We start from the raw sequence: 72089 nt of genomic DNA on the forward strand, positions 1-72089 counted from the left end.
TTTCTTTTTTTATTTTCATTAAGAAATTTTTTTCATTCATTTTACACACTTATCAAAGATCCCCCTCTTCCCTCCTCCTGCCCCCCAGCCTCCCCCTCCCAACGTACCCCCACTCCCCCCACAAGAAGGCAAAGGCCTCCCATGGGGAGGCACACACAGTAGAGTTAAGTCCAAACCAAACCCTTCCGCCTGCCTCAAGGCTGCACGAGGTGACCCATTATAGGTAGTGGGTTCCAAAAAGCCCACTCATGCACCAGAGATGGATTCTGATCCTACTGCCAGGGGACCCCCAAGGAAGTCAAGCTACACAACTGTCTACAATATGCAGAGGGCCTAGTCCAGTCCCATGAAGGCTCCACAGCCATTGATCCAACTTTCATGAGTTCCCACTAGTTTGGTTTGGTCATCTCTGCAGGTTTTCCTATCATGATCTTGATGCACTTGCTCATAGAATCCCTCTTCTTTCTCTTTGACTGGACTCCTGGAGCTCTGCCTGGTGTTTGGCTGTGGATCTCTGCATCTACTTCCATCAGTCTTTGGAGAAAAGCTCTGTGATGGCAGAGTATTCACCGGTCTGATCACTAGGGTAAGCCAGTTCAGTTCAGGCACCCTCTCCACTATTGCTAGTAGTCCAAACTGGGGTCTTCCTTGGGGATTCCTGGCAACTTCCCTACCACCGGGTTTCTCTCTATCCCCATGATATCCCCCTCTATCATGATATCTCTTTCATTGCTTTCCCACTCTATCCCCGTTCCAGCTCAACCATGCCTTTACCTTATGTTCTTATCCCCTGTCCCCTACCCTCCATTTCCCATCCTTCTTCCCCAGTTTACTCATGGAGATCTCATCTATTTCCCCTTCCCAGGGTGATCCATGTGTCCCTCTTTGGGTCTTCCTTGTTACCTAGCTTCTCTGGAGTTGTGGGTTGTTGTCTAGTTATCCTTTGCTTTACATCTAGTATCCACTTACTAGTGAGTGCATACCATGTTTGTCCTTCTGAGTCTGGGTAACCTCACTCAGGATCATATTTTCTAGTTCCATCCATTTGCCTGCAAATTTCATGATATCATTGTTTTTCTCTGCTGAGCTCTCCATTGTGTATATGTACCACATTTTCTTAATCCATTCTTCAGTTGAGGGGCATCTAGGTTGTTTCCATGTTCTGGCTATTATGAATAATGCTACTATGAACATAGTTGAGCATATGTCCTTGTGGTATGATTGAGCATTCCTTGTTTATATGCCCAAGAGTGCTATAGCCGAGTCTTGAGGAAGATTGATTCCCAATTTTCTGAGAAAGCACCACACTGATTTCCAAAGTGGCTGTACACGTTTGTATTCCCACCAACAGTGGAGGAGTGTTTCCCTTGCTCCACATCCTCTCCAACATAAACTGTCATCAATGTTTTTGATCTTAGCCATTCTGTCAGGTGTAAGATGGTATCTCAGAGTCATTTTGATTTGCATCTCCCTGATGACTAAAGATGCTGAGTAATTCCTTAAATGTCTTCCAGCCATTTGAAATTCTTCCTTTGAGAATTCTCTGTTTAGCTCTATAGCCTGTTTTTTTTATTGGATTGCTCAGTATTTTGAAGTCTAGCTTTTTGAGTTCTTTACATATTTTGGAAATTAGCCCTCTGTCAGATGTAGGATTGGTGAAAAAAAAAAAAAAGCTGGTCCCAGGGTCACAGGAATGGGAAAGCTGACCTTGCAACCTCACCAGCTGCAGCATTCAGAAGAGTGGGCCCTGAACCTTGCCTGGCCAGCACAGTAGAGCTGACCCTATTGAGGAGGGTGAGGTGATTCCGCACCACAAACATACATGGGAAATCTGGTCCCACCCCTTATCTGTCACACGATGGAGTGGGTGAGGGAGAGATGACCTCCCCTCTACACCACCCCTCACTGCCTGTGACAGGTGGGAGAGCCGGCCCTGGGGTCATGAGACTGGGAGAATTGGCACTGGCCTTCTCTGGCAGCAGCACTCAGGAGAGCAGCCCCTGTACCTCACTCAGGCAGCAGAGTACAGCTTACCCTGGATGTACAGTGCAGATGAGCTAGTCCTGCAGACATCAGAACGGAAGAGCTGCCCCCACCCCCTCCCTCAAATACCATATGATGACATGGGTGAGGGAAAGATGCCCTCCTTCTCCCTGCCCTTTGCCGGCAGGCAAGAGAGATGGCCCTAGGTTTGCGAGAGAGAGAGAACTAGTCCACCCCTCACCAACTGCAGCACTTGGGAAAGTGGACCTTGCACCTCACTTGGCCCTGGTGGTGTGGGTGTGGGTGTGGGTGGGAAAGCCAGACCTGAGAGCATGACAGCAGAACTGATTCCATGCCTTGCTTTCTGCTACTTTGGGTGAGCTAGCTGGGGTAGTGCTGGAGAGCTTGCCTGGGTGGTGACAACGAGGGAAAGCTCACAGGCTAACCAACCCAGCTACCGTTCAGACCCAGAACCAGGCCTAGACGTTAGTCCACCCCAACGTTCCACCACATCTATGAACAGCTGGAACATGTGAAGGGGCCGGACCTGCAGATCCAAACCTACAGGATCTCCATGACACAAGGCAACAACAGGATATCCAAGAGGAGTCTCAATGAGTGCCCAATATCAGTAGTGTAGTGTTGCTGGCTCTGCAGCTGGGATCCCACGGTCTCTGATTCCAGGGGCAGGAGGTGAATAGATTCAGAACCAAACGACACAGGCTCTGGGAGGTTGTAAGCAATCTCCTTTATTAAACAAAGGACTGAGGTACTTATGTGTGTAGTTTTTGGCGGGCTCTGCTTCCAGCTACTGTGGTGTTTCCCTGTTGGCTCTGGGTCTTAGGTAAGCAGGTGTCATCTTAGGGGTCCAGTTTCAGGCTCCTCTGGGTCAGGATACCACTGCGCATGTCAGAGCTCTTTGTTTGCTTAAGGCATGGCCCAGTGCTTTCCGCCTTACCTGGCTCAGTGTAGCAGAAGCCAGAGGCCTCGAACCAGAGCAATGATTCATTGCAATGAACACTTACAAACAAAGATGTATGGACTAAAGGGTATATACGCTGTGTGACTCACTGGGCCACACTGCAGCTTCCACACCAAGATTTTTGTTGTTGTTGTTGTTATTGTTGTTGTTGTTTTCTTTTCTCTCATTTTGGTTTTACTTGTAAATTTGGGTTTGGTTTGGGGAGGAAGTTGGAAGGGCAGAGGGTGGAAGGGAGAGGAAAGGAATATGAGTGGGGTCAGGATGCATGATGTGAAATCCACAAAGAACCAATTTAAAACATTTAAAAAAAAAGGAAATTGTGTGAATAAATATTATTTTCCCTATAGATGACTGATTTAGGCTTAAATTATCTAAATACCTGGCTTCAGTTGTACAGTTACGATAAGCTCTGTGATCAGTTTTAAAAATCAGTATGTAAATACAATCATGCATTGTTTTCTGATGGGATGCATTCTGAGAAAAGGCTCATCAAGCTGTTTCATCACATCAATGAACATCACATCATTTCATTTATGCAAAACTCAACAAGAAAGGTGAATTGCTCCACATAAGATGGGCAGTAATGATGGTGGTATAACATGACACAATGTTTTAGAGTTAACTTTTTTTAATGTAGGAGTACATCCTAAATTAACAACAAAAATTACAGAATAGTAAATACATGAACTATTGTTATGGTCATTTATTATCATTATTATTAATTGCTAACTTATTATACTTTCAGATGACACAGTGTAATGGGTATGTTCACACCAGTATAACAACGAATACATTTATAATGGAGTGCACTGCAGCATTAGGATGGCTAGAACAGCAGAAGGTTAGAGAAACTTAGCACCATTATAATCTCATGGGAGCACCATCCTATACATGGTGTGTTACTGATGAAAATATTATGTGGCACATGACTGTACAATAAAGCTATGTTTTCTGCATAATGAAATAAATTGAAGATCCATTAAATAACATGTATTAAAAGAGTATTACATAGGGTAAACTTTGTTGGTGGTATGGGTTAAAAGATACAGAAGAGAAATGCCTGTTCTGAATAATTAATAAATATTGCAAGCACCACTCCTTAACCTCCTCCAATTATGGTTAACACTGATATTCTAAAGAACAATAAAGCCCACTTTATATTACTTTCTAAAGAAGTCACTGTTTTAAGAATATGGTACTGTGCTGCCTCGTATAACACTTGAATAACTGTTACATTTTTGTTGTGACACAAAGCTCTCCCTTTAAATGCTTTGTGTAAGGAAATGCTACATGTATTTATCCAAAGAACATAACACCCTCATAAAACCTAAGCCTCTAAAATTAATCTTTAAGTCTTTAAAAGTTAGTTTATAGAGATAGATTCTCAAATCATGCAATATTAACTATAGTTTGAGACACAAACTCCAGAAACCTGCAAAATACTAATAAATGTCTTAAATTAACATGAATTCACCTATAAATATGTCTTAAAACCTAGATTTTATTTTGTGGTTTTTGAGAACAAGCTATAGAATGTTGACTTCTGCTTTGACTGTGTCATGAAAATACAAGTATCTTTACATTCAGGAGGCTTTCCTGTAACTTCCCACAGCTCTAGGCTGCCATCTAGAGGCTGTCATGAATAGTATACTTTGGGAATTTTTTTTTTAAGATTTTTCATTTTATTTTATTTTTAAATTATTTCTTTCCTTTCCTTCCTGCAAGCCCTCCAATTTATCCTTTCTTGCTCTATTTCAAATTCATTGTCTCTTTTTCAACAATTATTGTTTTTTGTGTGTATATATATGATTTATAATTTCTACACACGTGAGTACAACCTGGTCAGCTCGTATAATGCTACTTCAGGTACGTTTGAAGGCCAGACCGTTTGGTATTGGATAACCAATTGGTACTCTGTTCTCTAAGGACTATTTCTCCCACTCTCTGTATGTATGTATGTATGTATGTATGTATGTATGTATGTATGTCTGTCTGTGTTGGTGATGTGAGAAGGTGCCCATGGATGCCAGAGGTGTTGGATGCCCTGGGAGCTGGAGTTACTTCTAATGTAACTCAGTGTGAGTGTTGGGAACCAAACGTCTGTCCTCTATAAGGACAGGGTGAGTCCTTAACCTCCAAGCATCTCTCAAGCCACACTAATCAGTTTTTAACAGATCTCTGAAACTAATATGACTTTAAAGTTTTACATATCTCTAAAGTTCATCATTTTATGAACTTTCCTCCAAAGAGCTTTTTAAAAAGAATAGCAATAATTCAGAATATTAAACATTGACAATTCATGTTAGTTTTCATATCTTATCTTAGACAAGTGCCTAACTTTTATCAATCGATAAGGTGAATATTATTTGAGTTAATATAAGTCAACATTTTTCCTGATAACATTGGTTTTCACAATGGCTATACTATGGTACTATGTGCTCTATTATATATTCTTTTATAGTCTGTATATAATGAGGACATGGTTGCTGAATGCCTTGGTGAAATCTTACCATAAACATGTCATAGAACATGTCATCAGTCCTAATTTCATTATGGTCTGGATCCTTTGGATCTAGGGTATCTAATGTCTCAGTAATAATTTATTAAACTGAAATCACAAAAGCGGCCAGTATCCGGCTTCTTCTCTTCAGTCTGGTGTTGAAGTGGGTACTCATGCAGCACAATGTAGATGCAGCTTCCAGGAGTTCTTCCCTGTGGTCTCATCCCAGCTGAGTGACATCTCAGCATAGACAGATGTCACAAGCCCACTTTTCACGCACAGGCTGAAACTGACAGCAGAGAGAGCATATCCGCCATCATCTCAAACTAGAAGACCAAGTCCCAGCTGCAGCCACATCGCTATTATCACACGCCGATATCTGAACCTTATTCCAGTCAAGATCTGCCGATGGGAAAGGGTTAGGGATTATCCCACCACAGTCGTTAGGTTAGACTGAGTCTTTGAGTTCCATTCAACTATACAATTATTTTACCACATAAGGTATGCTGACTATTTGAAAATAAACTTTTAATCTACCTTCAAACCTTGAGAGAATTTCCAGTAATTTTATTAGTAAGCTTCTCCTCATCCTTCACTCCTTCATTAGTTTTCATGTTGCAATGTCAAGCAAGTCAGTGATTTAGTTCGTTCTTGATTGTATGTTGACATCCTCTGCATGTCAGTTGCAAATAAATATTATTTTCTTTGATTTGTTCATAACAAGTACATTATAAAGAGTTTGTGTGATTATTGTAGCCACAGGAAACAATCATTTTCATGTTGCTCTTGTTAGTCATGTAGGAAGAAAATTTAGCTATATATTAGTTTCTCCATTTCTTCAACTTCTTATCCAACATGAAATTTTGACCAGTCTGTGGCTGCCCATGCTTGCTGATCTTTTATAATGAACGTGATCACTTCTCACATTCTATTTTTTAAAATCCCTAATGTTTTTCTGTACATTAAAAAATGTAGTTCCTTTTCATTTCCCACTTTATGTCATTCCTCATCTTGCACTTGAAAAGTAGAAATTCACTAATATGAGAGAAGCTGGTGAGATAAAAGAAAGGCTTGCTTCAAACTGTAAGTGTGCATGAGTACTTTGGATCAGCAAGTCAACATTTTGGTGACAGAAAACTTGTAGAAAATAAAAGAGTGCAGGTTGGCAGAGTCCCTCTGAAAGAAGCAAGATGCTCGTGTAAAGAACTAAGCTAGGAAGGAAATGTACACTTCGGATTGTTCAGTGTGGTGGTTCAGGTCCTCCTGATTTATAAAGATTCTTTTGCAGCTGTGTGTCTCTAAGAACAGCCTACAGACTAAAACATCCATTTCATCCCACTGGGTCTTTCTGCTTTAGAGACCAGTGTTTGATGCAATCCAGTCCCGAAAGGCAGCCACTCTGGTATAAACACCAGGCTTATTTGGTTGGGCACATTCATCTCCCCAGCTCACTATTCCAGCAAGGTACCAGATATCTCTAACATCTGGAGCAACCAGTGGTCCGCCAGAGTCACCCTAAGGAAAAAGGGAGAGATTATTTAGTTATAATTTACCTCACACAGGCAGAATTTGTTATTTACCCAAGATAAACTATAACAAACGTAGTGATTTTCAAGTCTTTAGTGTTGTGGAATATTAGTTTAAGATGTGTTATGTTTATTTATGCTGTGGAATATTTGTTTAATGGTGCAAAGATGTGCTGCATTCTTTTATGTTGCATTTGTTTAATTTTGTAAAGCTGTGTTATTTGCCTGCCTAAAACACCTGATAGGTCTAATAAAGAGATGAACAGCCAATATCTAGGCAGGAGAGGAATAAGTGGGGCTGCCAGGCAGAAAGAATAAGTAGGAGGAGAAATCTAGAAAAAGGAAAAGAGGAGTGAGAAAAGAAGTAGCTGAGGATGCCAGGGGGCCAGCCACCCAACCACACAGTCAGCTACAAAGCAAGAAGGAAAGAAAGATATATAGAATAAAGAAAGATAAAAAGTCCAGAGGCAAAACACAGTGAAAAAGAAATGGGATAAATTAAGTTAGAAAAGCTGGCTAGAAACAAGCCAAGCTAAGGCCGGGTATTCATAAGTAAAAATAAGTCTTTGTGTATTTATTTGGGAGCTGGGTGGTGGGCCCCCGAAAATTAAAAATAAAAACCAACTGCACTTCAGGATGTTGAAATAAAAAGCAGTGCAGCTACCCACAGAAAGGCGTTCTGCTGCCAGGGGAGTTGGTTTGGCCTCGTGTTTCAGGACACAGACAGGAAGTTCATTTAGCTGAAGAGCAAATAGTACTGTGGACTTAGCTGGTGCATCTGACCAGATCACTCCTTCTTCAGGTCACCACCTTATTAATATGACCTAACTCACCAGTAAGTGGTAAATAGTCTATTACTAATAAGCCACACGGACATGAGCTTTTGAAAATCCGGAGACCTTAACATCTGAGGCTAGATAATGGCTCATCTACAAAAAGTATATATTGCTCTTCAGAGAACCCAAGTTTAGTTTCTAGTATTCACAACACATGCTCACAAATATCCATAATTCCAGCTCCAGGGAGATCCACCACTTGTACCTTCCACAGACAGTTGCACTCACCTGCACATACAGACACACATATACACATAACAAAAAATAATAAAAATAAGTGTTTAAAATAATAATAATAGCCGGGTGGTGGTGGCGCACGCCTTTAATCCCAGCACTCGGGAGGCAGAGCCAGACAGATCTCTGTGAGTTCCAGGCCAGCCGGGGATACCAAGTGAGTCCCAGGAAAGGCACAAAGCTACACAGAGAAACCCTGTCTCGAAAAACCAAAAAAAAAAAAAAGAAAATAATAATAATAATAATAATAATAATAATAATAATAATAAAAGTATTTTAAAACATTTCACAGTTCTACTGAGTTTGGGAATGCAATTAAATTTTCATCTCACACTAATAGCCTAAAACATGTGAATGAAAATGGCTTTGAAGTATTTGGAAACTTGGGATTAAATTTGAACAAGAGTTTAATTTGGAAGATACAGTTTTGGGGAAGTCATTTGGGGAAGCAATTACAGTTAAATACTTTAAGGTAGCTTCTTTGAATGGGTATAGAGACAAAACAGAAAATTTCATATGAGATCTGAATCTTGAATTCTCGAGTATAGAGATTGCTGATAAGAAAGATAACTAGGGGATGAAACCAAATCTGAGTAGATGGAAAGAAAGGCAGAAATCAGTTTCATGAATTAGGATTGTGGAATCTGAAGAAAGATCATGTTTTAGAAAAGAGGAATTTGCCAAATAACACTGAGATGAGAAAGACCAGACCCAGTTAACAGTGTCGTTTTAGATTATTAATGGTTTTTGTGATACTAAAGCTGTACAGAGCCATACAGGTGGAGAAAATGGAGACACAATTCTATCTCAGATTCAAGTGTGCACAATTGGCACTCAAGCATCTTCCTGCTCTGTTCATGTTTCTCAATGATCATAATAAAAGTGCCCTGAGTATTAAATTCAAGCTAAAATATTTTAGTGAATGGGAACAGTTGCAAATATGGAATTAGCAAATGTACTTTCAAATAACTCTTTCAATATTTGATTTCACCTTAGGACATTTATTTATAGATTAACCGTTGTTTGTTTCTTCTGTTATCCCAAAAGCAACAAAGATTAGAGAAGAGAAAATTAAACACAATGAAATGAGTCTAATCTTGAGCTTTAGCCTCAGGCAAGGTCAGCTATATGAGAGAGCTCAATTATGCAAACTGAACATGGATTGACCCAAGAATAAGGTAGGAAAGGTCTGTCTGGTTCCATTGGTGGTCAAAAGGGGGTGGAGGTGATGGAGGTGGAAACTGGCAGTGTTCCCATGAAATCATGAGAAAAAAATATGAAAATGTGTAAAGTAAGATCTTGAAAAAATACATGTCTTTGTATAGCTCTAGATTGAAACCCGGAGAACAAGATGAACTTTCAAAGAATATGGAATTTAAAAAACGTGTTAAACTTAGTCTTCTAAAATTACAAAGTAAAAATTGTAGGAAGGACATACCCAATGAAGCATTTAGCCCACTCCAATATTTTGTCAGTGGTGTTTTTAAAGAAACCATTCGTGCATCTTATAAAAAAGATGAATTTTCATACTGACCAAGACACTGAATTGGCAACACTAGACGGTTTATACTGGGATCAAAACTCAAAGATGTCTGTAATTCAAACTAGGATGGCATTGAGTTAACCCATTTCCTGGGGCTGCATTTGGCTAAAGCTAAGAATCAATCGTGGGTTCTAGAAATGAAACAAATATAAAAATATTCTGAAATGTAAGGTGAAGAAAGCAAGTAGACTAAGTAACTTCAGACTTGGGGAGTAGTACAGCAAAAAAAATTGCTTTTTATGGTCTGGTTATTTGAAGCTGAAAAAGTCACCAAGTTGTCAACCTGTGAAGATGTGCAATTAAAAATATTAATTTTAAAGGTCTCAAGAAAAAAATTTTTTTCCAGGCTGAGAGATGGTTTAGCACTTTTTCTCATAGAGAACCTGGATATGGATCTCAGCACCTAAATGCTTGTTCACAGCCATTCATACCTCCAGTTCCAAGATCCAAAGCCTTTTCTGACCCCCATAAGCAGCAGGCACACATGTAGTGTACATAAATGTAGGCAAAATACTCATACACATAAAATAAATTAATCAAATCAACTCAAAACCTCTCTAGTAAAAGAGTCAGAAGCAGGGTTGATGGGGAAGATAGAAATACTAGGCAATCAGTTCAAATCAAATAAGCAGACTTGCTGGGTAGTTTTATGTCAACTTATATACGCTAAAGTCATCTGAGGGAAGGGAACCTCAATTTAGAAAGTGCCCCCATAGACCAGGTTGTAGGGAGACCTGTAGGGCATTTTCTTAGTTAATGATTGATGAGGGAGGACCCTGCCCATTATGGGTGGTGTGATCCCTCAGCAGGTAGTCCTGGGTACTATAACAAAGCAGGCTGAGCAAACCATAAAGAGCAAGTCAGTAAACAATACCTCTCCATGGCTTCTGCAACAGCTCCTACTTCCAAGTTGCTGCCCTGTTTGGGTTACTGTCCTTATGTCCTTCAACAATGAACAGCTATAAAAAAGTGCAAGCCAAAATAAAGCATTTCTTCTCAACTTGCTTTTGGTCATGGTGTTTCATAGCAGCAATAGAAACCTTAAGACATAGATTCTAGGACTTGTCAGTCTATACAAACAGGCCCATTCCTTTATACACTGGTGTTAAAGCAGGCTAAGTGATACTGAGACTTTCTTCCCTACGAAGGGACAGCAAAGACCTCACCCAAAACCTCTATGGTCACTATGGGGGAGCACGGTCTACAAGCAGGAGATAATGTGTCATGAGTCTCCTTCCACCATGATGGCATCAGAGAACACATAACTGAGTAGTTGTTAGTTTTCATCATTATCAAGGATGAATGAAACCACTATGTTGTGGTGTCAGCAGTGGCTATAAGGGCATGGTAGCAAGGTGTTCCAGACAAAGTGATTGCAGAGAAGGCTTCACAGGGATGCTGAAATTCCACCTAAAAGCAGACACAACGGGGCCCTCTCCTTGAGTGGGAACAAGGCAATGCCCACACTGCCCTTCTCCTGCCAGTGTGGCCTCAGCAGAAGCTACTAAGCCTGAAAACTTAAGAGCAGTTTTATGAAGTCAAGTATTCAGAATCCATTTGAAAGTGACTCATTCTGTGGTGAACCAGGAAATTCTCCCCTTGGACAAAAAAGGCAATATGCAAACACCAGCTCTGAGGTGATGGATGAGCAGTCCTTTTTAAAAGTCACAGTATCTCAGCATGTGAGATGAATAAAAACTAAATAAATAAATAAATAAATAAATAAATAAATAAATAAATAAAACCTCAGCAAAGAGTATCTAGACGCAAATGAGAATAAAATGGAAACCCTAGAACTTGGCCTGTGGGCTGAAGACAGATGCCCCAACTTTACAAGAGAACTTTGAATGACTGTCCAGGCTGCCAGCTGTCTCTGTCTACCCTACAAGACTCCTAAAAGTTGCTTATATCCTTCTCCATTTCTCAGGTAGTACTATATCCTTCTGGGGTCTTTGATGTGGTTGAAGACTAGATACTTACAATTTTCCTTAGTTATAATAAAAGATAAGTTAGATATAAAACCTTAAACTTACAAATATAAGATAGATAGGATCTCTTCTTTAATATTGTAACTGTAATTCTTGCTTGATAATTGTTTTGTTATATGTAATTTTACTATGTTAAACTTAAAACCTTCCTTTTTAAGAAAAGAAAAGGGGAAGTGCTGTGGGATGGTCTGTATGTCAAGTGTGTTGCTGATTGGTCAGTAAATAAATCACTGATTGGCCATTGGCTAGGCAGGAAGTATAGGCGGGACAAGGAAAAGAATTCTGGGAAATGGAAGGCGGGGAGAGAGATCGATCCGCCATCAGGACAAGGAAGATGTAAGGTACCAATAAGCCATGAGCCATGTGGCAAAGTAAAGATTAATAGAAATGGGCTAAATATAAGAGTAAGAGCTAGACAATAACAGGCCTGAGCTAATGGCCAAGCAGTTTAAATAATGTAAGAGTCTATATGTTTATTTTATAAATGGGCTCTGGGACTGGTGGGACTTGGTGGCGGGAGCTGGAGAGAAATTCTCCAGCAACAAACCGAAAACACCATTCAGTGGATGAGCTTTGTGGAAGAAGGGCAGAGAGAAGGTAGTGACTTGAATTGGAATCAAAAAACTCATCCAAGCAAGTAACAGAGCAAAGTGAAGTGGAAACAAATGAACAACAACTCATAGACCTCTGGGACTACAACCAGAAATGTAACATTAAAGTCCCAAAAGAAGGAGAGCGGAAAAAATGGAACTCAAAAAGGAATTCAGAGAAATCACAGCTGAAAATTAGCTCAGGCTAGCAAAGGACATAAACCTATGGACTCAGAAGAATCTGAATAAACTCTGAGATGAATAAAGCCAAGGGAATAGATGCTAAGACATAGGGTAAAACTTCTATAAAGACAAAGGAAAATCCTTGAAGACAAGAGAGACATGTACAGGCAAATCTGGTAGCTGTAGATTCTACTCATCTCTCGAGGGAGCCATGATGCAAGGGCCCAAAAAGAACTATCTGTCTCTTACTCTATATCTAGCAAAATTATGCTGCAGAAATGATGGAGAAGTAAAGGGTCTGACAGACAAAATAATAATAATAATAATAATAATAATAATAATAATAACAACAACAACAACAACAACAACCTTGACATCAACAGACCTACATCAAAAGTATGGTTACAGGAAGTTCCTAAAACAGAAAAGGAATCTTAGAAAGGAAAGAGACATGAAAACCTTTGAGTCAACAGAGTTTTCTTCTTCACTTGAATACCTAGATTATGCTTAGCAATGAAGGAAAACATTTCATAATGTAGCTCTCCACAGAGAAGAAATTTAAATATTTGTACTTATTAATATTTAATAAAAAAAGAATGGTAGAGATTTAAAGGAAGGTATTTTTTCTATTCTTCACTCAAATGAATAAAATGTTAATAGCAGTAGACTTGATAAGGTATATATCACATACATGTATCTACACAAACAAGTTAGAGTAACTACTGCGTTTTTCCTCAAAGAAATAGTCAAGAGTAGTAGCAGATAAAACAAATGGAATTCCCAAATAAGTAATTGTGTGATTTTACTTAACATCCTGAAAAACCACAGGATTATAGAGATGGAGAAAATAGTAATTGTGTGATGTTAGAGATGGCAGGGGAGGCCAAGAGTTTATTACCCAATGTAGATCTTTAGAGTAATGGAATAGACACCATCTTGGCCACAATGGCAATTCCATAAATCTATCTTAGGTTGCAAAATACTGCATATCTGGATGCATAGTTTTGTGCCACTGTCCATTCCCCTGATTTTACACAATTATAACTCCCTGTAGCTTTGTCATAGTTGTGTGAATGTAACCACTGAAGGAAATTGAGTAATGAGTACACTTGAGGAAAGAAGGCTCAGAGGAGAAAATCATTTACCAACAAGCCTGGCTCCCTGCATCCAATCCCTGAAGCATGCATATGGAAGGAAAGAACCCCACATAGCCGTCCTCTGGCCTCCACATACACATTATGTTACATGCATGCCCACATGCCATACACACACAAAATAAAATAGCATGGAGCACAAGCTGTTTAAAAGACATGTGACCTTCTTCCACGAAATCTATGTGGTGCCCTGGGAATCCATAATTATTTCAAAATGAAAGGTGTACAAACCATTGTACAGTATACTAATAGGCAAGTCCATACCTGGCATGCATCTTTCCCTCCTCTTAAGAAGCCAGCACACAACATCCTAGGAGTGATGGCGCCATTGTATGCTTGAGGTTGATTGCAGGTTTGAGTGTCTATGTAGTCCACCTGTACTTGCCGAAGGTGACTCTGGGTAAATCCTGAGAAAAGACAGTCATATTTATAGATAAGAGTATTTTATAAACCTGAAAAAAAACTTCTGCTCTAATTATTAGATAAGATGACAATATGCTTGTAGGGAGGTGAGGGGGAGGGAGAGTGTCTAAGAACAGTAACATTTGAAGGAATTCTTTCTAACTAGTTTAAATAAAATTTTCAGTGCCTAAGAAAGAGCTTCAAATTGTTGAAGCACCACAAGATTTTGTCTGGGGAGAACAGCTGTACAATTACTTAATCTTCACAATTAGGTATATCAACAAACCCTGATTTCTCACATGGTCAATTGTCTGGTAGGAAAATCAGTAGCAAAAGCCTAGTGTGGCATCACATGCCTGAAACCCCGGTGGGTTTAAGAGTTGGGAGGCAGAGACAGCTGGAATCTGGAGGTTTGCTGGCCACCAGTATAGTTGAAACAGCTAGCACTAGGTTCAGTAAGACCACCTGTCAAAAACACAAGTGACAGCTTATGCTGGCAAAGATGTGGAGCAAGGGAAAGATTCCTGCATTGCTGATAGGAGTGCCAACTTGTACAGCCACCATGGAAATCAATATAGTGGTTGGTTCCTCAGAGAACTGGGAATAAATATACCTCAAGATCCAGCTATTGTGGAATATTAATTTGAGGATATGTTACACTTGTTTATGCTGTGGAACATTTGTTTAATGATGCAAAGATGTGCTGCATTCTTTTATGTTGCATTTGTTTAATTTTGCAAAGCTGCGTTACTTTGCCTACCTAAAATACCTAATTGGTCTAATAAAGAGTTGAATGGCCAATAGCCAGGCAGGAGAGGGTTAGACAGGGCTGCCAGACAGAGAGAATAAATAGGAGGAGAAATCTAGGCTCAAGAGGAGTGAGGAGTGAGAAAAGGAGGAGCAGAGGAAGCTAGGGGCCAGCCACCCAGCCACACAGCCAGTCACAGAGTAAGAAGGAAAGAAAGATATATAGGCTGAAAAAGGGTAAAAAGCCCAGAGGCAAAGTGTAGTTAAAGTAAAATGGGATAATTTTAGAAAAGCAGACTAGAAACAGGCTAAGCTAAGGGTGGCATTCATAAGTAAGAATAAGTCTCCATGTATTTATTTGGGAGCTGGGTGGTGGGCCCCCAAAGATTAAAAAAGAGAGAAAGAAAACAACAACAACAACAACAAAATAACTACACTCAGATATACCACTCATGGGACACTCCATGCTACCACAAGGACATTTGCTCAACTATGTTCACAGCAGTTTCATTCATAATAGCCAGAACCTGGAAACAACCTAGATGATTTTCAACTTAAGAATGGATAAAGAAAACTTGCACTTGGGAGACAGAGGTAGTTGGATCGCTACAAATTCAAGGCCAGCATGGTCTACAAAAAGAGTTCCAGGACAGCAAAGGCTACACAGAGAAACCCTGTCTCAAAAAAACAAAAACCAAAAGAAGAAGAAATGAAAATGTGGTACATTTATACAACGGAGTATTACTCAGTTGTTAAAAACAATGACATATGAAAATTGCAGACAAATGGATGGAACTAAAAAAAAAAAAAAAATCACCATGAATGAGGTAATCCAGACCCAGAAATACATACATGGTTGTGGTGATATATTGTGTTTCCCAATATATTGTGCGCCCTAATAAAGCTTATCTGAGGATCATAGGAAAAAGCCAGCCACTATATTAAGCATAGAAGTCAGGCAATGGTAGCACATGCCTTTACTCCTAGCATTCACGAGGCAGAGATCCATTCAGATTTCTGAGTCCAAGGCTGCAATGGGAACAGAACCAGGCATGGTGGCACATGCCTTGAATTCCAACACTAGTTAACCATAAAGAACTGGAGGTCTGTACAGAGAGACAGGAAGTGACAGAGCTAGGCAGAAAGAGGAAGTGATGTAACTGGGCGGAGAGTGGAAGTGATATGGCAGGGATAGAAACACATGTAGGTGTGGGTATACAAGAAGTGGAGACTGAGAGGTCAGGATGGTGAGGTTAGCTGTGGCTTATCCCATTCTTCTCATCTCTCAGTTTTAATCCTCAATATCTGGCTCTGGATTTTTTATTTATAAGACTGTTTAGCAATTTGTGTTACACGTGGTATGCACTCACTTATAAGAGGACATTAGCTGTTACATAAAGGATAATCATGCTACAATCCACAGACCCAGAGGCTGAGTAACAAGAAGAGCTCAAGGCGAGGGGTGGGGAATGCAGGTGTGGATGGGAACAGGAAGGATCAGGTCAGGGGCAGGGGGCAGGAAGTGGAGAGAAAGAGTACTGGGAGGACATTTGGCGGCAGTGTAGAAACCTAGTGCAGTGGAAACTCCCTGTAATCTACGAGAGTGACCCTAGCAAAGACTCCTAGTAATTGGGGTTACAGAGCCTGAACCAACCATCTTCTGTAACCAGGCAAGACTTCCAGCAGTGAGACTGGGACATCAACCATCCGCAAAAGCTTCCATTTACAATGTGTCCTGCAAGACGTTCAGGGGTGATAGTGGTGTAGAACTTGAGAGAGTGGCCAACCAATGACTGGTTTAGCTTGAGGCCCACGCCATGAGAGGAGCCCACACCTGACACAGCCTGAATGGCCAGGAGCAAGAGACTGGACAACCCAGAGATCCGGGATAGAACTGAACACAACTGGTAAAAAAAAAAAAAAAAAAAAAAAAGAAAGAAAGAAAGAAAGAAAGAAAGAAAGAAAGAAAGAAAGAAAGAAAGAAAGAAAGAAAGAAAGAAAGAAAGTCGATGTAATAATCCCTAACGATATTCTGCTACACTCATGGATCAGTGCCTAGCCCAATTTTCATCAGTCAGGCATCATCCAGCAATTGATGGGAGCAAGTGCAGCAAGCCACAGCCAAGCACTAGGCAAAACTTGAGGAACCCTGCATGAGAGGTGAAGAAGGATCATAGGAGCCAGAGGAGTCGAGAACACAGCCCACAGCATCAATTAAGGAGGGCTCAGAGGGGCTCACGGAGACTGAAGTGACAATCAGGGAGCCTGCATGGGTCCGAGCTAAGTTCTCTGCATATATGCTATGGTTGCATAGCTTGGTATTCTTTTTTTCTCCGAGACAGGGTTTCTCTGTGTAGCTTTGCGCCTTTCCTGGACTCACTCTGTAGCCCAGGCTGGCCTCAAACTCACCGAGATCCGTCTGGCTCTGCCTCCCGAGTGCTGGGATTAAAGGCGTGCGCCACCACCGCCCGACATAGCTTGTGATTCTTGTGAGACTCCCGACAGCAGGAGCAGGGCTGTCTCTGGTTCTGTTGCCTGCTCTTGGGACATACTCCTCCTACTGTGTCACCTCAACCTTGATATGAAGGTTTGTGCCTAGTCTTTTTGTAATTTGTTATGCCATGTTCAGTTGCTCTCCCTGGGAAGTCTGTTCCTCTTTTGAAGGGAAATGAAGGAGGAAGGATCTGGGGGAGAGGTGAGGCAGGTAGGGGCTGAATGGAGTGGAGGGAGGGGAAACTTCTGTCAGGATGTAATGTACAAGAGAAGAATAAAAAAGACATCCTGTATCTAAATAAATAATAAGGTGAATAAGGATGAGTAAAACATTCTGAAATCATCCTCTGGCCCAGACACACACTCACATCAGAGAACACACAAAGCACACAAACATACAGCCCCCCCCACACACACACATACATTCCCTACAGGTGCATACACTCATTTAAAAAAGGAAATTCAGGGTCCAACAGGTATATCTGCTCCTTCACATGTCCTACAAAATCATTACAGTAACAGCAGCAATGCAATAAATAGAAACTGAAGGTGAGAAAGAATGTATGCATTGTCAAAGTGGCTTAAAGCCTGCCTTAGCCTGAATCCACATGATGAACAACCAACATACTTTGTCATGTCATACGTTGTCTCATTTCTTTAAAATACCTTGGGACTCCAAATTAGGTCATTGTGCCTTGATTTTCCCTCCAGATGCTCACCATCATTTTGCAATGCTCCGAATCCTGTCACAAACATCTTCTGCCCCGAATGGAATTCATGGTTTGCATCGGGTAGACAAACCTTGTGCACTGCATTTGTGCAGGGGACCGGCCTAGAAAGCTGTGCCAGTGCAATGTCATAGTCATGTGATGGGTAGCTGTATTTTTCATGAACAATTATCCTCCGAAGGCCTGTCCTCAGTTTTGGAGGTTGTATTGTTGCCCCAAAGGAAGCAGTCCATCTGGATGGGTCCTTGTGCCTACCAAAAAAATAGTAGTAATAATAAATTCTAGCTTACCTTGGTATCAGTGTAATAACTTGTAAGTAATGGTTTTATCTGCAGGTATCAGCATAAATGCTTTTTTAAGTTATAGTTTATATCAGCAGAAATAAACTCTTTCCAATGAGAAAACTGGGCTCTGGGTTCAAGCCAGGGGGAAGCCACAAGGGTGCTTTCCCTCAGTTACATGTCACACTGTGCACTATGGTGTCCGCTGCAGATCCAGGAGCCTTTTCTATAAGTGGCTACGAATAACACATGAAAAGAAAATTCTGCATAGATGAAAGTAAAACATTCCACATACCCCACATCCTCTGCCTGCAAGAATATATATTTTTCTGAAGTCCACAAAGGTCACATATAATTTAAAACACACTACTACTGTGGGTATTGTCAATATTTTGACACCATATTGAAAAGTCAACATTCCTTCTAACATGAAAAATCAACTATTCAGTTATAAAATTTGCTACTTCCAACTTTCTTCACACTTCCTCGTCTTTCTTCTTGGAATTTCCTCACAGGGATCAAAACTACCATCTGATCAACTTCAGTTCTTGTAAAGATACTTAGTTACCATCTTCCCTTTGATAACAAGCTCAAAATTCAAATGTGACTTAAAGTGCATATTGTTCTTTGGCAAACTATCATAAATTTCTCAATGAATAGTTACACCACAACAATGTACGTTGATGTCATTTTCATTCCCAGGGACCATAAAACTTCCTACTAAGTTATCTGAGATTCCCTCTGTGTTTTATGATAAACATATCATTTTTTGATTTGTGCCAAACTCACTTCTCTAAAAATCCATGAATTATTTCATGAATATACAATATAAAACCTCATGCGCTTTTCTTCCGCCTTATCCTCAAAGTCCAGGACTTACGTTCGAAAGCAGTGAGCAGCACTCACAAGCCATGTGTTATTGATCAAAGCTGCTCCGCAGCGATGAGACCCATCCCACTGCAGGCTACTCTGCCATGGCCATTCTCCCTCTTCTGCTTGTGTCCCTCCAACAATCCTGAGACTAGTCTGTGCTGTAGATTTATTCCGCCGTGTCCCACAACCTGCCAAGTAGACAAAAGACAGTAATTAGCAGTTCTTTAAGCATCCCAACTCTCTTTTACTACGTGGTCCAATAGATCAAACATTTTCTCATGTTTTTATCATTATATAAATAATAACATTTTATTTAGTCAACTCCTATTCATCTTGTGAGATTTAAGTTGGGCATTATTTGTCTTTGGGTGACCTCTCTCTCAATTTCTCTGCCTCCAAACTAAATTAATTGTGACTTCTTTCATGCTTCCTTAGTGGCAATACTAATTAATGATATCATTCCATATGTGTGTGCAAGTTGTTCTGTTGTTATCATTATTTTTTGTTATTATTATTGTATTTGTAGTTGTTGTTGTTATTCCTCCGCATCGCTTACAATGGAGTTTTTCCGCAGCCTGGGTGCCACTGCTGCTTAGAGTCATAAGAGTTTTAGTTATGAGTGACTATCCTTAGTAGGGCTCCTGATTGAGACAAACTAGATGTCAGTAACAGTCCCTCATACAATTGTGATGAAAAGGCCAAAGTAGGGCATGATATTTTATGCAATAGCAAAGCCCTGGGGTTAAATCTGCTGTTTTAGAATTATGTGATCATGAACCAAGCATCTAGTAATATCAGAGTGTAAGCTGCTTTGGGCAGGTATATGTTGCCCATTTTGCATCGCTTTTGGCTCACACAGAACCAACACACCCTAGGTTCCTAATTATTATTGATGGCAAGAATATTTTGTTGGTTCTAGGCTTAGTGAACTTTATAAACAAATCAACATTCCAAGCTCTTATCTTAATTTTTAATTACACTTATTTACTTATTTACTTATTTACTTAGTGTGTAAGTATGTGTGTATCTACTACTGTAGGACTGAAGGACAGCCTTCAGTATTTGGTCCCCTGCCTCCCAGTATTTGGTCCCAGGGATTGAATTCATGTTGTCCGGCTTAGCAGAAAGTGCCCTTACCTGCCGAGCCATCTCACCTTCCCTCCTTCCATTTAAAAAAAAAAAAAAAAGATAAATAATGTCCTCTTACCAATTGTGTAACTACTAAATATATTTTTGAGCCACAGTGAGTGGTCTGCTATGAGAGAGTGAAGGACTAGGTCTAGAATCAAGACCTTTAAAACTTCATCATATTTAATTTCATCTAATAAACCACAAGTCCATAATTACCTACAATTTCTATTGTAATCAAACAATATCAAGATGATTTTATTTAGAGTAGTTTGACATTAAGATGAAAAATAACAGCATGTGGCTCAGTGTTATATATTGAAAAACTATGAATATAGCCACATGCAAAGAGAGTATTTTTGCTTCTTCCTTAACAGTTGCCCAACTCACTTCGGTTCCCATGGACACATGGACAGCCAATCTGAAGTTCTCTCAATTTTGCTGTTCCTTAGCGGATCTCAGACACAAAATGAAGTGCCATGAGCTATGTACAAATCATTCAAACTCCATTCTATCTCTGCAGTATCAACACAAAGCCCATGTAAATGTTCTAGAGTGTTAACCTTTCTTGCAATCAGATAATGCAATCTTAATGAATACATTCAACTTACAATGGTTGAGATAGTTGTCTGTTTCTGTCTTGTTGATTTCTGAAATACACACAAATGGTGAATAGGATGGTAAGCATGAGAGAATTTCACTAAGTTTTCAGCACTAAACAGCTGATAAATTTCTAAAACAGTATCTTTGGGTTATGAGGAAAGGAATATAGTTAGGTTATCACAGACATGCTTTTTTTTTTACTGTTTCGAAGAGGAGAGGAGGCATGAGCAATGAGCCTGGAACTCTGGTGTGAAAAAGAAGCACACAGATAACCTGTTTATAATGTAGATTACTGTTGCATTTCTCAATAACACTGATTCACAAGTTTTGTGTTGAAACCTAAGAATGTGAGTTTTAAAACAGAAAATAAGATTCTGTGAATCCATGGCCTCTCTTTGACAAATATTAAATTAAACTATAACATCGATTCCTTAAATGCAACGATAGTTTTACTAAACATAATTTCGGAATATTTTACTATGTACATAGCATAGTTCCACATGTGCAACACAGTCCTCAATTCCATGATCAAAATTAAAAGTAATACTCCTCCTCTCTAAATTTTCTTTCTGCTAGTGTTTTAGATATAAGACTGCCCACACCTTCCCACTCAACTCAGCCAGATCCTTACCTCGATGACACTCAGCAGTCAGGACCTAATCATATGAAAACACTTGCTCTCAAGTAAGGGTACGGAATACCCTAAGTGCTCACATTTCCTGACATAATAGTTTTCCAGTGATCAACTGTTCTCTTTGGACACATATGGCAGGACAGGTGTTCTAAATGCAAACATCATATCAATCTCTTAATGTTTCTTCTCAGGTTTAATAATTTTGACATACTGAGGTTTGTATTACAAACATTCTTTTTTAATTTATTTATTTTCATTTCATGTGCATTCATGTTTTGCCTGCGTGTATTGTCTCTGAGAATGTCTCAGATTCCCTGAAACTGGAATTATAGGCAGTTGTGAGCTGCCATGTGTTTGCTGGGAATTGAATTCAGGTCCTCTGGAAGAGCAGCCAATATCCTTAACCACTGAGCCCTGACATTGTTCTTTTTTACCTTCTCCATCATGCCTTGCAGGAAAACAGAAGATACAAGGAAGGCTGGTTATTGAGTCTCAGCTGCTATTCAGCTACCTAGTAGTCTGTTTCATATAATCTATTCTCTACCTCAAATTCTTGCTAAAAGTTCCGATTTTATCTGTTCCCATACTAAGAATAGCTTTGTGCTTATTTTCAAGTCGCTCTGTTACTACCCTGAAATTCTTAATAATTTTATCTTGTGATGTGTGTTTTGAAAAGGAAGTCCAGTGTGATATTCAAACACAGTATGACCAGAGGAGGCCTATGGAATTTGTGTGTCTGTGATGGCTCACCATGCCACTTGCATGTATCAGTCATGATGCTCTGTGAAATAGAATCCTGGTGAACACACAACATGTAGGAACATAGCAAGACTCAAAACAAGTACAAGACAAGTGTGTTAAACTCAGGACCAAGCATGGAGGGAGCACTGGCAATAAACAAGGACATGTTTGTGTTTGAACTAGAAATTTGTAGAACCCAGGAAGAAAGCAATGGCATTCTACTAAGCACAAATGAACATGACACCCTATGTAGTTGTTTTTTTTTTTTGCTCAAAAACTGTTTTAGCTGAAAATAAACATACTGAAATCTATAGACCTTTTACTACCTAGTATTTCCTTTCTCATTAATAAACCAAAGGCAAAAAGCTTTGAAAGGATGTGTTATATTAAGAAGGGAACTAGAAATAGACAGCTTAGCTTTGTGTACTGTTCTCACTGTGTTGTAATGAAAATGAGATACAGTTGTCCTTTTGCGTCTATAGAGGACTTGTGTAAGGACATTCCCAAAGATGTCAAAACACCAACCATGCTCTGAAATGGTTCAGTATTTGCATTTAACATATATACATCTTCCCATATGCTTTAAATCTCTCTGGACTACTTAGAGTACCTGACAATATAAATACCATGCAGATAGATACTTACATTCTTAAGGAATAACAAAAAACATGTGTATTCAGTAAGAATTTTTTTCTGAATATTTTTGGTTTTACAAAAATAATGTGATTTTCTGACTCCATGGAAATAGAGCCCATGGACCAAGAGGACAACTGTACTTGCAGGAACTACAAAATATTATTGCATCATCCTCTGTGGTTCCAGAAAAGAATAAACAAACAAAAGTATCACCTCAGCCTATTCGATTACAGTTGTAAAATGCACAGAAATGAGTATATGTGAATTACAGTTGTTCACTGGAAATAATCTTAAGAAAGAAGATGTGAGAAAGAGTATTAAAGCTTTCCTCATGTCATACTCTCAGAACATATGATGTAAGCAACAAGCAGAAGAAGACTATTCAAAGCCACTTTTTCCATGTTCAATTAGATTCTGTATCCAACATACAAGGCACAATAAAGACACTTCTTGGGAGATAATGAAAGCCTGCATGGGAAGATTTAGAACACTTTCAAGAGTGAAAATGGTTCATTAACACCATTTAGTCCAAATGTCAAGACCTCAGCAATTAAAGGACAAAATAATCTTTAACTAAATGCCTAAAGCTATTTTAGAATTATATGAGAGAAATAAGCAAAATAGACCAACCTACTTTTAATTTCAACTGATTCAGGATCTACACTGGGGGGTCCTGGAACATATTTCAGCTTTTCATGCAGAACATGTTCAACAATTTGATGCACAGCTTCAGGGTCCTCAGTCAAGCGAATTCGAAAAATCAGTAGCATGTGAGCCGACACTCCATCGTATTCTTTACTATTGTCCCAAAAATATAAAGAAGGAAAGAGAGAGAGAGAGAGAGAGAGAGAGAGAGAGAGAGAGAGAGAGAGAGAGAGAGAGAGAGGGAGGAAGGGAGGGAGAGGGAGAGGAAAAATGAAAGAATTGACGGAGGGAGGAAGTTTATGAGCAGAATTATTATGCATGGTTCTTTGGTTTTCTTTTTTATATCACACTTTGTTTTCTTAAAACTTAAACATTATTGACCTCAGCTTCCGGTCTGTCATCAAATCAGACTCACCTTCTCAGCTCCCATGGTCTGCCAGTGTCTTAACGCTATGGTTCTCTAAGTGTTCATGCTTCCCCTAAACTTGTGCTTTTTATGTTACAGCGCCAAAGGAAGGAAAAACAAGCAATAGCAGGATCGCTAAGATGAAGTCAGCTAGCTGCAAAGTGACTTGGGAAATAAAACTGGTAGTGCTTAGTTATTTTATAAACGAAAGGGTCTGGGTGAAAGAGGCTTGTGTGGCAACTTCAGGCTTCTCAGTGGTGTGATTAAATTCTTCTTGAGTTAGGGAATTCACCATGCAACCTTTTGCCAGGGGTGCAAGAACAGACAAATAGTTACAGAAATCAGGGAAACCACTCAGACTGGACATAAAATCAGATTCCAATAACATAAGATGCCATGTGGATGATGTACCCCTTAAGAGAATGGAGATTTAAGAAGTAGAGAGATAGTCCAAAAGGATGCTATCTCAGGTATAGAATTTTTCAGGAGAAAGTCTTCAAAACAATGCCTCAGAGGTGTCAGTTAAGTCACAGGCTGAGAATTAATTCAGAATGGTATCATTTGAATAATACTATAAACAGTTCTTACCCTGTTTTTTAAAAATGTAAATAATGTGTGTTAGAATAAGTTCTTTAAAATCAGTAAGTAGCATTTTATTTAAAAATGTTGTGCTTGACTGGTAAAATTACACACTTGTAATCCAAAGACTGAGGCAATAAGATTGAGAGTTCAAGGCAAACCTGGACTACATAATAAGACCTTGTCCCCAACACAAAACAACAACAGTAGAAAACTATGTTCTGATCTTGACTGTTCAGGAATAATTGATAAGAGTTCTGAAATCCTCTTAAGTAAATGTTTGGAGCATAAAAATATAGAATAGAAGAAAATAGGCTAAAATAACTAGGATAAGGGGTGGGTAATAGAAGACATGAAGACATAAAGCGCTCATTTGCCAGGATACTGCTTGCTATTAAATTAATCCCCAATTGTGATGATTAGTTTACACACACACATACACACACACACACACACACACACACACACACACACACACACACACTATAGCATTGGCTCTTATTCTACCTCTGTCTTCAGCAGGCATCTCACAAATGTTCATTTTCAAATTAGAGACTAAATAAAGTACTCTTTAGCCCATGTGTTTCATACAGTAGATGAATAAATGCTTGTAAAACCGAATCACATCACATCACCAGTATTTTACAACATATTTGTCAGTGACCAAGTTAAAAATTTCAGCATTGAAACAAGTCTCTACATTAAGTTAAATCCAGCATAGCATCTTCGGTCTACACACCTGAACTTGATGATGTGAGCCTTGACAAGCTGTCCCCTCAGTGGAGATTTATAAAATGCATTTTTCACCTGTTTCAAGACATTTAAAACACATCAGCAAGAACAGTTTTCTGAAATCCTTCAAGTTAATCCAATGCTCCAGAGAAAATTAAAATACAAAACAAAGCAAGCAAACAAACAAAACACATTGAGAACGTTTACAATGGACTGAAGCTGACGAGTCCTCTGTGGCATCCTACCCAGTGTCAGGAGCTGAGCTCTGTATTCAGAATGATGGCCACACTGAGGCCAGTGAGGACCTAACACGCTCTGCTCGGAAGGCTATCAAAGACAGTGAGCATGCTGTTTCCTTAAAATAGTTCACCCTCTGCTTCCTGAGTTAAGAACTTCTACTGCAGACAAAGAAAATGAAGCATTTCTTTTAGTTTTTCAGACTTCTATCACTGTGACAAAATGCCTGAGCATTTAAAGGACAAAAAAAAATTGTTCAGACTCATGGTTTTGAAGAAGGAATGAAGTAATTCTGCTAAGTGACAGTGGTTTGTAGGAATGAATGTGTGTCAGGGTTGGATGAGACAGTGACTAAGTATGCTCACAGACTGAGTGTCCAGATCAGACTGGAAATGCTCTGAGAAAAGCCCGTGAATTGGAGCTCTGAACAACCACAGCTACAAAGTTCCTCTAGTATGATGACAGACGTATCTTTGTGAAGCTATTTCTGGCTATAAATCATACAAGTGAATTTAAACTTTAAAATTCAGGACTTGAGTAAGTAAAGAGTTCAGTGATTTCTTGTTTTTAGTGTGTGGATATTCTCGAGACACAGTGAGTGCAGGCTGGTGATTTGCAGAAAGAGTTAACTTTTTATTCTGTTCTTGTATTTTTTTGGTTCCAGAACTGATGCTACAGCAACTATAGTACTGTTATGTCCTTGTATTGCTGATTCACTTGGATGTTTTCACTTAAGGGTTTATTTTTACCAAGTATTTCAAAATTATTATTGATTTGGAAGGTACTAAAGATCTATATTCTTTTAGATTTAAATTAATTTGGATCTTAGAAAATTTATTTTGGTAAATGGCCCAAAACACAAGGGATATAGTGACATTTCGGCTTTCTGAGCTCAGTTCACTTTTTTTACTTTACGTGTGTATTAACATTAGGGAAGAGGTCCTTTGATGTTTTCCTCGCAAGTACACAAGTCACCAGGACCTCAGAGAGCTACACAGTTTCCATGAAAGGGTGTTGGTCGGTTTAAGATTTAGACATGGTTAGAAGGCCTCCCAGGGCTTCACGCACTAAAACTTAATCCCCATTGTAATGTAGTTAGAGAGTGAAAAATCACAGTGTTTATAAAGGTGGGGCATTCAGGAGGTGAGTCAGATTAGATACGGTTATTAGGGTTGAGCTCATGATTGAATCCTGGTGGCTCTGCAGAAGAGTGAGAGAGCAGGAGAGACTCACTATTCAAGTGCTCTCCTCCGTCTTTACTGTGGTGATATGGTGAGGCTCCCTGCCGTATCTGCCAAGAAGGGAAGATCATCTTCAGATACAACCCTCGGAGCTAGTACTTTCCAACCCATGAACCAAAATAACCTCCATTCATTAGGAACTAGACTATTGAAGTATTTCACTACAGCAACAAATAATGCAGGTTATTTCCATTCTGTCCCCATTCAGAATATTGAAACTAAAAGACATTTTTGCAAATTACATTAACTTAAAAGCTGAATTAACATACGAGGAAATTTGTCTGGAATGAAAGGTGATCTGCCACACACTGACATGTCACTGACTGACGGCTCATGGCAGAAGCTGCTCTTCAATTCTCTTTCCATCATGTCATACCATAAACTATCTCACTAGCCAAGAAACTTCCAAATTGTTGTCTAAGTAATATAGTAATGGAAATTCATCACTCAGGCCTTTGTTCTTTTGATCTGTGCTGCTGGCTTTCTATTTTCTTAACTAGTGAATTCCTCCCCCAGGATGAATATTGGTGCCTTGTGTGTACCTAACTGATGCATTACATAAGTCTACAAGTAAAGCACAGTGTTTATATATGGGTCTGAATGGTTTTAATCTCTACATTCTTTTGCTCGGAGACTCTTCCCTAGAATGGATGTCTGTGTAAAAGAACCTTATTCTGGGTCAGCCCCACAGCTCCAGAATTTCTGCACTGTGTTGATCAAAAGTAATACATTGTAGAAAAGGAGAGTGGGAGGGACATTCACAATGGCTAGATGCTACTTGGTTTGGCCTTACTGATGTAGTCTTCCAAGTCAGGTATTATGAGTTTTGTTTCAGATCCCTTATGTATGATGTCCTATCAGTTTTCAAAGATATGCAGGGAATCAATTGATTATTTCAGAAAGATATGCTCAGTGTCATAAACATGGAGAAAAAAACCTACTTACCATAGTTTCAATTCTCTGGCTCATTTCTGTGAAATTTTTAGAAGCTTCTCTTCCAAATTCAGAATACAGCTTATCACTTGTGAATGGCAATGTGCTGTAGTAATGGTAGGTCCTCCTTTGATCTACAAGGAAAGAGGCAAAACCCATAATAATCTTTATCAGATGTATAAAGCATCATTATTACCCCATTTGGTGATTACTTGAAACACTAAGACAAGAAGGAATGTTCCAACCCCTGGTCATCAGCTCCATCATCCTGCTCCAGGCTCCAGAGTGACCTCAGAATAAAGGGAAATACTCATCATACTATTATATAGAGTGTAAAAGTGGTGAGAAATGCCTGGTGCTCTGGAGTGCTGTACAAATACCACATGGGAACTGTGGGTTAATTACTCATATGTTTTCCATTCTTTAGTTAGTCTAAAGGATGCACTCATGCCTTCTGAATGAGCACATCAGGCTATATTTAGAAGCTTCTCAGGGTTGAACTACTTTATATTAAAGAAGTAGACCCCTCCCCATTCACTAAAATACTCATCAATTCTGGATGTAGTGTGAGAAAAAAAATTTTTTCTGGAAATGGAAATGAGGGTAGGAATTTAGGGAGCTAGAATTGCCACCTGGTGTGGCCTTTATAGACACTAAATAGGTTCACTGGACTCCTCTGTCACAGAACTTATTTTCTCCCACTGGGTTTAGGGAATGTCTTGTCTGCTTCTTAGCCACAGTGTCCAGTCTCTGTTACCAATTCATGCACCTGGTCTTTTGACCTACTGCAGAGTTAATGCAGTGCAGTTTTTCTCCCCTGTACATGAATGAGTTGGAGACTTGTGTCTACTTTCAGTGGATATTAATGCCTACCACATTTTTGTGACAGATGTTGTACCAAGCATTACAAACATAACAGTAACCTAAGACCATTGAACATGGTTATTTGTAAGAAAATGGACTATACCTCACCCAGGCTCGGTCTCTTTCCTCTCCCCGCTTCCTTCCCATTCTTCCTTAAACCCTGGCAGAAAAGAGAGCTAACACTGAGCTCTAGTGTCTCAGGCTATTCATATGCCTCATTCAAATTACAAGAACCCATTAGAAAGCAGTGTTATCTATATTTAGGGGTTTCCTGCAATTGGTTTTGTTTTGTTTTATTTTGTTTTGTTTTATTTTGTTTACTCTTTGCTCTCTGGGAGTCCACCACCCAGCTCCCAAATAAAAACACAGAGACTTATTCTTACTTATGAATGCCTGGCCTTAGCTTGCCTGGTTTCTAGGCAGCTTTTCTTAACTTAAATGATGCCATCTACCATTTGCCTCTGGGCTTTTACCATTCTCTATTCCATATCTCTTTCTTTCCTTCTTACTTCATGGCTGGCTGTGTCGCTGAGTGACTGGCCCCTGGCATCCTCTTCTCCTTCTCCTCTTCTAGCTTCTCCCTCTTCTCTTTTCTTCTCCTATTTATTCTCTCTGCCTGGCAGCCCCGCCTATCCCTCTCCTACCTGTTCAGCTCTATATTAGACCAATCAGGCTTTTTAGGCACACAGCTTTAACACAGCTTTAACACACAGTTTTAGCACAGCTTCATAGAGTTAAACAAATGTAATATAAAAGAATACAACACATCTTTGCATCATTAAAAAAATATTCCACTGCATAAATGTCATACATCTTCAACTAATAGTCCACAACAGTTTCCAGTCTCAGAAATGTAAATAACTTGACAAAAATAGTATAACACAGCCAGAAAAAAATATATGACTGAATTTCAAGATAAGACCTAGCTAAAGCACAGTCTCCTTTGACATCCATCTTCTTAGAACGAAAAAAGCAAAACAAAACAAATAGCCACTCATTAAAACTATGGGATTGCATGCACATGCTGGGCGGTGGTGGCGCACTCCTTTATTCTCAGCACTCGGGAGGCAGAGGCAGGCAGATCTCTGTGAGTTCAAGGCCAGTCTGGTCTACAAAGCAAGTTCTAGGACAGCCAGGACTGTTATACAAAGAAACTCTGTCTCAAAAAACAAACAAACAAAAATATGTATGTGCACTGTACTCGTGAGTGTGTCATAAGTGCCATGGGAAGCATGTGGCAGTCAGAGGACAACTTTGTGGAGTCAGCTCTTTCCTTACACCTTGACATGGCTTCCAAAGAGCAAAATCAAATGGCCAGTCTTATATGGCTAGCACTTTTGTGTACTGAACCTTCTTGCAGGCCCCAAAAAATTATGAAGTTTTTATTATAAAATTAATTCAAAAATCCTGGTAAACTTAAAGATAATACCTTGGCCATCTAGAGGATTTGGCAGGACAGAAGGAGAAATGGATGGTCACTCTGGCAGGCCTAAGCAGCAAATGACAATGTATGAAGAGAAAGAATAGGCTGGAGGCAATGAAAGTTCAAGGACTTCCGAACAATCTCAACTAAAGTAAGGGACAAGGGAGAGTGGGTGTTTTTGTTACTTCTCCTTCTACACAAACCTTGCCTTGAATGGCCAAGATGACATGAATGACAGGCAAGTCCCTGAAATATACGTGCTTGAAAGAAAAGTTTTCAAGTTATTGAAATATTGAAAAGTAGCATAACTATCTTTATAAACTGCTGCTATTCTATTTTGCATTTTTTATTTTATCTTATTGGCTAGTATGGTATGTTTATGGTATGTATGTGCATGTGTGTGTGTGTCTGTGTCTGTGTCTCTGTGTACATGCACACACCACTACATACATATGTGGAAGCCAGGGGAGGTGGGATGAAGTTCTCTATCTCTCTCATCTTAATCTCCTGAGACAGGATCTCTCCTTGAACCTGAAGCTCTCTTTCTGCTTGCTGACTAGTCAGCAAGCTCATAGGATCTGCCCGTCTCCATACCCCAACCCTGAAGTTACAGACACATGTGACCTGCTAGGAAATCAAACGCAGATACATGTGTTTGCACAGCAAACTCTCTTACCCATTAGAACATCTCTCCAGCTCTATTTTGCATTTGAAACATCTGTCTCGTGGTTAACTATAGCTATCTATATAGCTGCATTCTTTAGTTTGAAATATTGCTTCTGAAGCTGTAATGTATGAATAAATGGGCCACCTGGGAATTCTGGCAAAACAAAATAATTGTAAATGCAGATTTTTGAATTTCTAAGGGTTCCAAGCTGATGCTGATGTAGCCAGTACTCAAACAAACGTTAAATAGTAATGTTATCAAGAAGGTGAGAGGCCCCTTTATTTGCTTAAGCATAGCTTTTTTAAAATTATAGATTAGATCATTTGAATTTGTCATTTGAAGAGGCAAACATGGTCACGATCAGCACTTTCATATGGATCACCCACAGGAACAATTTACATAATCAATATTGTACTCTGCTCTGTAGACTTAAACAGGCCACTAAGCTTTAGTAGTATTTCCAGCTTCTAGCATTATATGCAATCTCTTGTAATTTAATGACTATTGAACATGTTAAAAGTATGGATGAACATGAGTTTGTTGATAATTTTCTAACAGGCTTGTAATTTTACAACTTAACAGTGATGTTGTTCACTAACAGATCCACCTGACATCCACAGTCCCAAAAAATGTAAATAGAGTCCCAAAGGCACAGGACAGGAGTTATACAAACAATTCTAAGCTGTTCTAGCTTCATAAAGTGAGGCTCAAAATGATGTTTTCCCAAATCTAGTCACATGTCTTTATTCTGTAACACATTTATTGAGTTTGGCATGTGAGCTCCAGACTGCTCATTGTTTTAGCTACTTGGTTGTTAGTTTCCACCCCTAGATGGTACATCACACGTCACACATACAAAATAGCAACATACAAGAATCATTGTTTATTCAGGTGTGTTGTGTGGGCATTGGAAGTCATGTGTTACAATTTCTGATCTGATTATCAAACAGTATGATACAGGAACCAGTTACTGGAAAACATGACCTGGTTTTCAAGTGTACACTGTGAGTAAGACCTATAATCTCATAAAATGTGGTTTTGAAGCAGCAAAAGAAATGTATGAAGAAGTGTTTTTCTCTCACAGAAGTGATCAAGCTTCTGACATTACCAGGAGTTTCTTATGAAACCAGATAATCCTAAAAATATGTCATTTATTTTTATCACTTAGTATTAAATAAACATTTATAATGGACCCAATATATGCCAGGAATATTCAAATTATTGGAAATATAAAAATGAATAAATCATAGCCTTACACATGCATACAGAAATAACAATGCTTACAATATAGTAAGGCTCAGTATATTCATAACATATCGGCACTGTAATGTTATTTTAGCAGCTTTTATATTAAAAATAATCCAGAGAAATTTCTATTATCAAAATATACCCCAATTTTAAAGACCTGTGTATGTATAAATGCCACCTCAAAAAAATCTGTTTTAAGCATTGTTTTTCCTTAAACCACCTAAAAGAGATGTATCCACCTTGGTCTGGAAACCAAGATTGTAATTTGTAGACAGTCACAGAAGATAACCAGATTACAGATTCCTCTTTCTCTGTATACAGAAGCAACTGTATCAGATTCCCAATTAAATTAGAATCAAGTAATTAGCTTCTATGGTTTCAAGGTCTTCAATATCAAAACATAATCTAGTCACTCAGGGAGATATTAAACTAAGATGTCATAGTTGAGTCAACTAATTAAAACCCAAAGCACAGAACAGGGAAACTTCAGAAGGGTTGTTACATCCTGGAAGAAGAGCTCTGTAGTCCCCTGGGTACCTTCTTAATAACAGCAGCTAACAGTTCATCTGGCAGTGAGAGACCTCATAACCACAAAGTGAACCTCCTCATAATTAACCTCAGCATATCTTGTCCTCTGTCATCACTAACATTCGAAGATGAGATTTTAAATAACATGGGCACTTATTTAATAATCCACCATTGCAACGCCTTTCCAACTTACTTAGTACAGAATAGAACTTAGCCTTCCATGATATTTCATTGTCTAATTCACTCATTAGAATGTTAAGATTTTGATGAACTAGATTTTTTTTTTAAATAAGGTTGTTGTCCTGTGACCTCAGCTAACTCAAGACATTGTATTCTAGGTAACCTGTGGTCTTCCCCTACTTAAGATCCCTTTATCACTTATCAGCTATTATGAAAAGTAGCATTCTATTCCTAGCAGGAAGCACTGTTCCCTTAAAGATGGAAGAATGAATCCTCCTTGGTTTGTGGAGATTAAAATGAAAAACAAAGCAGTCAAAGTGTTCTTAGCTACGCAAATAAATCAAAGTGATGAAGAAACAACCCCGAGGCAAGTCAAAACAGGAAGTTCCATGAGGAAACAGCTGGAGCAAAACACGTGACACCATGGCATCTCATACTTACTGTATCTGACATAGTGAACAGTGAGTCCAATACACACAGCAAGGACAATCAGGGATAAAAAAGAGATGAGGCCAATAACCCAGGGCTCTACACAAGTTCTCTTCCTGGCTCTCACCACAGGTGACCTGAGGAAAGAAGTAAACAGAAGGATTAGGTGGCAGTACATGCTTCATCTACACTTTAGGCAAGTTAGGAACATTGAACATTCAGATGGCAATGTGCTGCCTTGGTTCCCAGCTGCTGAGACAAATCCTGGTTCTGACTACCCGAACTTGGGCAAATAATTTGACTCTTTCATGCCTTAGTTTCTTTATTTACAAAACAAAAATGATAGCAGTGGTCCCTATATCATAGGATTATTTGTAGGGACTAAACACAAGTTCTACATAATAATGAGAATAGTGCCGGGCTTGTACACAGGGCTTCTGTACAAGTTAGCTATCCTATGTCCAACAAACACTGTATGAGCTACAGAGTAGAGTGTTGTAGAGCTATACATTTAACGTTTGTTTCTAGGCAGTAGAACTTTAAATAGCTTATAAAACAGAGTAAAGCTTAAACTGCATAACACGCCGCAGATCTAATTCTACTTGCCTTCTAATTTTACGATTAAATTCCAAACCTAACCTTAAGGGTACATGGAAAAGATTATAGAAGGCCTCCTAAAAACCCTAGTGTTTGAGCTAATATTTACCAATAAGCTTCCATGATGTTTTGGGAGCTCTTTCCATGTGACATCATCTTTCCCTCAAAGCACAGTCCTAACACCTGATGGTAGAGCAGGCTTTTGTTTGGTTGATTAAATTGCCAACCATTCAGGTTATATATTCTAGTTGGTAAGAATATTCAAATACTAAAAAATAATAATAAAGTCCCTGCTTGGTAAGGCTTTGGGCTATAATGCTACTATTTTTTTATTTAGCTATTTCTCATGTCTATAAATGGGCTTCTTTCTTTCTATAATGCTACTCGTCCAATACATGGAAGATGGAGAGAATGTAATGTCCTGGTGGAGGAATTCTGGGTATTGAATCCCATGAAAGAGAATTATACTTCCAGCATTTTCATTACCAGCTCTGACTCAGTTCTAAACCATTCCAATGCTGTTTCTCCACCTATCAATAAGGCACAGGACACCCCTCCTGTCTGCAATACCCCAGTGAGTGCAGGAAGCTTCTTGCAAACTGCAAAGCCTTTGCAATAAATACTTTCTACTTATAAAAATAAAGAGAAATCATTGTTTGGTATAGGACCATCAGGAAATATTATGGCATTGATCTTGCAGCAGCATCATTACATCTTTGTGCCTGGACACTGAGTAGGGAAAATTGGTGTTACCATCTTCTTGTCCCAGCTGATGGTTATGGGATATAGTGTCTAGACCCAAGGGACCCTATTTGTTTCCCTTCTTTCTTGTTATGATTTTCCCATGGGATGGTAGCCATGGAAACTTCAGTGTTCTCTCTCTGACCTCTTTGATCTCCAGTTCTCCCTTGAGTAGTGTTACAAACACCTGTTCCTAGAATGGCAATTACTATAACATAAAAATACTTTTCCATGAGGTGCTTATTTTTCCATGCGCACTTGTGCCCAAGGAGCTCCCCAGTCTTATTCCTGTTCCATCTATCTCTGAATGCTTGCTATTCATCTGCTGCAGAAGACAGGAGATGCATATAGCAGACGTAAGCAAGACTTTGGGGTCGATACAGGGAGGGAAGGTTTTTCAACAAATGTCTGTGCATGCCAGATAAAAAAAATATAAATTTGCATATATAGAATTCAGGATAGAATGGTCAACAATATATGGTTACAATGCTGAGATATGAAATATAAGGTGTATTTGTTTAACAGTGACTTTTTTAATCCAGACAGAAATCCAAGCAAAGCACTTACTAAGTTGTTGACTGTAAATCTGCTTGTATTAACATGAAAGTGGCCAATTATCCAGTTAGCAAAAAAAATGATGATGATATGAATGAGATGTATTGTATATTCTAATCTTTAAGATAATTATATGGTGTATGCATAATAAAAACATAGGAGGTGCTGAATTATTAGCAGGAAGAAGTAGAATAAGAAATGAACAAAACTTTCATTTGAATCCAAGCATGCCTTAGTTTTATGACAGATTCTTTAAATAATAGTCTTTTGAATTAAACGGAGAAGAGAAAGAAAAGAAAAACAATAAAGAGAGCTTATAAAGAATTAAAAATGACTGAGGAAGATCAGGTCTGGGGTGTGTGTGTGTACTTCTTTTCACTACCGTGCTAAGGTACCACTCTGGCTTCCTTCCCTGATCCCTGCAATATCTGAGTGGCATGCTTTCTTTGGTGTTAGGGGGCAAGAGGGATATCATGGGACAAAGATAGAGAGAATCCAGTCAAAGCAATGTAGACGAACAATTTTGAGAGTGTATTTCTGCGTGCGGCCACCAACTTCTTTATCCCAGTAGACGCACAACTCTCTCATGTTTTCTCTATACGAAAAACAAGGCTGTTATTCCCCACTCCTAACCTGGTGAGCTCTATGGCAATAAAAATATTAAGTCATTTTATTACATTGAATGCCAACGTGAAAAAAATACAAATATTAGTAGCATTTATCATAATCATTTAAATTATTAATAGTAGTATTGATGCCCACAATACCAAGACATATGCCATTTGAAGCACTGTATCTTCCTTTTCCAATCTATAGCATTGGTTTTCATGCCAATTGACTTGGCTTCCTTTTTCCCTTTATTAAGGTATAATTTATTATTTCTTAGCTACCTTTTTCCCTCAGCAAGTCATTCAGTTCTAAACTGCTCCAAAGTAAATATGGTTAGAGAGTGCTCTAAAAACATCCATAAAACAGAGAAATAAATCTATTTCTCATATCAGTTGTTGTTCCTGTGTCAAGTGCGTGTTCTGTATCAGGTATCCTATCCAAACACTTCTTTGCTCCTCTAAAACTTAGCTTAATTCGCCTAAATTCACCCTCAGGAAGACTTTTTGAATTCTAATTCCTTCAACAAGTTCAAATCGCCACATTGCTCTCTAATTTTTCTTGTCATTTGGGGAAATGTATAATTAGAGAGAAATTGAGTAAATATAGGTGTTAAGGTACAGATACAATTGACTGGCTTTAAGTTGCTGAGAGACAAGGAATAGACCCAACATTGTGTTGTTCACTTCACTTCTTAATACGTCATTTTTAGAGCAGTACCTTAAAAAAATAAGAAAGAAAGAAAGCCAGTGAGAAGGAAATGTGAGGGAGCAGGAGAAGCAGAACAGCAAGCAGGCCTGCTGGCATGCTGTGGGCGATTATGCAAGGAGTGCGATGTTTGTGAGGAGAGCTTGTCAGAACAGGCGGCTACTTAGCACAGTCAGCACCGTGTTTAGAGTAACAGTGGTTCTCAAATTTCTTGTTCGTTCTCCCTGATGATAAGCCGCGCTGACGTCAGTTCCCACACCTCGGCAGCTCAGTCCAGTCCCGCTGCTCTCACAAGCATGTTCCTGGTGTCCATAACTTGGTGACCCTGAAGAATGATCATCAGCTTCTTCAGCCAGAGTCTAGCCAGCTTTTGGGTGAAGGTTAAAGTGATAGATCTTTCTGTTTTCTAGGCTGTAGGTTCTCTGCTACAGCTACTCAGTTCTGTCACTGTGTCCTAAAGCAGCCACAGACAATACAGAATCCATGTGGGGCACAGCTGTGTCCTGGTACGTTTTCATATCTAGAGACCGATACTTAAATATGTTCTGTCAAAATAGTTTATGATCTTTTCCAGTTTGCTTTCAATTATTTAAAAGTGTAAAAACTGTTCTTAGTTAAAACACCATATAAAAGCAAACCATGAATCAGATTGGATCCCTATAGTTTGCTGTGGCTGTTTAATGGATAGCCTACAAGTCAACACTAATGATCTGGAGTCCTGCCAAATCTGTCCCCTACTCTGCTGCCAATGAACTTGCTTGGGAAATTCCCACCAGTATTTGACTCACAGCTTGATAACAGTTTTCTCTTCCAGCTCCCTAGTCTGAAACACTCTCTGTTCTAGTAAACTGTCTTTCTACAAATGCTATGGACAATGACTTAACCTGCTTAAACCCCACACTGCTTCTTTTAGCAAGCTCTTCCTATTGCCTCCCATGTAGAGTATCTTAGAGCCTATCCTTTGCTCACACCCATAAAATGCTTTTGTATATTTAGGAGATGATTTAAAAATTCTCTGCTCTGGTTGCTCTTTTCATCCTGAGCATCATATTGACATCTTTTTTTTTGAATTTTTGTTAGTTTCATTTGTTTGTCTTTGTACCTTCCTGGGGATAAGCCTGAGCCTCATCTGTCTGTATGCATTCTTATCCCATGCTCAAGAGTTGCTCATTCTTCAGGAACTGAAGCAAAGTTGACTAAATCAAGTTGCAAAAAACTCATTTTTCAATACCACACTATGGTATTTTGTAGTAGGTAGCCATTCCAGCTTTGATCTGGAAGTTCGAACCCCCACTGAGACTTCGGCAACTGTCACGCCTACAAGGCGGGGCCAAGGGAGGCGCCTGGACACCCAAGATCTGGATGGGCCAGCGCTCTCTCTCTCTGTTCTGGGATCCTGGACGGCCAAGCAGAGCTCCAGAGAATACCGCTGGACTGCGATACACCTTCCCCAGACCCTGAGACCTACCTATCCCTTAATTTGTAAGTTACGCCATTAAATAAATCTCCTTTTAACTATGTGGAGTGGCCTTAATAATTTCACCAATATCTGGCGCCCATCGTGGGGCAAATTCCAAAGGCCTGGGTGGCTCCCACCCTCAGCCTCCTCCCCAGCTAGCGGGTACCTAAACCCGCCTGCAAAGTTCCATATAACCAGGGAACACCTACACAGTTCTTAGCCCTGAGACCAGCGAAAGAGGCACTCCCCCACCTCCTGAGTTCAAGCTCAGGCTCCCGCCATCTCGACTCCAGCAAGCTGCAGTCAGCCAAGATCACCATCAGGACCTGCCTTGTAGGCGTGACAGTTGCCAAAGTCTCAATGGGGGTTGGAACTTCCAGATCAAAGCTGGAATGGCTACCCACTACAGTATTTGATCTTTCTCAATGAACTCGAAGTCCACCTTAGTACCAGGAAACAACTTGAGATACTGAAGACAAGGAAAGGCAAGTCAGACCTTGTTAAGAATAACTGCTATTTCGGAAAGCCTCTATTAGACCAATCAGGTGTTTATTAGGCCAAGACAGGCAAAGTAACACACCCTCACAGAGTTAAACAAATGCAATGTAAAAGAATGCAACCCATCTTTGCATCATTACACAAATGTAACACATCTTTAACTAATATTCTACAACAGGAAGACACCTGATGTAGACCTCTGGCCCCAACAGATGCACACTTATGAGCATGCACACCTCCACACACGTACACCACCCATGAGTGCACACATTAAATTTTTTAATTAAAAAATAAAAAAGCAGGCTTGGTGTGGTGGTACACACTTTAATTCCAGCACCCAGGAAGCGGAGACTGGCAGACTTCTGAGTTCAAGGCTCACTTGTTCTACAGAACCAGTTCTAGGACAGCCAAGAGCACACAGAGAAATCCTGTCTCAGAAAGCCAAAAGTAAAATAAAATAGCAACACATCAACTAACATTTGCTTGGTGTTTACCATGTGTTTGACACCAGCTTAGCTTACAGTGGTGGTTCTCAACCTGTAGGTTGAGGCCTCTTTGGGGGTTGCACATCAGATATCCTGCATATCAAATATTTCCATTATGATTAATAACAGTAGCAAACATACAGTTATGAAGTAGCAACAAAATAGTCTTATGGTTGGAGTCACCACAACATGAGGAACTACATTAAAGGGTCTCAGCACTAGGAAGGTTGAGAACCTCTGGCTTACATGATTGTGCCTGCTTTTTTCACCCATGCAAATGGGTGCTTCAGCTGCATTATATTTTGAGTAAACCATGTATTGTTAGGACACTGATTTTTTACTCCTTCTGATATCTCTAAAACAAAATTACGTAAGTACCCAAGGGAAAAACAAAGTAAAAGGTATACATAGACATAAGTAGTGTGCTTATTAATTTTATATCAACTTGACATAAACTAGAATTATATAAAAGGAGGAAACCTCAATTGAGAAAATGCCTCTAATAAGTACTGGCTGCAGGGCATTTTTCTAAGAGCTGAGAAGTCCAAGCCATTGTGGGTGGTGGCATCCCTGGGCTGGTGGTCCAGGGATCTATAAAAGAGCAGACTGAGCAAGGCATGGGGAACAAGCCAGTAAGCAGACCCCTCCATGGCCTCTGCGTGAGTTCCTGCCTCCAGGTTTCTGCCTTGCTTGAGTTCTCCTCCTCCCTGCTTTGATGATGAATTGTTGTAGAGAACTGTGAGTGAAATAAACCTTTTCCTTCTCAAGTTGGTTTTGGTCATGGTATTTCATCTCAGCAATAGTAACACTGAGACGAGTAGTATGTTTTTATTGCTATCTCTTAATGTATTAGTGGACTGCTTGCATGCAAACATGAGTACCACTTGTTTGCCTGGTGCCTATGGAGACCAGACAGGGCATCAGGTCTATAGAGTTTCAGATGGTCATGAGCTACAGTGTGGGGCTGGAAACTGAACCTGAGTCCTCTGCAAGAGCAATAAATGCTCTAAACTGTTGAATTGTCTTTCTAGCTGCCATTGTTAATTTTTAAGAAGAAATTCAAGCAAATTATTCTTATAAAATTGCAAAAAAAATCTATTTCTATTTTATTCGTTGATGTGCAGATCTCATCTTTGAAATATCTGAGAATCATCTTATTATTTGTATTGAAATATGATAATTACTAATAATTCTCATAAAGAAATTGCAACTAAAACAAGAATATCACTAGTTGTCATACAACTATTTCTATTTTATTTTATAGCATCAATACAAATAAAAGAAAACAGTTTTTTTCTTTTTAAAAAATTTATTATTTTATTTGCCTGCATGTATGTCTGTGTGATGGTGTCATGTAGTTTGATTTTTCTTTTGGGCCGTCAGGTCACAAATAATGACACAGAGATATTAATTATGAAAGCTTTGCCATTAGCTTAGGCTTGTCCCACTAGCTCTTATAACTTAAACTAACCCATATTTTTATTCATCTACGTTCTGCCACATGGATTTTACCTCTCTCCCATTCTGTGTGTCCAACTCCTTCTGTATCTCAATGGCGTCTCAGAAAACTGCTTTTATTTCTAGCTTTGGGGATTAATTTAAGACCTATGTTGGGTAATTGCTCTATAAGTGTTCTTATCATAAATATTTTTGTCTCCCACATTGTACCAAACTGATTTAAGATGACATCTAAAAGTGTGTGTGTGTGTGTGTGTGTGTGTGTGTGAGAGAGAGAGAGAGAGAGAGAGAGAGAGAGAGAGAGAGAGAGAGGGTTGTTGTTGCTCTTGCTACTAAATTAAATTTGTGGATGGAAGAAGAAGGCAAAATAAGTAAAAAATATAAAATGGAAATAGTACTGGAAGTATTTGCATACAGACATTTTCTTGAGTCATGCCACAACACTGGTAGGTTTCTAGAAGACATCCCCCAAACAGAGAGAGAAAAAAAAAAAAAGCAAATTCTGATCTGATATCTTCTTTTCGGCATCCATAAGGAAAAAGCAGCACAAGTGTTCAGCAACACCATTATTAGGCCTTCATAAAAAGCATGCTGTGCAATATAATTAACTTCAGTCTCTATTATTAACATCTAAACAAAAAGAGCTGCAGAACACTCTTATTATTTCCCTCAATACTGGCAGTGTCAATAACAGTTCATTAAAAGTAATTTGACAGGAAAGGGGCTATATTAAACCATTCAGACACAAAGCCCTTCAATCAGTTTTAAAAATATCTGACCAGTGAGGACACCATGAGAACATGACCCACAGAATCAACTAAGCAGGGCTCACAGGGACTCACAGAGACTGAGATGACAACAGGGATCCAGCACGGGTCTGAGCTAGGTCCTCTGCATGTTTGTTAGCTTGGTGTGCTTGTGGGGCCCCTAACAGCAGGAATAGAGGCTACCTCTAACTCTTTTGCCTACGCTTGGGACCCTTTTCCTCCTACTGCGTTGCTTCATCCAGCCTTGATATGAGGGTTTGTGCCTAGCCTTACTGTGATTTGTTATGCCATATTCAGCTGATATCCCTGGGAGGCCTGCCTTTTTTTTTAAGGGAAATAGAGAAGGAGTGGATCTGGTTAAGAGGGGAGTTTCAGGGAGTAGGGGGTACTGGAGGAGTGGAGGTAGGGGAAACTGCAGTCAGAATGTAATATATGTAAAGAATACAAATTTAAATTTAAAAAAGATTTGACCAGGCTTTCATAATTATTACTGGAATGGTTTTAGAAACACTATCATATTATAAAATAGCTAAAGATTATTGGAATAATAGGCATAAAAGTAGGCTTTAAAAATATCATATTGTTTGATAAACAAATTCTAAGAAGTTACTTTAACAGAAAACCCTATAATATATTAACTATTAACTTAGGCAAGCCCTAGAGTATTTAACCAACCACAAAACTCAGGTGATATTTCTTTACAGTAATTCTGGCAAGATTGCAAGTGGTAGCATCAGACTTTGATAGATGTTTTACGTAAATGCTAGTAGTGACTCCACAGTGGGGACTTGATCTGATCTATATGACCCTGCCATCAATGTCATTATAAACTTCTCAACCCTATAGGCTACAACTTAGGTTGCCACAAATTGGCATGCATGTTGACATTTTGCCCTACCTCTAGAAATTTATAATTATGGATAAATGAGGCAAAAAATTAAAAATGTGTCATTGAATAGTTAGGTATAGGATTATACAGATGTTGATCTATTGTAAGCTTTAGTACCACCAATGTTTACTTTCCTCATACTCTTCTATTCAAGATAATAAATTGTCATGGGGGAACTTTAAAAGTCACAGTTGGCTACAGCAGGACAAACAAAGCATGCCATGGCAGCCAAAGCTGGGAGACTGTACCTCTAAAGTGGGGTGGGGCAAGAATTATCAGGCATGCCTATGCTACTGTGTGTGGAGGGGGATATGGAAAGAAGGGTGAGGAATCTGAGCTGGAAACCTCCCTTCGCTGCTAACACGGAGCTTCAGACATTCAAACACTTTCTGTAATGTTCCTATGTTTCTACCAAATCTCCATTTAGACTTTTGAATTCAGTCCCCCTGGGAGAGCTTGATTGACAAGGTGAACTGGCAGTGAACTTGAAGACAAGTGACCTGGATCTTAATCTTACTTGGAACAGAAATCTGAATGAATATTCAACACCATAGTAGTGCATGCATCCCAGCCAGCCTCTTGCAGTATGATGTCATATGCTCTATTTTCTTGAGAATCAAGGGAATACATAGAAATTTACCTTAGTGCCTTTTTTAGATCAATCAAAATTAATGCTAACTATCTCACATAATCCAGAAATAATGTTTAGCAACATTAAAAGCAATCTTCAATGTATTAATCAGTCTTCATATAATATTTCAAATGTACTGCTTTTCTGTTGACTACAATATCAGAAAATTTGACCTAATTTGCAGCAAGCTAAGAGACTTAAGAGACTATAAGTCATCTTTTCCTGATTTTACCAATAGCTTTAATTTTAGGAAACAGGTGTAAGAGGGACATTAAGAAACTTTTATCTTTCATTTTTACCACTTCTCTACTAGTCAATGTTTTTTAAGCTACCGTAAATTGTGTTTTCCATCAATTCAAAATAAAAGCCCCTGAAAATATTGCATGGACAAAGATCAATTAAGTATCAAATCTGTGAAAAGCTTCTTGTTTTAATTATTTGCTGTCTAAACTGGTTTTGAAATTTTCTAAGTTATGCCCTGATAAAGCTTAAAATTGGGATTGGCAGGTGGAACACAAGCTATGCCCTGTGCTCTAGGCACCATTTTCCAGGAAAGCAGAGTAACCCATCACCAAGGATTCCCCAAACAATGTACAAACTCCTGTGCATGCTGAAACCTTGTTTGAATTATTTTAGCAATAAGCATGTAATTAGAAAATTATGGACCCTATTTATCTTTATATGATTTGTTCAAAGTAAATTTACCTAATTAATAAGTGTCTTGATACAAATAGTAACCTGTAACATAGGTGGACTAAAATTTAAATTTCAAATTTATTGAAAGATTTGTGAAGTAGATCATTACACACTCGATTATGTTTCAAAGTATTAGCATTTTAATAATAACACATTAATATCCTCAAATTCTTATTAAAATAAGATAGATTTTTTTTCCATGTACATCAATACCCTGAAATTACAAGGGAAGGATTCTAATCAGAAGAACCCAGTAATTATAATTAGCAGCATCCATGACTTTAATTTATATCTAGATACTCATGGCTACCAAATCTATAGCTGTGACTCAGCTTCCGAACTTTAGAGTCAGGTATCTCCCACCCATCCCCACCCCTGCTTTCTCTTTATCACTCTGCTGGAAGTAGAGACTTCTAGATACCTATCTCAAAGATTTGTCTTTTTCCTTAATAAATAAATCCTTGATAATTATCTAGGGGACATGACAACCTGCAGAATAAATGTGTTCTTTACTGATATGAGCCACCATTTGAAGCCAGGTCTGATCACATAGGCCTGTAATTCCAAATACGCAGAAGCTAGCCTGAAAAACTTAATGAAACCCTGTCTCTAACTTTAAAAAATAAAATGAAGTCTGAAGAGACAGCCGAGTGGTCAAATGCAAATGCTTAGAATGTTTGAAGCCCTAGATCCAATCCTCAGTACCACAAAAGGAGAGAAGGAGAAAGACGGAGGAAACTCATCATATGAATGAGTAGACACCAAATAAATCTACTAGACCCCTGACTTGTATGTCATAACACATTATTATCCTTATTAGTTATTAGTATCCTTATTAGTTCCTTATTAATTCCTGCTTTAGAAAATATGTGCTAATTTTGGTAGAGCACCATTATAAAAAGAGCCTAGATACCTAATTATCACCTTCTCCTCCCACAGCCGCCAGCCTCCAGACCTGTTTTACACTAAACAAAATGAAATTTCTGACATAATCTGTTGTTATTCTTACCCTGCGGTTCCTAGTTAAGTCTGATATGACTGCGATGTACTTGTGGTAAAGTAATTACCATTTCATGTCATATTTAGGAAAAAAGAACCTCAAGATGGATGGTTAGTAACTTTCTGGAAGATTCTGTATCAGAAAAAAGAGAACATTTTTATTTAATGTCTTCTACTAGTGGTGTAATTTCTGAAATACAAATAATAAATTTAGTAGTAACATTCCAAAACAGCAAAGTCCCAATTAAGAATCTCCTTGTTACAGCACATGGTCAAAGATGAGGGTTTTGAAGATTAATCCCCCTGGCTGTTATCTTGCCTGGCCATGATCTAATGGTGGCCACAGCTGCAATCTGATAACCCCTTTCCTCTCACTGCAGCCCTTGGCCATCCCCCACAACGTTCCCTTCAAGCCACCATGCCCATTACTGTTCATTCTAGGGCACTTTACTGCCCTTTGTTTTATGGCCCACAGTAGAGTCTATCATGGTAGGTTTTCCCTGTGCCTTTGAGAAGAATTGGTACTCTGCCTTTTTTTGGGGTAGAGGGTTTGCTTATGGGTCAATAAGGTTCAATCGTTTCAGTTTTCAGGTTCTCTGTCTCTTACCTGAGTTTCTGTCAGCTTGTTCTGTCATATCGTGATAGGGAAGAGTTGATACCTCCAGGAATAACTGTGGATTTGCCTGTTTTACCCTTCAGCACTGTCTGTTTTATTTATCTGAACCTCTGTTCTGTAACAGGAGTAAACACATTCTGGACTGCTATCTTTTTGGTCAGTTTAGCCTTTTATGCCCAATCATTTTCCTTATTCTAAAGTCTGCTTTTTCTAAGATTAATATACATACTTACATATAGCTTTTGATTAGTGTTTGCTTGATATTTGGGTTCCCTATCAAATGTTTAACTTTTCTATATTATCATATTTAGAGTGGGTTCCTTCTAGAAGAAAAATAGGTCTTCTTTTTCTCCTTAATCTCATCTGAAAAATCTCTTTCAGCATGTATTCACATTTACATTTTTATATTTTATTTTTTTTCAGCAGTATTTTTTTTCTTTTCTTTTCTTTTACAATACAATTCAGTTCTACATATCAGCCATGGATTCCCTTGTTCTCCCCCCTCCCGTCCCTCTCCCCTTCCCCCCAGCCCACTCCCCATTCCCACCTCCTCCAGGGCAAAGCCTCTCTCAAGGACCGAGATCAACCTGGTAGACTCAGTCCAGGTGGGTCCAGTCCCCTCCTCCCAGGCTGAGCCAAGCAACCCTGCATAAGCCCCAGGTTTCAAACAGCCAACTCATGCAATGAGCACAGGACCTGGTCCCACTGCCTGGATGCCTCCCAAACAGATCAAGCCAATCAACTGTCTCACCCATTCAAAGGGCCTGATCCAGTTGGGGGTCCCTCAGCCATTGGTTCATAGTTCATGTGTTTCCGTTCGTTTGGCTATTTGTCTCTGTGCTTTATCCAATCTTGGTCTCAACAATTCTCACTCATATAAACCCTCCTCTTTCTCGCTAATTGGACTCCCAGAGATCCACCCAGGGCCTAGCCGTGGATCTCTGCATCCAGATCCCTCAGTCATTGGATGGGGTTTCTAGCACAACAATTAGGGTGTTTGGCCATCCCATCACCAGAGTAGGTCAGTTCGGGCTGTCTCTCGACCATTGCCAGCAGTCTATTGTGGGGGTATCTTTGTGGATTTCTGTGGGCCTCTCTAGCACTTAGCTTCTTCCTATTCTCATGTGGTCTTCATTTACCATGGTCTCCTATTCCTTGTTCTCCCACTCTGTTCTTGATCCAGTAGGGATCTCCCGCTCCCCCAAGCTCTCTTTCCCTCGACCCTCGCCCTTCATTTCCCCCACTCATGTCCAGGCTGTTCATGTAGATCTCATCCATTTCTCCGTCATTGGGCAATCCCCGTGTCTTTCTTGGGGTCCTGTTTTCCAGGTAGCCTCCCTGGTGATGTGAGTAGCAGTCCAGTCATCTTTGTTCCACATCTAGTATCTTCCTATGAGTGAGTACATACCATGTTTGTGTTTCTGAGTCTGGGTTACCTCACTCAGGATGATTTTTTTCTAGATCCATCCATTTGCTTGCAAACCTCATGATGTCACTGTTTTTCTCTGCTGAGTAGTATTCCATTGTGTATATGTACCACATTTTATTTATCCGTTCTTCAGTTGAAGGGCATCTAGGTTGTTTCCAGGTTCTGGCTATTACATACAATGCTGATATGAACATAGCTGAGCAAGTGCTCTTATGATATGATTGAGCATTCCTTGGGTATATGCCCAAGAGTGGTATAGCTGGATCTTGGGGGAGATTGATTCCCAATTTTCTAAGAAAGCGCCATATTGATTTCCAAAGTGGTTGTACAAGCTTGCATTCCCACCAGCAGTGGAAGAGAGTTCCCCTAGCTCCACATCCTCTCCAGCATAAGCTGTCTTCAGTGGTTTTGATCTTAGCCATTCTGACAGGCATAAGGTGGTATCTCAGAGTTGTTGATCAAGTAGGCTTCATCCCAGGGATGCAAGGCATTTACATTTTTAAAATTACATTTGCTCATTTGCAGGGAAGAGTATACACACCATGCGTATGGAGATCAGAGGACAACTCCCAGAACTCAGTGCTTTCCTTCTATTATGTGTGTCCTGGGAATTAAACTCAGGACACCAGGCTTGGCACAGTGCCTCTACCCACTGAGTTCCCCTTCAGCCCAATCTTTCAGTATTTAGACCAGCGGTTTTCAACCTGTGAGTCGCAACCCCTTTGGCAATCAAACAACTCTTTCACAGGGGTCACCTAAGACTATCCTGCACATCAGATATTTACATTATTATTCATAACAGTAGCAAAATTAAAGTTATGAAGTAGCGACAAAATTAATTTTATGATTGGGAGTCACCACTTCATGAGGAACTCTATTAAAGGGCCGCAGCTTTAGGAATGTTGAGAACCACTGATTTAGACCACATACATTCAATGTGATTATTGATGCATTATATTCAGATCATTTTACTTTGAAATCTCTATACTATTGTAAATTCTCCTTTAAACGCTCACATGTATTTTAAAGACCCTAAGAAAATCATTTATTCTATATATTCAAAAATAATAATAATAATCTCCTGTTACAAGCTCTGAAACTTCAAGCTAATGGTTTCCATTCTCTTACCTGGTAGATTAAGACATGGGCTTTTTGGCTATGAACAGCGTGGGTTTGTGTCTCACAGTACCCTTCAATAGCTAGGTGACCCTGGGGAAGTTGCTTGCCTCCCTGAGTCTTCATTTTCCCACCAACAAATTGAACCAACAGTATAACCCAGTTCATAAGAATCTTCCAACATCAAATGGCAAACATTTGTAAAAGTGCGGGTACTTTTCCAAGCAAACACTAAATACTCAGTGATTGTCAGCCATTGTCATTATTTCTTCCATAATACGAAATTAATTTTCTCTTTGAGTGGCCTCACATGTGCATGAGGGTTTATGGAAGGAAGACAGAGGAACCTCCCATACCTGGTCCTAATCCATTCACAGCAATTCTTTTCTTGATACTGGAGACCCACTTTAGGCATAGAGCAATTAGGTTTGAAAAAATAATCGCAGAAAAGCATCCATCTTGAGGTCAATACTGTGCTAGGCTCTGAGTAGTCGTACAGCTACCTCATATTAACCAAGGTGTATACAGTGCAAGTGTTAGAGCTCTTTGAATTCCCAAAGCCAGAGGTAGCAAATGAATGACCAAGTGCTTAACAATGGCTTGACTGTACTGCATGTTTGAATGACTGTTTAACAGTGTCATAGGTGTATATTAGTTAACTGGATTTGAAATTTTCTTGATTAGAAAAGTTGAGATGCAAAGATGAATGAATTCTTTAAGAAGACAAGGAAAATTAACCCTGGTTAGCCAAAGTAGGACTTAGGAATCCAAGGCTGTTGGCATGACAGAGACAGGGTAGTACAGCCCAGAGCTGGGGCTAGAACACGCCTGTTAAACCTTCAATTCCACCACCCATCACTGACTCAGAGATTTGGAAGACTCAGTCCTACCAATCTTCAGTTTCCCTGTATGTACTGCCATCTAATATTAAAATTAGTTGCCTCACTGGATTGCTAGAAGGCAGCAAATGACAACATCTATGCTGGAATCTTTGTCCATCTTTTATTCCCCCTGCATGTGTCCTCCTGGCATTTTATGACATATGGACTGACAAGCTTTCAATATTCAGTCTAACTTTATAAAATAGACTTTCAGTTAACCAGGAGGAATAAGCACCAGAGAGCTACCACATAGCGACTACATTTAATAACAATGAATCATACGCATGAAAAGTACTGAGGGTAGATTTTACCTGTTCTCACTAAAAAATAATAATCTATGTGAAGTACTGTACATGTTTATTTGCTCAATTTAACCATCCTATAATGTGTAGGTATTTCAAATCAACATGTATATAATAAATGTATGATGTTAATTTTTAAGAGGGCCATTTGTTTTTATTCAAGTGATAACAGTATTAGTCATAACAACAGTTCCTGGGCCATGTAGTTAGTCCACACTAACCTATCTCTCCTCCTAAACTATGCACAGTACACAGGTGCACTGGGAGGTCAGATTCTATCTCTAGTACTGACTGACTCACTTATTCCTGTGGCCATATGCAAATTAGTTAATCTTGCTCCATTCCCTTTGTAGAATGGAATTTCCGTGTTTCCTGCTGCAGAGGCTAATTTTAGAGGACGTTTATTGGATAACTGAATCATTCTTTCAAAGTACAGCTTTTCTATCTCTTAACACAGTAAGACAGTTAAACTGGTCATAGAGGACCCACATAGACGAACAGAAAGGCCCAGTAAAGATGGGTCAGTATTGCAATTAAAACGTAGGTTTTTGGAGTCTTACGGACCTGTGTTCCTTTTCAGTTCTGTCATTTATTACCAATTGAAAAACAATGATACGTCTCTGAGCCTCCATTTCCAGGTCTGTAGAATGGGTACAATATAACCATGGGTTGTTATAAAGATTAAACACAAGTAATGTTTTAAGATGGTAGCTGTTGCATAGTCTACTCAAATGATAGCAATTATTATTTTGTCATGTGCTGACTCACAGTTTAACTTTAGACAAAGTGCAAAATCCCTCTGGGTTTACTTATTCAGCTTCAAAATACATATGTCATCTGACATCTTCAGATGAAACGTTTGCAAGATAAAATTTAATGATGCTTCAGTGGTGTTTTGGATTTCCCTGAAACTAGTTTATTATCTTAGAATTACTATTTGAAAATCCCGAGAACTCACCCTCCCACACAAGCCATGTATGTACCTGGAGAAAGGTCAGGCTTGCAGGTCCTGATATAAAGTCTTAACGCCTCTGCAGCCCACTTTCATTCTCAGCCTTCAGTCCTCCTGATCCCTAATCTACTGATCTCAGACTTGTGAGATTATTTACATTTCCTGCCCATTATCTTCAATTAAGTAGCTCCCAGAAAATATGTTGGAATGAATTCTATCTTATTCTGTTTTGTTGAGCTGAGGTTTCACTATATTGCCCAGGATGTCCATGAACTTTTGAACCCAAACAATCCTACAGCCTCAGCTTCTTGAATACCACCCCACCCAACCTGAGTAACTATTAATATAGTTCTTCAAAACACTAACACTGATAGAGTCATTGAACATCCATGGAACCCATTTTTCCACATAATATCTTAGAACTATTCCACAACTGCTGAGTATAGAATGCTTTCCAATTTGGGTATAAAACTCAGTGCTGATATTTCAAATTGTTCGCTCTTTAAAATGACCAATTTTATTTCAGAAGAAAAGACAGTCACGGTTAATTTTAACTGATGAACTCATTTATGGAAAACAGTGATTGTAATCTAAATGCTATGCTCACAGTCACTAGTCACCTTTAAGACAATGGGGAAATTAGGTCACATGTTCATTTTATAGAAGACAAATTTTAGACATTAGTAAGATAGTGGATTCTTTAAAGATGTTTAGAGACCCATACATGAAAGTCAAATTATACTCCAGCCTCACCTCAGCACATGTGTAGACAATTTCATGTTGGCTTTACATATCGTCTGTCTCTTGACCTATGTATTTATATTTTATCCATGTAGATATATGGGGATTTTTTTTCACTTCTGTCAGGCTCTCCAATGACTGAAGAGTCCTTCAGTAACCACCTGTGATAGACACTCTGTTGTAGGTAAATGGACCTGGACTTCCAGACCGCAAATGCAGGTGCTAGATCCCACAGTGAGCCTGGACCATTTATTTGTACCACACCACCTTATCTTTTAAAAGGGGTGATAACAGTAATCACTTAGAAGAGTGATTATTTATTGTATTCACTTGCTTGATGGTATACATTTTACAAGATACATAATCTGAATCCACATAGGGCTTATCCCAATGAGATTTTACTACAGCTTTTTCTATGGACAGCACTGATCTTAGCTGAAAGAGAAATGAGTGCTTGTTAAACCCTTGTAGCCCAGACGTGTCGTAACTCTAAACCTACCTGTCAATGAAAAATCCTTTCAGTGTCACTACTGACTAATTTCTGGGTGTGGTGTAGTTTTACAGTGAAGTTTTTCCTGTAAACAAACCTATTTTGAAGATAAAAAAAAAATAAGGCCTGCTTCCCTGTTGGACATGAACTGTTCAAATATGTCTGCCCCCTCCCTTCAGTTTCCATACCTTCTGAAATGACCCCCCGTCTGCAGTCATCACCATGCTGCACAAATAAGTGCTCATCTTCCTTGAAGGGAAAGGTGACTAGGGAGAGAGCACCTCTCACTAAGATACAATTATTTCAATTGAAACAAAGCAAAGGGTGATTCTTTTTAATAACAACTGTTTCATTAATGCTTTGTGGGTTTTTTTTTCAGCCTCACATATTCCTTATTTTTTCATGTCTACACTATATTGTTTTTTTCTCAAATGTAAGGGAATTGAGATTTCCTTTGGGCAAGTGTTTAACATGTGTTCCAACCACAGATGTATTAGGCTTTATGGTATGGGGCCAAATAACTCTACTTTTATTAAGTACTTATTGATTCTAATGGGAGGGTGTATAGGGGCTACTCTCTGAGAAGTAGTTTGTAAGTAAAAATTAAAGTTGTATATTTTATTTTGCTTGAATAGTACTCTTTCACCTTCAGCTATTTAAAAGGTCTAGACAGTAATCCCTATAAGTTTGATCCGCTTACTTTTAATTTTTATTATCATCAGTTACTGGTAAACATATTTAAGAAAATAAAAATATTTAAGAAATATCCTCTCCTCTTCCTCCTCCTATAAGCTTACACAGTGAGGATTTCATTCTTTCTTCTGTGTGTGTTTATACAACCCATGTGTTGACTTCTTCATGCTCAAAAAATAATATAACATAACTATTTGAAGAAAATTGAAGGGTAAGAGGAAAAATCTTCACCCAGTCCAAATTATTTTCTTACCCTTACATTTCATAAATAATGATTCTCATTTAGGTGGACTGGGAAGAAGGCTGTCATAATTTGGCTAAAGATGAAAGGGAAGAAAATACAACTCTTCAGCTATATCTTCTCTGCTCTAGTAATGAGCCAAAGTCCTCAAACAGAAATTATCAACATACACTTATTCCTATTTCTCCAGAGCAACCCTGTTGAAAATTTGTGTAATAAGCCCAGTCCCTTTCCACCTCAGCTCAGTCCCTTTCCACCTCAGCCCAGTCCCTTTCCACCTCAGCCCAGTCCCTTTATATCTCATCCAATATTGCCCCCATTCTCACAAGTTTGCTTATAAAACCTTCAGATGGGGAAGATTTTTTTGATTGTTAGTTGGTTTGGAATTTTTTTGTTTGTTTACTTGAGAGGTAATCTCATCTATTCTGAAACAAGACTTTTGAAAATTAGCACATCTTTTGTTTTAAATGAAAGATAAATTATAGAAAAGGAATTCACCGTAATATTTTCTTCATTGCAGCTTCTCTGTGTGTTTAGAATCAAATTCAAATCCTGTCAGATCTAACATAGACAAGATCTGGAAGCTAGTATGGTGAACATGATAGAGACTTTCTTGAAGTACTATTTTCTATAGTAATGTTCTTAAAGTGAATGAAAGGTAAAAGGATAGATACAACAAGCATCATGGTTATCAAAAAATGCTTGTAAAAGGCAGATATCACTATATTTGCAAGATCTGTAGCTCTTAGTTGCCTCTTTGAGATATTAGAAGAATATCCCACTTCTTATAAAATACATGTAGAATTTCTACCAGTGACAAAATCAGGCTTTTTCCTTATGCAGTGAAGGCACAGATTTCACTGAAATTTTTATATTTTCTTCTCAAAGTGTTAAAGATACTTACTCATCAAGTATAAAACAAAGGGGACTTATCAACATATTTGAGAAAATAAATTTTAATATAAAATTAAATAAGATTATTTTGATTCCAAATTAGTAGACTAAAATTTTGTTACTATTTAGGTTCTGACATTAAAAGAAAACAATAGAGACGTTTACTGTGGCCAGGTATATTGGAATTTGATGTGTCTGTGGTGCTCAGGATTGAAACCAAAGTCTCTGACCAGGCAGATAAATTCTCTACCCCCGAACTACTACATCTCCATCACTAGATTTATTTTCAAAATCTAATCACGGCAATTTAGCTATTCAGAGCAGCCATCTGAAATTGCTTCTTATTCTTTCAAAATTTTGTACTTTTTAATATTAGACTACTTAGAGAAGTAAACAACTTTAACCCACATGAGCTCACATTTACATTTCTTATATACACTTTATGAAATGAGTATATTTTCTCATAAGACCCACAAAGCCTAAACCAGAAAAACATAGTACTCTTCCCCAAACAAGCAAACTAAACATAGCAGTACATTACTGTCTCCTTTACATTTTGGAAAACTCTTCGAAGCATGAACAGAGAGAGAGGGAACACTCCTAGAGAAAGAACAAGAACCTACTTGACACGATGCCATGTATAAAACAGTATAGTCAGCTGGAGACCCAAGAGTCCTTGGGTGCCTCAGACCACTGCAGAATACAAGTTACTGGGTAGAAGGGAGACCAGGACTCACCGATGCATCGCTGACTAGCAAAATCCGAGTCCTGTGGTGACCGGTCCGCGACTGAGCATGTGTATCAGCTCACCCGTGGCTTTGTAGGCTAAAGTGAGGTGAAGAAAGAAGTCACTGATGATCCATAGAGAACCAGTCTGACAAGTCTTGGCTAGTGTGGAGACTATTCGTGCGACTAGTGCAACAGACATTTTTTATAGAGAGCAACAACAAGAATAATTTATAAGCACTTTCTAGGAGTAAGGACTTAAAGCTATTGTCTTGAACTGCTTTTAAAAGATAAACATGATGGGATTTTTAGAATGTCCAGTTGTTTAAATATATAAAGAGGCAAAATTAGGAGTTATTCTTCTCAGCCTCCTCGAGCTTCCAGACTTAATTAAGTTAAATGGACGGCTCGACAGGGACTAACACCAGTATTTTTTTTTTAAAGTAAGCCGACACATTTTCTTCTCAGTCAAGCATATAAATGAAAGTTTCCCTTCGGAATTAACTATAAGCCAGGTGTTGGAAATACATCAAAGATGGAAAAACATTAACATCTTAAAACTATGTGTCATTGTTGTTCTAAAAAAGTCAAGCCATTCACAAATACTAATCCCCACTTAAGGCAGTCTATTTCTTTTCTTATTTTAGAATCTGGCACATTGCCTAACTCACTATTTTATTTATCTCAAAAAACAAACAAAATATATTTGTCAATGTGTTCTTGTAAACAGAATGTAAGACTCTATATGTTTGCTTGAGACATTACCTGCAAATTGCTTTTTCTAATCCCCATAAAGCAAGTTAGCCATTCACCTCTGGGCTCACATGGTGTTATGACTCTTGTCTATTGTAAAGGAATTTTTTGTTTAATTGTCTCTCACTCTACTTGGTTATAAAAGTTTAACAGGAATCTCCTGTAGCATACACAGACTTTTAAAATTGTATACGGAAAGGAAAGCACTCTGCTTGATTGGACTGCATAACCAGTTATCCCAGGGCTCAGCTGAACAGGAGCAAGAAGTAGGGATTCGTGATGAGGAATGAGGAAAACGTCACTCTAGCAATACTGCAAGGAACCTCTATCCTGGGCAGGTTGTCCTTGTGTCTTCACAGATGTACTTTTTTTTTTTAATCCCTTCTATTTGGGCTCAGGGAACCCTGTAGAAGAGGAGGCAGAGTGAATGTAAGAGCCAGAAGGAATGGAGCACACCAAGGAAACAAGGCCTTTTAAAAAACAGGGGAACCAACACACATGTGAGCTGACAGACACTGAGGCAGCATGCACAGGGTCTGCAGGTGTCTACACCAGATGGGGTCCTAGAATTGAAAGGAGAAATGGACACAAGCCCTCATCCCTAACCCTAAAGCTATCTCCAGGTGATAACCACTTGCAAATGAACATTTAGTTTTCTCCAAGGGAGTCTTTCTAGGAAATAAACTGCTCTTAAGGGTAGGCTGTATGCCCATCAGTAGATGGTCAACAGAATTTGAATTTCTGATCTTCCTGCCTCAACCTCCCACTGCTAGGATTACCAGCAAGCACATCTGGTTTAAATGGTGTTGGGGATCAAACCCAGGTCTCTGTGCACACCTGGGCAAGTATTCCACCAACTGAGCTACATTCCCAACCCAATGTATTCAAGTTAATAAATCACTTAATACAGGTGAACAATATACATATTCACTTACAGGAAGTTTTTTCAATATATGTATCAGACTTTTGTCTACTTAAAAATTCATCCAAAAATAAAAAGACAACAAAATATAGTTTAAAAAAAGAAAAGAAAGAAAAAACAACAACAAAAAAAAAAAATCCTCTGGATTTTGAGGCGAAATTGTTCTTAAACAGCCTTTAAAAAGTGGCACTTCTGACAATGAAATGTTATTACTTAATAATACTACATCTTATTTTGAACTTAAGTTCTTTTGAAAATGTTCATTAGGCATTTATCTTCAAGGGAAAGTGTACTTCTCTCCCAAATAACTCTGTGCTGAGACTTGCCAGACTCAGCTAACAAAATCTCATGACTTCTTTTGTTATTTCACAAATACTACATTTCAAATTCAAATAAATCCTTTATCTAACTCTAAGGTTGTATATACATGAGTATATGCATACCTATATATGTATACCTATAGATAAAGATGCAGAAAATAAGAGGACAGTCTTTGACTTAGTTTAAACACTGTGAGAACAGGCTTATACAAAATCAAGGACTATGTGTATGTAAACAGATTTAAATAGGTAACTGTTTAAAGATATTGAAAGATCATCACAATATGTCTGTCCTCTATTCAGGCCACTCAAAAGCCACTACACAGCCTGGGGGAGCCATTTCAGTGGGCCTTGATTCTACTCTAATATCCATAATGAAAACTGATCAGTATCATGCACATGTCACCCCAGCATCATGGTTGTGAGGTATAGGGGTGTATAGACAGGAAACTCCCTGGAGCTCAGTAGTTGGCCAGTCTAGTAAGTTGGTAAATTCCATGTTTATTGAGAGACACTGCCTCAAGAAGTAATGTGGAGAGCAATGGAGAAAGAGAACATTTGATGTTGACCTCTGACCTCCACAGGCACACATCTCACTCACACACAAAGCTGTAACAGTATATAACATCAAATTTAATGATATAGTTAACAGTTTAGTAGAAATTTTAAAACGACAAGGAAAAGAGGAGAGAAGAAAATACTAGACTTGAAGACTCCACTGGGAGAATTCATGAATTTAGGCTTTTGTTGTTGTTGTCTTTTTTTTTTTTTTGATGATTACTCCTGTAGGACATGAAAACAACATTAATCATTTTAAAAGTATCTCTAAGAGAGACAAAAAACGTTTCTTAGAGAAGAATTTCATTTTTCCTTCAAATACTTTTTCTTTGCCATTTTTCGGGAATCATTCTCTGTAGGGTAAGCCGTGGAGTGAAGAAACCTTCACTCTGGTCATGAATCAGTTATGAACGTCACAGTCCATGGAACAGTGAAAGTAGAGTCTAGAGAATATCTGGGCAGGAGAGTCTCTTGTAAGACCATAGCAGATGTCCTGCACTGCATAACAGGTAAAGTTAGCAACTTGACCACAGGTATTTTTATCAGCCGACAAATTATTACATTGTCCTTCTGTACACTTAGCAATTTTACAACAATGACCATCTGGTGCCACAAGCTTCAGAGGTATAGTGCCACTGTGGCTAGTCATGGATGATTTTTATCACTGCTTAAATACACCCTAGCTTGTACCAAGTTCTTTAATGCTAGATAAAACACGGATGTCTATAATAATCTGATTAATTTCTGGAAGCCCTTAAAATTATCCTGAGGTTGTATCACTCTAATAATAAAGCAATGCTTTTCATTGGTCAGTTTATTGGGATGTGTATTTCACATTGACCAATATTGTTAAACTAGTGAGTGAATTAGCTGTCTGGGTAAGCAAAGATGTTGCCATTAGTGAATTTACTCCCGTTTGTGTGTGTGTGTGTGTGTGTGTGTGTGTGTGTGTGTGTGTGTACATATATAGGGAAGCTGGCCATTCTAGATAGATAGATAGATAGATAGATAGATAGATAGATAGATAGATAGATAGATAGATGATAGATGATAGACAGGCAGATGATTTGTTAAAATTGAGAAATAAGAGTAGGTAAAATGGCGGTAAAGACACCTGCCACCAAGCCTAATGACTTGAGCTTGATCCTCAGTGAAGAACTCTCCTCCAAAGTACATGACAGCTTAGTCAAACAGTAAGAACATGTAAGAAAAAGTGGAAAATCAAGTGTGCTCTAGATCTGGTTTAAGACATTTGTTTTGATAGAGTTACAACAATGGTTTTGTGCTCTTTGGAAGCAAGAATAGCATGGGAAGCAAAGTCACACAGTTCTCATTACTGAAAAGAAAAAACAACAGAGGGTTAAAAATCTGTCATTTAAGCTGATAAAGGGATGTCTCATATGAAGCACCATTGTATTGAATATCACCAGGAATATTTTCTCAAAAAAATACTATAGAATTTAATATATAATCATTTATCATATTTAATTAAAGAGATCTTAGAATATAACTGAAGCTGAAGTAGGTCACTGACTCTTATAAAGACATATTTTATGTGGTCATGTATGCACACGTACTTCTATTTAGCTTGATCTGTAGCTGCCTAGGAGAGTGGCACAATGTTCCTTAGATGAGTCTTTTGTGAATGGCAATTCTCCCACAAGAACTTACAGGAACAAAACAGCCAATGATCTGAGGCCATATCTCTGGGAAGGGCTTGGAGAATTTAGATGTTGCTAAGTGAGAAAACCAATTACCTTATTAAACCAAAAAAACAGTTGAATAATCTATACTTTGTGGAAACAGGATCCAGACGGTATTTTATTTGAATTACTCTTTATAGATAATGACTTCTGAGTCCTTAGTTGACTTGCTGTGCCTTCTTTGTTTGGCTATATGTATATAATATCTCAGAAAATAACCTTAAAATAATTTTTCTTTTTTCCAGTCAGGCATCTAGTCATGAAGTATCAAATCTCACCTTTGTGTTCTTTTCCACTAATTTTCGTCATTGACACTTAATTTGCCAAATTCAAAATTTCGATTACAAAGCTAACATAAATATAACCCACCCCTTCGCATAAACTGTGAAGCTGACTGTGTGGGATAGAGATAATTGGGACAAGTTCTGACTTGGAGCTATTCGTCCTCCCTCACACTGCTTAACTTCTGTAGTTTTGGTCTCTGGTGAGGATGCAAGGGTGGTGAACATCTCACATACGTGTTCGTGTATCTGTGGAGGTATATGACCTAAGTCTTTTGCCAGCTAAATCCCATTCTGTCTATCACTGACAGATTTTGGCACTGGGAAGTATTCCTGGTGATACATGTGTTTTTCTAGACACAGTGTTCATCTTCACTCATCTTCAGTCTACTTTGGCCTTTGATACCAATCCCCGTACATACTCCTTCTCCATCTGGAGTATCTATCCCCTTCTATATCCACTATCCTGCCCCTTTCCTTACTTCCGTGGTGCATACAACTCCTATTGGGTTCTAATCATTTGATCTTAGGCAGAAAAAAGATATATGTTCCCTTTAGGAAGAGGAGTAACCTTTCTCCACGAATGTCGTTCTACATATGAATCCACTAACTAGCCCTACACAGCTGTCTCAGTTTCTATGTCCTCATATTGCAAACTGAGTACCGAATGCCACAAGGACAGCACACTATAATACTTCGCAGTTTGCTTACCTTCCTGGGGAGAGAAGTGGCTGGTCCAAAATTTTAGCATCTTAGTGAACTATTTTCAATTATGAGCAGTTAAAATCGTCCCCTAGCCATCCAAAAATCTTCCTTGTTTCTAGATATAATTTCTTTATAATTTTACACTTAAGGTATTTTAACATGATGCTCATCATTTCCATTGAGATGATGAATATAGCTATTATCTATATAAACCCCAAATCATTTGGCAACTCCTAGCTCATCCCCAAATACAAACCTTTTCTTTTACCACATGGCCCCTCTGTTTGCTCCTGAACTACTGAATTTGGCTCTGCCTCCCTGTCTTTATTCTGTTGTTCCTGTTTTCTAGAATTCTTTCTTTTCTGATTTTCTTAGTATTTATTCTCTCACTTCATTCACATCTATGCTCAAATAGCAACTACTCCAGAGAGTCCTGAACACTCCATCAAAAATAGCCTGTCCTAATATCCACAGTAATTCAACTTAATTTTCTTTATTTTATGATGATATGAGAAGGCTGTATGCATTAAGTAAAAACTATGTTTTGAGATGTGAACATTGAGCTTTTCCTAGACTAACATTGTTTACTACAATATTCTCTTGACATCCCAGGCAGCAACAGGGGAGGCACAGCCCTGAGTCAGATAGACAATCGTGAAGATTGACCATCTTTTCTCTACAGTGTGGTGAATTTCTAAGCTGTGATGCTTGGTAGGTCAGGTGTTCTTGGTGCATTTTCACTCAGTATTTTCAACTTTCCTGATATTTATTTATTATTTATTTATTTATTTATTTATTTATTTATTTATTTATCTATTTATTTATTTTGGTTTTTCGAGACAGGGTTTCTCTGTGTGGCTTTGTGCCTTTTCTGGAACTCACTCTGTAGACCAGGCAGGCCTCGGACTCACAGAGATCTGCCTGCCTGTGCCTCCCAAGTGCTGGGATTAAAGGTGTGCCACCACCGCCCAGCTAAGTATTTTCAACTTTCTTTGGGCTTTTAGAGACACTAACATTGTTCTCAATAGAGGAACATTTGTATCTCCTATTAGTCTCCATTCCTACAGGCACTGTCTTTTCTATAAGGCCATTAATACATACATGTACACACACACATATATAATTTACTATAATTCAAACAGTTTGCTTCATTGGAATGTAGTCCCTTCAAACTAGAAACTGCATCTACTCTTCCTTGAGTCTGTACTCAAAATTTAGGCAGTGCCTGACATGAATGCACTAAGGAAATACTTGTTTTGAGGATTGGGATGTAGCTCAGTGATAGAATGTTTGCCTGACCTATACAACATATTGGCTTCAGTTCTCAGCATCACACACACATAAAAATATTTGTGTCATGTTTCATTGCATGCAATCTAATCCTGGAGCACTTAAGACTACCTGCATAATTGAATAGCAAGCCTCCCCATTCCAGTAAAGTGAAAATAAGTAACACTTTAAAGCATTTACCTTGTCATGCCCTCTTTTTAGTACTTCCCATGTATTTGTTGGCCTAATCTTCACAACAATCTTACATAGTGGGTGTTATTATTTTGTTGTCTCTTTGCTGATAAACGAATGGAGATAGCCATTAACCCAGGTCATACAATGGTGTATGAATTAGCTGTGATTAGAGCCAAACTCTAGTTTGTAGCATAGGCTATGAACAACCGTATTATAATACTACATATATCACTTCTAAGCCAATGGCCTTTCAGCTTTAATGTACTTTTAATTTTAAAAAATACCTATGAGAGTATCACTTTTATGAGGCGAAATTTGGATTTATTAGGTAAAGAAAATTGCAGGGTTTATTAAGACAAAATACACAGTCAGGTTTAAGCATGGGCATTAAGAAAGTGGTTAATACTTGATAACATTACTATGCACCCCACACAAGGGCTAAGAGTGGTCTTCTTCAGTGAAATTTACCTATGTAAGGCCACAATGTGTTGAATGTAGGCTAACCAGAAAGAAAATATTTGTGAAGTACTGTCTAAACTGGATGCATTAACTGTTCAAGATTCAATGCTACAAAATCTTATTTGCTTTCTTTTTAAAATTTATTCACCTAAAGTTTGCATAAAATATTGTTCTGTAAAAGAGAATTATATCTTGCAAAATAATAATGTAATGATTTAGTACATGATAGTTTAAAAGTTATTTTTCTTTTTTTTTCTTTTTTCTTTTTTTTTTTTTTTTTTTTTTTTTTTGGTTTTTTGAGATAGGGTTTCTCTGTGTAGCTTTGGAGCCTGTCCTGGAACTCACTCTGTAGCCCAGGCTGGCCTCGAACTCACAGAGATCCGCCTGCCTCTGCCTCCCTAGTGCTGGGATTGAAGGCGTGCACCACCATCGCCCCGCTATTTTTCTAATATTATGATCCTCCACTCCTCATCAACAAACAATGAACAGTTGATGGCTTCTGGGAGAGGGAGAATCATTTTTCTGTAAACGAATAGATTCTCGTAAGCTGACCTCACTCCAACAGATGGCCCACACCTGGGAGTATATGGCAGCATGAATTAGAAGAAGATGATGATGGTGATACTGAAGGAGGGGGAAGAGGCAAAGTAAGACTAGGGAAATAAGAAGAAAGAAGAGGGAGGAGGAAGAAGGAGAGGAAGAAAGGCAGAGGAAAAGTAAGAACGGGAAGAGGAGAAGGAGAAGAAGGGAGGAAGAAGGAGAAGGAGAAAGAAGAAGAAACAAAACAAATTTAAGGGCTACAGGGAGGTGGAGATGAATCTTGAAGGACTTTGCTTGAGGGGAAGGACTATGAATGACTATGATATATACATATATGAAGGTGGTCTGAATGAAATCACAGAAAAACAACGGAGACAGGGCCCCAGCTGGCCATTTCTTGTCACCAAATGAAGCTTCCAGTACCAGGACTGGGATACATCTTATTGAGCTATTGGCCAAAGGAACCCCACAGGAATCCCCAAACAACCCAGGCTGTTTGCCAAGACTATAGGTTATTCTTCACAAACTGAAAAAAAAGCCCTATTGTTGAAGACAACACCTATGTAACTCATTAAATACTTAGAAGTCAAGCTCTTGACTACCTAGAACCTCCACAACTTCTGGCTAGTGTTCTTGATACCAGAAGGTATACCACAACACCAGAAGGTATTCCACAAGCTACTAAAGAAAAAATGTAAACACCAACTTAGCTACAAACAATTTACAATGGGGTCCTGACTTCAAGATATGCTAGTGCATGGAACTAGAGGGAGTAACCAACCAATATCTGATGTGACTTAAGGCCCACCCCATGAATGGAACCCATACCCAACACTGCTTGGGTGACCAAGATATGTCTTTCCAAATTTTTTCTCTGCAGTACTGGGAAGTGAACCAATGATCTTATGCTTGCTAAGCAAGTACTCTTCTACTGATCTAATGCTTGCAAAGCAAGTACTCTTCTGCCGATCTATATCCTTATTCTGGCACATGCTAATTTATTAAAGGTTAATGTCTTATATAAGGAATCAGAATTTTGTAGCATTTTAATGTCTGATATGTACTTAGAGTTGGAAGAGAAAAAAAATCTAGACTAGTGTCCAGAGTCCTTTTGATGAAATAACTTGAAATGCAGAGTTGAATTCCATAAACAGGGGTAGCATATGTGAGTACAGGCCTTTCTTTATCTGACATCCCATTATTCTTCATTAGTCAGCCCTGATTAGGTGTGTTTCCTCTATCACCACCTTAGAGAAGTTACTCAGTGGTTAGGCGTGTCTGTTTCTGAATCATGCAATGAGTCCCAACTCACACCTCACCTTTCAAGACAAATGCCACTGCTACCTCATTCTCTTACTGACAATCAGAACAGTAAACTGAAGCTTTTTGAATACTGACACCACCATGGTCTTTTAATGATAAAGTAATCAAAACAATCATTAAATTGTAAAATAAATTGAAATTTAAAAAATTTAATTCATAAAAATTTAATGGCCAATGTGTTTACTATACAGGGTTCTGAGGCTAAGAGAAAGAGTGGTTAATTTTTTATGCAGCAGAAAGGCAAATATGAATTTTCCACTTGTTTGCATAAGCAAAGGGCTTAGGCATGGACTAAAGAAGAGACTGATTCTGCTGGATGGAACACCACAGTTCTGTGAAATGAACACACTTACTTTCTAACCCACAAGTCCGAGCTATCAAATTCTGTAGTGCAAGAAGCTCCCACTTCAAATCCCACTTTAGCAATCACCTCATTTATGAGGAACCATATTTCATGATTGACCAAGAGAAAGTTTTTATTCAAAGAGGAAATTGCCACTCCTTCCTTTCCCTTATGGTAAGAGCACCATATTCCTAGATGATTTCTCTAAATCTATAAAGGGAACCCATTTTATGTTTCAAACACAGTAAGACTTTATACAATGTAGTACTTATCAGCCAATTTTGTAATGTCTTTTAGATTTAGTGTATGTCCTTCCTAATACTACCTCTGCTTAAGGTCAGAGATTGTGTCCCTTCTAGCCACAGTAACCCCAAGGCTTTTCTAAGTCTCAAAACCATAGCTGGCATCCAGCAATTATTTCTTAAATGAATGAATATATTGACACTTGGAGGTTCTGGGTCTGTATTAGTTACTTTTCTAGTGCTGTGATAAAACACCATGGCCAGGCAACTTATAAAAGGAAGAGATTATTTGTGCTTATGGTTACAGGAAGACAAGGGTCCACCATGGCAGGGAACTATGGTAGCAGGAACAGCTGAGAACTTACATCTTAGCCTGTAAGCAGGAAGGAAAAAGAGGAATTTGAAAAGGTGCCAGCCTGTAAACTCTCAAAGCCCACCCCAATGCCATCCTTCCTTCAACAAGGCCAGACCTCCTAAAGTTCCCAAACAGTACCATCAATTTGAGACCAAGTGGTCACGTACCCAAGACTAAGCTGGCACTGGGGGATGGGGAGGGATATCTCATTCAAACCACCACTGGGTCTATGATCCTCTAGCAGGGTACTGAGCTAGAGCTGACTAGGCCAAGTATCTATTGGGTAACAAAGTGAAAATCAGTCCTCCAGTGGAGCATGATATGAGAGCACATTCAGAATAAAAAAAAACAAGGGTACTAAATTCAACCCAAAATCCCTAAAGAGAATGGTGGGAGGGGGGGTTCAAAACCAATGAAGAAAGTCAAAGCCTAAGTAGGGAGCCATTTCTAGGCTGTGCCTCTTAAACTAGGGATCTTGTGCTCACAGGAGTATTCGTCGGGGTACCTCAGAAGACAAGAAGCTACAAGCCTAACATGGATCATCTCCCAGCTACATCAAATGTGCTCAGTGGTAAGTATATCTGAAATATTCTATTTCTATTAATGCTGTAGGTAAACTGAAAAATTCACATATTTCAGACATAAAAATAACGGTGCTTTTGGCGAGCCCTCTCAGCTCTTCCTGCACTCAGGCTCATGTATTAAAGCACCACCAGCTCTCCTGGTGTTTGGGATCACTACACTATGCAAATTCTCGAGACACAGAGATAAACAAGCTAAGTACAGTTTGGAAAGGGCCTTGTACAACTGATAGGAAGAACATCAGACTAGCCTCAGGTAAATGTTGCTAACTCTCCCTAAGGTATATTCTGTAAATGAGAAACTATTAGCAAGTGACTAGATCATAACTTCTTTCTAACTAAAATCAGCAGTTTTTTTCCTTACTATTAACTACTTAAGGCGAGATTTGCCAAAAACTGGATAATTGTTGAAGTTTGCTAACTTGTGTGGTGAGATTCATTTAGCTATTGCCTTCATTTTCTTTAATTTGCTTAAAAATCTCATACTAAAAAATGAAAGAAAGAAAACAATGTGTGCTGATGTATCATAGAATATTACACATATAAAGAAAAAGGCAGAAATTTAAAAACAAATATGATTCATTGTCTAGATACTAAGATATTATAGTATTAGTTTTTAGCTATTCATAAAGATGGGTAGACACTAAAGTGTCTATAAGAAAAGAATCTGAGAATTCAGATATTACATAGTAGTATAATTTCCTAGAACATCCATTGATAAGTATAGGTTATATAGAGACTTTTTAAATTGTGTATGACTACATTAATGTATCCTATATTTTTCTTCATTAGAAGGCAATAGTTTGAGTTTGGAAATAACCTTAGCTTAGGAGCAAGTCTGACATATGTAAAAATTGTCATATGTCCTTAGCTATTATCAGTTGAACATCTCCTTCAGCACATGAGTAGCAAGTAGTTATACACAGTTGCACCTGGAGTCAAAGTTTTATTGGGGTCATCAACATTGAGTTAAAGTGACATTTGGGGTAACAGAATAAGAGCCAGAAAGAGCCTGGCTTCTTGATGTCATTGTTGTACCATCAAGTCAACCAATCCTGAAGCTCACCCTACCTCTGTACTGTGTTAATTACATTAGTATAAAAATAGAGAACTCACCTTGATTCATTTTGAATTCGATACTCTTTTACATGCTACCCAAATTATCTGACACCTATATAGTGTATTCTTTTGATCCACTTGGTTTCATATCAAAAAGCATCTTTTCAAGTCAATAAATTCAATTTTGTAGTCTCCTTTACATCCCTTTGTAGTATTTTACCGTGTACCTGTGTCTTCCTAGCAACCCCAATGTTTATATCAAAAGAATGAAAGGATTTTTTTAATTTGTGTGTGTGTGTGTGTGTGTGTGTGTGTGAGAGAGAGAGAGAGAGAGAGAGAGAGAGAGAGAGAGAGAGAGAGAGAGAGAGAGAGAGAGAGGAGAGAGAGAGGAGAGAGAGAGAGAGAGAATGTATGCCTCACAGAAGAAGGTTAGATTCTTGAGGTTGTAGTTTAGTTACAGGTTGTTGCCAACTATCTGACCATAGGTGCTAGGAACCAAACTCTGGTCTTCTAGAAGGGCAGCAAGTGCTCTTAACCACTCAGCCGATTGTTCAGAGCTAAAATGAAAGATTTTAAAGGTGGATCCATAAAAAGCACAGTTCCAGTATCAGTAGAGTTATAAATCTCTTCATAACAGTGTTTTTTCCTCATAAATATGTCATTAGGCAGTTTTGTCATTGTGTAAATATCATAGCATGAACATATATAAACTGAGATCAGTCTTTCAGTGTGGTCTCCTTGTAAAATTCAGAGATGCTCAAAACACAGCATCTATGAGGCTACTACTGACATGACACAGCATGCTTTAAAGCACATGTTTTTAACAAGAATGTAGTCTAAAATAATGACAAAAATCAAGTGTATTAAAATATATAAACCAGTAACAAATGTATACTGTTCATAATTGTATGTATCTGCTATTATTCAACTGGAAGTACAATAGATTTGCTAACTTGGACATCACCACAAACGTATGAGGAATATGTTTCACTTATGTTACTACACAGCTATGAGGTAATGACAGCTATGGTGCCATGTGACATGAGTTTGTCAGCTCCATTCTGGTCTAATGCAAACAGTGTTATGTATGTGGCCAGTCATTGCTCAGAATATTGATGCACACCTATATTTTTCATTAAATAATCATTATATTTAAGATGATAGCCATTTGTTCAAAATTATTTTATCCAAGTTGAAGATCTGACACCAATATAAAACTTTATTCTTAGGAGTTCACAGCCTTACATTCTATTGTCTAACTAGGGAAAAGGTTACCACAATTTAACACTAGAACAAATTTGTCACATGATACAGGGTACTATGAGAAGTTCCTCCTCACTGAGTTCCACACAAAGGGAAGTCCCAGTCATAAGAAATTTGTCATGACTGTTTTCCTGACATATAGATGTGTCACTCTGAAAGTTAAGAAAGTAACAATTCACAAAGGAACAGGAACTCTGCCTGTTAGAAGGGACGGATGACTTGAAAACCTTCCATTTATGGGTTTTAACCTTGTTATGTCATGGTAGTCAATTATCTTTGACTTGCTGTCAAAGAAGATATTGCATTACCAGATTAAAGTTAACATTATCTATGAAAATAAATAATACTTTCTTTTGACCATAGCATTTCTGTTGTTAAGGATTCCCACCATGGTAGAGAAAATGTGGAAGAAATAGTTCAACTGTGTTAAGTTACTTAAGGAGTATCATATAAAATGCCTTATCATACTGAATAAAAACAAGATTGCAGCATAAATATTGGAAATGAGTATTCAAAACTGAATTCTAGCCAGGCAGTGGTGGCACACGCCTTTAATCCCAGCACTCAGGAGGCAGAGCCAGGCAGATCTCTGTGAGTTCGAGGCCAGCCTAGTCTACAGAGTGAGATCCAGGACAGACACCAAAACTACACAGAGAAACCCTGTCTTGAAAAACCAAAAAAAAAAAAACAAAACAAAAAAACAAAAACAAAAAAAAAAAAACTGAATTCTACTTGTATCACTTCCTTCATTGTTTCCTTACTTTGTCACATTTTTTAATTTTATGTGTTTGAGTATATTGTTTGCCTGTGTATATGTGCACCGTGTACATGGTTGGTGCCATGGAGGGATGGAAGAAGGCATTAGATCCCCAAGAACTGGATTTATGAGTGGCTTTGAGCTACTGTGTGGATGTGGGGATACTGGGAACCAAACCTGGGTCCTCTACAAGAACAAGTGCACTTAATTGCTGAGCCATCCATCCAACACTCATTATTACCTTGTTAAGGTCAATATTTTGTCAGGATACTAAAACATGTACCATTTTAAGTTTCATGAAAAGACAAGTCAATTTTATGTTCTGTTATCCCTATTTGTTATGGTGAGATAGTGCTGCTAAATTGAGAAGGGTCCTAATCTAGATTATTTATGAAAATAAAATCATCACATAGACTACAACCATGGCTAATACTCAGTACAATCTTTTCTTCAATTAACTAACACATACCCAAAGACACATACAGATTCCAGGAATGTCCTCAATAATAATCATCCATGTACTACCAAAACACACCACTCTTCTCCAATGAGAAATTACATAAAATCATATGTGTCAGAATTTCACAATTCCAAGAGTTCAGTGGCCTCCAATTTATATTTTGTGTGGAATTCATAAACTCTCTCAATGCACCTCAGTTACATGTTAATGTGAAGCTCCACCATACCATAGTCTGGTTACATGACCACTTTCCATGTTCTTTTGATCAAGATCCCAACAAGAAATGTAAGGAACAACAAAAGAGGAATGTTTCAAGGAAAATTATCTGTGAAGTTATTATTTACAAATGTGTGGATGTAACAACTAACACATATGAATCTAGAAGCCAAGGTTCTATAGTAGCTGAGTGATTCCTTTTAGGCTAGAAATAACCAAAGAGAAAGTCTTTGGACTTAAGATGAGGGATGACCCTCAGTTGAAGAACACAAGAAGCAGTTTTACTAGGAGTCAGCCTTAAGATAAACACCTTGCTGTTGTTATCTTGCCTCTGTCTGGTATACTATTAGGTCTTCCCATTGACTCATTGAAAATCAGAGAACATATGAATCCGTACATGATGCTCATGCTTGTCAAACTCTAGGCAGGGAAGAGTCTACAGAATGGATTTGGAGATATAAATAATGAGATAGCAAAGGCAGAATAATTATAATAAAATACTGCAATAAAGTATCTCATTAAGAGGGACAGCAATCCTTTACTAGAAACAGGCCCTGTACATAAAATGTCCATAATTTACTGTCTTAAGAGTAGTTAATCTAACACCTTGCTGAGATAATTGGCACCTTGAGCCCTGCTCCTTGGGAATATTTCCTCTGTCTTTCCATGTACAAGGGGGAGGGGCTTGGACCTGCCTCAGCTGAGTGTGCCAGGCTCTGCTGACTCCCCATGGGAGACCTTGATTTGGAAAATGGGGAGATGGGGGGTGGGTTGGGGGGCAGGCTGGGGGGTGGGAAGAGGGAAGAGGGGGGAATCTGTGGTTGGTGTGTAAAGTGAATAGAAAATTTCTTAATAAAAAAAAAAAAAAGAAAACTGAGCAAGCCATGAGGAGCAGCAGCCCATAAACACCATTCCTCCATGGTCTCTGCTTCAGTGCCTGTCTCCAGTTTCCTGATTGAGTTCTGGCCATGACTTCCTCAACAGTAGGCTGTATTCTGGACAAGTGAACCAAATAAACCTATTTCTCTACAAAAAAAAAAAAAATGTGCAAGGCTGCTTCTGGAGGGGTGTTGGAGAGTTTCTCTCTAAATAGCTGCATTGTCTTTGCAAACCCGACTTGAATTTAGCAATCTCAGCTCAATACTAGAGTTTCCTTTCTCCCCCCAAATTCACTTAATAAAACAAATTGTGTTGTGGAATATGAGTTAAAGATGTGTTACATTCTTTTATGCTGTGGATATTTGTTAAGTGATGCAAAGATGTGTTGCATTCTTTCATGTTGCATTTGTTTAACTGTGAAGCTGTGTTACTTTGCCTGCCTAAACTACCTGATTGGTCTAATAAAGAGCTAAATAGCCAATAGCTAGCCAGGAGAGGGAAAGGTAAGGCTGCTAAGTAGAGAGAATAAATAGAGAAGAGAGAGGGGAGAAAAAAGGAACAAGAAGAAGAGAAGGAAAGGAAGACTCCAGGATCCAACCACCAAGCCACACCAGTAACAGAGTAAGAAGGAAAGAAAGGTATATAGACTAGAGAAAGGTAAAAGTCCAGAGTCAAAAGATAGATGAGATAATTTAAGAAAAGCTGGCTAGAACCTGGAAACAACCTAGATGCTCTTCAACTGAAGAATGGATAAAGAAAATGTGGTACATATACACAATGCTGTATTACTCAACTGTAAAAAACAATGGCATCATGAAATTCGCAGGCAAATGGATAGAACTAGAAAATATCATCCTGAGTGAGGTAACCCAGACTCAGAAAGATAAACATGGTATGTACTCACTCATAAGTGGATACTAGATGTGAAGCAAAAGATAACCAGACTACAACCCACAGCTCCAGAGAAGCTAGGAAACAAGGAGGACCCTAAGAAAGATGCATAGATTGCCTTGGGAAGGGGAAACAGATAAGATCTCCATGAGTAAACTGGGGATGGGGGATAAATAGAGGGGGAAAATGGGGGATGAGAATATGAGGGAACGTGATGGTTGAGCTGGGGGAGGGACAAAGTGGGAGAATAATGAAAGAGATATCTTGATAGAGGGAGACATTATGGGGTAAAGGGTGCTAGAGAAATTCCCAGGAATCCACAAGGATGACCCCAGCTTAGACTACTAGCAATAGTGGTAAGGGTGCCTGAACTGGCCTTGCCCAGTAATCAGATTGGTGAATATCCTAACTGTCATCATAGAGCCTTCATACAGTAACTGATGGAAGCAGATGCAGAGATCCACAACCAAGCACCAGGCTGAGCCCCGGGAGTCCAGTCCAAGAGAGGGAAGAGGGATTTATATGAGCAAGGGGGGTCAAGACCATGATGAGGAAATCTATAGAGACAACTGAACCAAGCTCATAGCAACTCACAAACTTTAGACCAACAACTGTGGAACCTGCATGGGACTGGACTAGGCCCTCTGCATAAGCAAGACAGTTGTATAGCTTAGTGTGTTTGAGGGGTTCCTGGCAGTAGGATCAGGATCTGTCCCTAGTGCATGAGCTGGCTTTCTGGAGCCCATTTTCTATAGTGGGAAGCCTTGCTCAGCCTTGATGCAGCGGGGAGGGGCTTAGTCCTGCCTCAACTGAATGTACCAGGCTTTGTTGACTCCCCATGGGAGGCCTTACTCTTTTTTTTGGGGGGGTGGGTGTCAGGGTGGGGAGGCTGGGGGAGAGCAGGAGGAGGGATGAGAAGGGGATCTGTGGTTGGTATGTAAAATTAATAAAAAAATTTTAATAAAAAAAGAAGGAAAAAAAGAAAATCTAACTAGTTTGGGCATTCGTAAGTAAGAGTAAGTCTGTGTGTATTTATTTGGGAGCTGGGTGGCGGGCCCCCTGAGAGCAAAGAGTTAAAAAAACAAACAAACAAAAAAAACTATAATTCTGATGCCTTCAAAACAAACTGAATTTAGGACTCTACTCACCCTTACTAAAATGAGAATGTTATGGAATTGTTCTCATTGAATCCTTTGGCTTGTTAATGAAGGGGTCTTAGTATGCCATCCCTGTGTCATTCCTGGGAAGTATTGCCTGTAACTCTCTGCTTAATGGTCTTTACATGCTCCTGAACAAGAAGAAGTACCTGAACTACTGAGAGTGAAAAATACCACAGCCTAGTCAGGAAGTATTTTCTTAGTCCACTGGTCAGGAAGTACTTCCTTAGTCTCACTGGTCAGGAAGTATTTCCTTAGCCTCATGAGTCAGGAAGTACTTCTTTAGTCCACTGGTCAGGAAGTACTTCCTTAGACTGGCTGGTCAAAAAGTACTTTCTTAGTCCTATGAGTCTAAAAGTAGTTCCTTAGTCTGACTCGTAAGGAAATATTTCCTTGGTCTCACTGATCAGGAAGTACTTCTTTAGTTCCACCAATCAGGAAATATGTCCTTAGTCCAACTAATCAGGAAGTATGTCCTTAGTCCACTGGTCAGGAAGTATTTCTTTAACCCCACAGGTCAGAAAGTACTTCCTTAGTCCCACCAGTCAGGAGCTGTCGGAGGTGCTGCAGAACAGTTAACTTTTCTGACTTGCTAGACTGCCTCACTACAACCACAGGGCTCCTGCTCTTTTCTAATGAGCTCATTAACCTTAATATCTTTTCAGGCTGATGAGGTTTAATTTTTCCTGACCTTACTAGAGACTTTAAAGCTGGTCAAAGAAATCAGATACTTCAATTAAAATTTATATGCCCATATTATTTTTATATATCTACTTCATAGCGGCCAGGTTGGATATAGCAACTATTATTGAGTGGTATTACATTTTTAAAGAATTATGATTCACAAATTGCATTCCTAAAAGCCCAAATAAATACCTAACATACTTGAATACCTTGATATTTTTCTATTATGGCCATAGTTTTTTGGTCCCCACATGGGGAATGTTTATTGCATGGTTACTGTATCCCCGAGACTTTTGGAACCACTTTAGAAGCTCCACAAACAAGAACCCTGTTCAACGAAGCCTTTGCTCTCAATAAATAAATGGTGTGGTGTTTATTCCTATTTCTCTGTTGTGTGTCAAAGACTATTGCTTTCCCAGCCAGAGGCTGAAGGATGATCCCTTTCCTCTTAGTCCAGTTCAGCTCCTTCTGTATCTTAAGTTCTGTAGTTTTTAAGTTCACTTAAAATTTATAACTTATCTGTTGAAATTATGGCAGAGTTGCTTGCATGATGGATATGATTGTTTTTTGGTTTGGGGGGAATTTGGGGGGCGGGCATTGATTTTCCAAAACAGGGTTTCTCTTTGTAGCCTTGGCTATTTTGGGAATCACTCTGTAGACCAGGCTGATTTAGCAGCACTTTCTTCAGTCCAAAGACAGTGCAGTCTGCCAGCTCCCAAATAATGACATGGAAACTTATTAATTATGAAAGCTTGGTCTTTGCTGAGGCTTGTTACCAACTAGCTTTTAAAACTTAAATTAACCCATTTATATTAATCTTACGATCTGCCAAGTGGCTTGTTACCTCTCCTCTATAATGTCCGTCCAACTTCCTTTACGTCTCACTGATGAATCTTCACCTCTCTGATTCCTTCCCAGAGTTCCTATTTCTGCCTGAAAGTTCCTCTTATTGTCTCCTGTCTAGCAGGAGATCAGCTTGGTAGATCAGCTCTTTATTAAACCAATCAGAAGGTGCCTTGGCAGAGACAAATCTTTACAGTGTATAAAAAAAATTATCCCACAACAAGCTGGCCTCAAATTCACAGAGATCCACCTGCTTCTGCCTCT

At 38.8% G+C, this 72089-nt stretch overlaps 1 protein-coding gene across 1 annotated transcript; it reads right to left on the reverse strand.

Moving 5' to 3' along the window:
* Positions 1 to 6818: 6818 nt before the first annotated feature.
* On the reverse strand, positions 6819 to 44621 carry LOC131920424 (transmembrane protease serine 11E). Its single transcript, XM_059274757.1, has 11 exons — positions 44594 to 44621; positions 36258 to 36429; positions 32910 to 33034; positions 27571 to 27692; positions 25155 to 25222; positions 23420 to 23583; positions 20783 to 20821; positions 19051 to 19231; positions 17881 to 18140; positions 13784 to 13926; positions 6819 to 6980 (listed from the first exon to the last, which is right to left on the reverse strand). Exons 1-11 carry the CDS (start codon positions 44619 to 44621, stop codon positions 6819 to 6821), a joined length of 1464 nt encoding a protein of 487 aa, XP_059130740.1.
* Positions 44622 to 72089: the final 27468 nt, after the last annotated feature.

The sequence above is a fragment of the Peromyscus eremicus genome, chromosome 10, assembly GCF_949786415.1.
Source record: "Peromyscus eremicus chromosome 10, PerEre_H2_v1, whole genome shotgun sequence".
Lineage (NCBI taxonomy): Eukaryota > Metazoa > Chordata > Mammalia > Rodentia > Cricetidae > Peromyscus > Peromyscus eremicus.

Bases quoted from the DNA above. Each gene is read 5' to 3' on its own strand.
- LOC131920424 (XM_059274757.1), bottom strand. From the start codon at position 44,621: ATGACAGAACAAGCTGACAGAAACTCAG. The intron at 25,223-27,570 runs GTAAGTAGGTTT...GTCTTGAAACAG, and splicing joins GCCAGAGAATTGAAACTATG to GTGAAAAATGCATTTTATAA. The intron at 20,822-23,419 runs GTAGGTTGGTCT...TGTGTATTTCAG, and splicing joins TGAATCAGTTGAAATTAAAA to AAATCAACAAGACAGAAACA.